Source organism: Ailuropoda melanoleuca, chromosome 14, assembly GCF_002007445.2.
Source record: "Ailuropoda melanoleuca isolate Jingjing chromosome 14, ASM200744v2, whole genome shotgun sequence".
Lineage (NCBI taxonomy): Eukaryota > Metazoa > Chordata > Mammalia > Carnivora > Ursidae > Ailuropoda > Ailuropoda melanoleuca.
This window is the reverse complement of record NC_048231.1, coordinates 40,892,567-40,963,460: the sequence shown is the minus strand read 5'-3', so window position 1 is coordinate 40,963,460 and position 70,894 is coordinate 40,892,567. Positions and strand designations below refer to the sequence as shown.

The 70,894-nt window shown below is 52.7% G+C and overlaps 1 long non-coding RNA gene across 1 annotated transcript; it reads left to right on the top strand.

The window, feature by feature from the left end:
* The first annotated feature begins 30,541 nt into the window (after window positions 1–30,541).
* Window positions 30,542–40,312, top strand: LOC117795914. Its single transcript, XR_004620092.1, has 4 exons — window positions 30,542–31,341; window positions 31,553–31,734; window positions 39,592–39,753; window positions 40,154–40,312. It is a non-coding gene; the product is annotated as an uncharacterized LOC117795914 (long non-coding RNA).
* Window positions 40,313–70,894: the final 30,582 nt, after the last annotated feature.

The following is a 70,894-nucleotide window of genomic DNA, read 5'->3' as shown; positions in this document are numbered from 1 at the left end:
AGCCAGCCTCGGAAGCAGACTGTCCCCTCCAGGGACCTTAGGAAACAGAGCATTGCCCAAGTTAGAAGTGACTTTGCTTATTTAAATGGAAGTGTATGTTAAGTGCAAATACCAGCCTCAGGACCAGGGATAAATGCGGGCGTCCTGTAAGGGCCCTAGTTGACATGCATATGTTCTTACATGCATATTTGCATAAAAATGCCTGGAGAGATCGGAAGGTGTTCACCAACCCCAAGCAGGGATTCCTCTGGGGAGGGCACAGGGCTGGGAGATTCTCCCACTGAAATAGTGAGCCTGCTTACTGTGGTGTTGGTATAATTTTAAAATAAATATTGTTAAAACAAATATTCCCTTAATTTCACAGCAGCGCCTTGAACGGTAGGAAGTCCTCAGTCGTGTTACTGTTTCCCTTTGCTCTCTGTGACTTGCACACCAGGGTGGGGTCCACGTGGGAAGAAGTCCCAGCCCAGCGACACCGTGCGCCAGGCCGGGGGGCTGTGCGGTGGGGGGTCCCGAGCACCATGCGATGGCACGCACCAGGCGGAGCGTGTTGGTGCTGAGGGATGGGGCCGTGAATGCGCAGAGCTGGAGGGGTCTGGCGGCCTCAGCGGGTGGGCACCAGAGTGCCAGCGCCTTCTCACCACGTGGCGGGATCGGCAGTACAAGCNCTTTTCTTTTCTTTTCTTTTCTTTTCTTTTCTTTTCTTTTCTTTTCTTTTCTTTTCTTTTCTTTTCTCTTTTCTCTTTTTGTTCAAAGATTTTATTTATTTATTAGAGGGAAAGAGTGAATGAGAGAGAGAGGGAGAGAGAATCCCAAGCAGACCCGCCGCTGAGTGCAGAGCCTGACATGGGCCTGGATCTCACGACCCTGAGGTCAGGCCTGAGCCGAAATCGAGAGGCAGTCGCTTCACCGACTGGGCCGCCCAGGTTGGGTTTGGCCTGTTCTGAAGCTTCCGGTAGATGGACTCACACCGCTGGCACCTGCCTGTCTCTGGCTCTTTCACTCAGTGTGAGGTTTGAGTTCGACTCCCGGAGTTCATTCACTTTCATCTGCTGACTGGTGCAGAGTCAGCACCTCTCAAAGTCCGTGTTTATGTTTCTCCTGCTGATGCACATTTGGGCAGCTTCCGGGTTTGTTTTTTTAAGATTATTGATTTATTTATTTGACAGAGAGAGAGAACACAAGCAGGGGGAGCAGCACAGAGGGAGAAGCAGACCCCCCCGCCCCGAGCAGGGAGCCTGACGTGGAGCTCATTCCCAGGACCCCGGGATCATGACATGAGCCGAAGGCCGATGCGTCACCGACACAGCCCCCAGGCGCCACTCTCTCCAGTTTTGACTACTATGAATGAAGCCACGGTAAGCACCCTTGTGCAAGTGTTTTGGGGGACCTATGTTTTCCTTTCTTTTGGGTAAACANAGCCGAAGGCCGATGCGTCACCGACACAGCCCCCAGGCGCCACTCTCTCCAGTTTTGACTACTATGAATGAAGCCACGGTAAGCACCCTTGTGCAAGTGTTTTGGGGGACCTATGTTTTCCTTTCTTTTGGGTAAACACCCGGGAGTCAGTGGCTGGGTCACAGGGTGGGTGTAGGGTTACGATGTAGGAAGCTGTCTCTGCGTTTCCCGGGAGCCCTCGCACCCAGCCCTCGCCAGCGTCGTGGGAGGCTTCCGCCCCCACCCCCACCCCCACCCAAGCGCTCGCTCTGTCAACCTAGCGGGCAGAAAGAAGTGCTGTCTCCTTGAGGTTTTAATTTGCATTTCCCTGGCGACTAATGATGTCGAGCATCTTTCCACACGCTTATTGGCCACTCGAATACCTTCTTTCGTGAAGCATCTGTTCAAGTCTTTTGCACCTTTAATTAGGTTATTTGTCTTTTTATTGTTGCTTCGTAAGAATTCTTTATGTATTCTGGATATAAGATGTATGTGTGTATATAGACACATATATATGGATGTATACTTTTTTCTTGCCAGTCTGTGGATTGCCCTTTTGTGCCCTTAACGATGTCTTCAAGATGTGAAATTTTACATTTTGATGAAATTCTATTTGTCTTTTTTTTCCCCTGGCCGGTCCCTTTTGTGTGCTCTCCAAGGAAAATCTGTCTGCCCCGAGGTTGCAAAGGTTTGCTCCCATGTGTCCTTCTGGGTGTTCCCTAGTCTGTCTTCATATTTAAAATCTATGATCCATCTTGAACTAATTTTTGTATACGGTGTGAGGAAGGGGTTGGTGTTTATTTTTTCACACATTTATCCGGAAGAAATGCTCCTTTCCTTATGGTTTTGCCTTGGAGCCTTTGTCAAAAATCCATGGGCCTCGTATTTGTGGGTCTTGCCGTGGAGTCTCTCCTGTTCACGATCCTGGTCCATCCCTCTGACATGGCTCACGGCCCCGGCGTCCGTGGCTTTGCAGGATGTCCTCTGTCCAGGGGGGTGGGTGTGAGTCCTATTCTGCCCATCTTTTCCAAGATGGCTTTTCCTTTTCCAGGGCCTTGGCACTTCCAGGTGGATCTAAAACCACCAGCAGGTTCCACAAAGAGGCCTGCTGGGGTTCCGATGGGACTGTGCTGAGGGGTCTGTGGATCCCTTTGAGATGACCAGTGTCTTAGCCCTCCACCCACAGCTGCCCACCCCTCCACGCATGTCCTCTTCCTCTCTTTCTCTCCAAAGCGTGTCTGGGATGGAGCTGGACCTGGTCTCTGCTTTTGCTCTCAGGGTTGGCTCCATGTTGACAAAGACCCTCACTCGGCAAGTTGAGCCAGACCAGTGCTCATCTGTTGCTATGGTTACGAGGAGGGAAATAATTTCCTGTGAGGTATCTTCTGATCGCTTCTGTCGGATGCAGGAGGAGATTAGGAGACCGTGGTGATGCTCCACGCATCTGCCAGGGACAGTGTGGCTCTCGTTTTGACCTCTTGTGTGGGGTTACAGTCTGCCTGCTCAGCTGGGTAGACAGAAGGGAGCTCATTAACAACCACCAGAGGGTCACTTTGCTGTTTTTATTGCAGTCGTAAAATTGCCTTTACCCTATTCTCTCCGAAATGCTGGATTACATTGCAAGAGATTGGGAAGCCCGGGGATGCCGAGTGTGGGGAGTGAAGCCATCACCAAACCCAATGGCTTCCTGCAAGGAGCCTGCCCACGTGCAGCTGGGAGCCTGCCACCTGGGGACACGCTCTCTGGGGCAACTCCCACCTGCCCGCGGACCTGGCCAGAGCTAAAGGGAGAAGGGGTGGAGAAGGAAGGGTGAGGTCAGTGTAACATCCAGGGCTTCTGATCTGGGAGCCAGGTGGCAGACCGATTTCCTCAGCTGTTGGGGTTCACCAGTCACAGAGTCATTTTGGTCCCAGCCCCTAACACCCCTGGGGCCCTGGAGAGAAGAATGTCTTGCCTTGTTCTCAGGTGGTTACAGAGCCACGAGCAGACACAGCCTGGGCAGTGCCCGCAGAGCTGAGGTCAGCTGGAGGAGCCCACTGGCCACCAACCTGGTGGGCCTCTGCACCTTCCTCTTCTTGACCCAAGAACCCAAGGGGACTCTAGCCCCTGCCGTCCCTGTATCCTTCCAGCATGAGCAAGGCCTCCTTCTTCCTGGGGGGCTGGGGCACAAGACAGAGGCTTGGGCTCTAAGCACTGGAGAGGACGGTGCCCTCATGAGAAGGGACGTGGTATCGTGGGGCGGCAGAGTCTGCCTTGGATGTGTGGACTGACGGGCCCTTAGCCATGTGGGCAGACATCAAGCAGGCAGCTGGGAGTCCTTCTCCTGCTTTTGGATGAGGTGTCAGGGTCCCACCATTGGCAACAATGGCCTAACACAGCCAAGGTGACCTTGACCAGCTGACCGTGGTGGCACCATGTTTGAGGGGGCGGCCCTGAACCTGGGCTGGAGAAATGGGCAGGAGGAAATGGGTCTGGATTTGGGATGGCTGCCCCACTGGGAGCTTCTGGGAGGAGACACCCCCAAGAGCAAAGAGAGACTCCAGACTGTGGGAGGGGGAGGGTCGGGGCTGAGATAAGAATTTGTTGGGGGGTCAGCATCCAGATGGCATGTAGCACCACGAGACTGTGCTCGGTCACCGGGACGGGAGAGCAGGGGGGAGAAGGTAGAAGGCCAGCCCTGGGGTGGGACAGACAGCAGGACAGTGAGGAGGCCGAGACCAGGGGGCCAAGGAGAGGGTGCAGGAGGGGGACCCAGGCCCCACCAAACCCTGCAGCTGGGTCGAGGGATGAGAAAAGAGAACTGACCACAGGCCGAGTGCCTTTGGCAGGAGACGCTGTCCAGGGGAGCAGGCGGAGGGGAGGCCAGGGGATGGACTGGGGCTGCAGCGGCGGCCAGCCTGGCGGGTTTCTGTTGAGAAACTCATGTCCTGTGTCCTTGTGTCCTTGTGTCCTTGGGTTTTAGATCGTCCCCCATGGAGGCCTGATTCTGAAGGGGAACTGAAGGTGGGCAGGCTGCAGCCCTCAGGCCCCCACCGTCAGGCAGGGCTCGCCTGCCCTGTGTTAGGTCGGAGTGGGCTCTGAAGCCTCCCCTGACAGCAAGAGGGGCCCAGCCTCAGAGCACCCACGGCCCTCCCTGGCTGCCTGGCCAATGTGCTGAGTGGCTGGGGCCGCGGTGCGGGGGTCCTGGCCGCTCGGCAGTGCGCCTCCTTCCTTTGTCAGCGGCCGAGGGGGTCCCACGCGTCTGGGCCCGTTATTGCATTTTGATAAAGGCATTGTCTGGAGAAATTACAGCAAACATGGCTCATTCTCCACACAGAAATGCTTCCTTTTCTCTCTCTTGTTTTCATCGGTGAGTAGGTAGTGAGCACTGCCTGCGTTCGTGCCGCCCGGCTCTGGGGGTTCTGAGGTGGGTTTGCCGTATCGAGGAGGGGCACGTGGCCCGGGGACAGTAGACAGGCTCCGTGGAGCTCCCGAGCTGGGCAGCTGCCCGCCCACCCGCTCACCCTCCCTGGCAGAGCTGCAGGGAAGGAAGCCCCGTGGGGGCCCGGGGATGCAGGCCTGGTGGGTTGGTGACCTGCTACGCCACCTGCACCCCGGGCTTGCCAGGTCTCAGGGTGCCTCCCTACCTGTCTGTATAGAACCTTCACAGGAGCCCTGGGCTCTGGCATGAATATTGTTTCTGCCCCATTTTCTCGGGGAGGAAACAGACTCTGAGTGGCCTCCCCGAGCACGGCTGTGGTGGTGCCTGTCTCTGGTGCGACCCCCATGTGTCTACCTGCCTCTTTTACAAGGACCCCTGTGATGGCTTTGAGGGCCTACCCGACAACCATCTCAAGACCCTCAACTTCATCACACCTCACAATTCCCTTTGTCATGTAAGGTCCTGTTTTCACAGACTCCAGGGACCAGGACGGGGATGCCTTTGACCTAGCCACACTGGGGGAAGGGGACAACCATGTCCGTGTTTGCTTGGGACTTTATTGTTTTGGCAAAGTCTCATGTCCCAGGAAGCCCCTCAGTGCCTGGACACCCCTCCTGGGGTGGGGATGGGCATCCTACCCCAGGGGCTCTTGTAATGAGGGCATTGCTTCTCCCGGGACCAAGCCTGGCTCTGGGCCGATGGGCAGTCAAGAAGTCTTGGAGCAGTGAATGAGTGAGAGAGCAAGTGAGTGAATGCTTCACCAGCCATCAGCCGGGCACCTGATGACCTTCTTGGCCCATTTTATGGGTTCTCCTGCCTCCTGGATGTGTCTCGTGTTGTGTGTGGGGCTCTGGCTGGCTGATGGCAGCTGTTGTGAGGCAGAGCCCGGGCTGGCTTGATGACAAGAGGTCATTCCTCTGTGTAGCCCTGCCTTGGTCCTCCAGGATGGAGGAAGGAAGGCGGGCTGCATCCCATGCTGAGCCAAGGGGTGGTTTCTCAGGAGCCTCATTTTGGGGGGGGGGTCAGCATTTTTGACCCCCTCTGGCAGCTCCGAGGAGGGACAAGGCTGCACTGGGGTCTGGGTCCAGCACCATGTGTTTTCAGGAGCGTGGCAGTGGATAGCACTTCTCTGGATGCAGTCACCTGGCTTATAGACATGCTGGGTGGGGAGTTGCTGTCTGTGTACGAGTGTGTGTGTCCAGGCTTGGGAGGCGGGTGGGTGGGCTGTACGGAGAGTGGTTCCAGGGAGGACAGGGCCTGCATTGGTCCCGTTTGGCCATGAGCTGCTGAGTGCCTTGCCCTACCACTCTCTGGATCCCCCTCTTTCCTGCTGAAAAGCAGAGGATGTGAGCCAGAGGTTTGTAAGCTGGTCCAACCTAAACTCTGCGATGCTGCCAAACTCAGCAGCATTCTGTAAAAGTAACAAAGCAGCCTGGTAGAAATGCGCACTTCCCAAGTGTTAGAAATTAGTGGGTGACCCCTTCCCAGTATGTACCCCAAAGAACTGAGAGCAGGATCTCAAAGGGAGGTTTGTACACCCACGTTCATAGCAGCAGTATTCACAATAGCCAACCCACGGGAGCCATGCACGTGTCCTTCAGGGGATGAATGGAGAAACAAAGGTGGTGGATCCATACCATGGAGTATATTTAGCCTCCAAAAGGAAGGAGATTTTGCAATATGCTACAACATGAATGAACCTTGAGAACATATGCTGAGTGGAATAAGCTAAAAAACTGGACAAATACTTCATGATTCCGCTTACGTGAAATCTCATTTCCATGAAAGGAGTAAAACCCAGAGTCAGAAAGTGGAATGGGAGGCACCAGGGGCTTGGGGAGGGGGATGGGGGTGAGTGTCCAATGGGGCAGAGTTTTCATTTGGGGAGATGAAAACGGTTCAGGAAAAGGGTGGTGGTGATTGTAGCACAATGATGTGAATGTACTTAATGCCCTTGAGCTGTACCCTTAAACATGGTTAAGGTGGTGGGTTTTATGTTATATATATTTTCTCACAATAAAAAATGTGAAGAGATTGTTTCTATCCTGTAGCATCTTGACTTATGCTCCTGTTTTGAACACCTAGAAAATTGGACAGAAAACATGAAACACTGTTTTGCAGACATCAGAGAGTGGGCAGTATGGAGCTGAGATCCCTAATGAAGGAAGTGAGTCCTCCAATGCTCTGGATTTCTGCCTGAAGATAACTTCCAGTTGCAAGGCAGGGAGGAGGGACTGGCAAGGTGTGTGCTCACCAAGTCAGAGACCTGGGAAGCTGAGATGTGTAGAGTATGCAGAGTGGAAAACCAGAGAAGAGGGAGGTAGGCAGAGAAAGAGCTCCAGAATTCTGCATAGGGGCTCCCATGGGTCTTTGCCTGAGTGTCAGTTGTCCCATGCATGGGGTGTAAACTCCAAGAACAATTTTGCAGAAGTAACAATCATCAGACTGCTGCAACGTGAATGATTTCCAGAGCTCACACAGGCCTGGACCGTTTATGTTTCCACCAGCAGGCGTGGAAAGAAATCATTCAGGAGGGACTCCACAAGAGTCTCGCCTTGGTAGTGAGCTGAACAAATCCTAGGGAAAGTGCTAGACCCTAGACCTGTCTCCGAAGCATCAAAACAAGCCTCCACGGGACCCAGCTTGTCTAAGGTGACCTCACTGTCTGCCAGAACAAAGCTGATGCTCTTAAAGGAAGGGAGTAGAACCCAGCTCTCAACAATGTGCAACATTCGAGGTGATGTCCAGCATCTGATCAAAAAATCACTAGACAAGCAAAGGCATTGGGTGATGTGACCCATAAACAGGAGAAAAATCAGTTCGCAGAGTCGGACCCAGAAATGACAGAGAGGGTGGAAAAGGATGTTACCATACCAGGTATAGACGTGTTCCGTATGCAAAAGGATTTCAAGAAAAACATGAACAGAGTGAGGAAAGAATGAAGACACAAACATCCCAAATGTAAATTACAATAGAGATAGAAAATGCAGTATCTGGAGTGAGCACTGGATGGGATTGGACACTGCAGAGAAACCAGTGGGTTCACACTGTAGCCTGCTGGCCTGCTTTTGTGAATCAGCTGTGACCGGTCAGCACCCACCCCCGTTTGCCACGTGCTGTCTATGACTGCTTTCACACCACATCGGAGCTGAGTGGTTGCAACCGGAATGGCATGGCCCTCAAAGGCTAACTGTCTGGCCCTTTACAGGAAATGCTTACTGACTTTCAAATATTTGTGGTTTCAAGTATTTGTCTTGGGATCTCTTCACATTATAAATTGTAGAGCAAACCCTGTTTCTCAAAGATAGCGCCCATATTGATTTTAAGCCACTTGGGTCAGAACGATTCAGAGTCAGCAGAACGCAAGTTCCCAGCGACGGGAACTGTAACCTCGGGGTGCTCTTTGGGGGCGGTGGAAGGGACGTCGGCAGGAGCAGGTGGCTGGCACCCCGTGCTGCCCTGAGCACCGGGGTTTTGTCCTGCTGGCTCCTAGGGGCTCTCTTTCTCCCCCCAGAATGTGAGCCCCACTGCAGGGGGACGTCTGCCTCGTTCTGCACCCCACGGCCGCACGAGGCCCTTGAGGGGACGCAGGAGCGGGGCCGAAGACGCAGGGATCCTCTGTGAATTGAGTCAAACTCAGCCTCACTTCTCGACAGCAGCAAGTTCCCTCCTCCTCCTCCTCGTACCTCTCTTTTTCAGTTTTTAGCTGACATCTATAATTTGGAAAGCCATAAAAATGAATACAGATGAAATATTAGAGGACGGCAGTATGAGAAAAGCGTGAACAAAGAGGCTCTCACCGCTTCAAATAGGTCTTAAAACTGCTTTCATCCGCACGCTCGCCTCAGCCCAGTGAAATTGATTCATTGACCAAATTGGCCATTTAAAATGCAAAAGCCTGTGTTCTCTGAGCGCAGCTCCCTCCTCTCCAGATTTATGGGGCCGCAGGGAAGCACCCGGGGTGTCTCTGGTTTCTTTTTTAAGGATGATCTACGGTGAGGCAACAGGCCCCCTCTTCCTGGAGAGCCCGTGCTCGCCTACCGGGCCTGAAGCGGCAGGTGCCACCACTGGCTCTCGGGGTGCTGAGGGCACCTTGGCGGGTGCTGGCCTGGGGCCCTGTCTGCAGGGCTGGCCTGGCCCCGACACTCCCACCCTGGGCTGAGGCTCCCGCCCCCTGCCTGAGGAGGTGTGCACAGGACAGTTTTCTCAGTGTGAAGTGAGCTGGCCGTTATTCAGTTCGAGACTCCACGGCTCTGCCTTGTGGAATGACTCGTAGCTCCTTGAACTTGCTCCCCTGAGCCCTTACACATGTCCATCTGCTGGCCTTCTTCCTCCACTCCTCTCCCAACCCCAGGCTGAGTAGGGCATCTGTCGGTTGTCACATACTTGACACAGCACATCCTGCCTGTGGTTTGCCTGAACCCGGACCAGATCTGGTCACCTGTGGGCCCCGTGTCCAGCATGGCCTGGCACACAGCAGATTTGGGGAACTGAGTTCCATCCTCACTGTCCACTGAGCACTCCTGGGTCCCCAGGAACCTTGGGTCAGGTGAGGGGTTTACTTGGGGTGGGCAGGAAGCAAGACAAGGCAGGCAGCCTATAAAGGGCTTGTAGCAAGCCTGTGGGAAGGGAGTGGAAACCCCCAGCGTCATCTGGGAGCCTCAGAGTCACCACCCAAGGGGCCGGGGAGCTGGGATAGTCACCCGCTGATCCAGGAGTCCCTGGTTGAGGTCAGCTGCTGCCAGGATTAGCTCCCATGCAGGGACAGCAGAAGGTTCTGTGGTATTTGACAAAGGAATGTGGGTGCCGGCAGTGAAAAGCATAGGAGTGCACTGCGGGGATGAAGGCAGGCCTGCAAGCCCCAAGCCCTCGGCCTCTGGAGCCCACACTCCCCATGCAGCAGGTCAGCCCAGACCTAGGCAGACCCTTGGCCGAGGCCACAGCCCCTGGGAGGCTGGACTGCGTCTCCCCACCCCCACTGAGGGTAGGTTGGGACCCCCTGCAAAGCCTCAAGTCTCTATTTTAATTACTCTATCCTATTTTGTAACTTTAATTATATAATAAGTGGCACACTAAAAAACCATCGTTAAATTTTAAGCCTTTGTAATAACACCATTTTATTACATTTTGATGACTTTATAACTATGATACTTTATTATTCGTTCCGTGTTATTTTATGATGGCACAGTGAGATTTTTAATCTCTAATTACAGTACCGGGTGATCATTAAACAAGCCTAATACATAAGCGTGTGGCATCCTGGGTCCCCGGGAGCGCCCGCATTCAAAGAGGTAGGAGACCTGCCTCATCCGTGGGTCATGCCGGCCCGTGGGGAGGTGGCTTGGCTGTGCGATCCTACAGGAACACATGAGGGGGTGGGGCGTCATTACTCAGCCACACAGATTACATCTGGAAGGTCATGGCAAACTGAATGAGCACAGGTCCTGGGGCTCCCAGGTCCTTCCTCGCCGGACCCTCCTTATAGTGTTGACAGTCCTGTAGGCCTCCCCCAGAAAGACCTCCTGTCCCTGCCAGAAGGCTTCTCTGGGCCTCACGTCTATGCCCCAGGACGTCCCATGAAGTGCCAAGGAGGGTCTCTCCTCCTGGACTGGAGAACACCTGCAGGACCCCGGGGATGTCTGGTCTACCTGCCTCCTTTTACGGAAGCAGAAACTCACACTGGGGAGCAGGGGAATGTGTCAAGGTCGCCTAAGTCTTCAGTGGAAGCCCCGGAAGGAGGACCCAGGCCTCTGCTTGCGGCCCCAAAGGACTGAGCACCTGCAGGATTTCCCTGGAGATGACACGGGGCAGGGCAGGGAGACTTGGAGAGGCCAATGCCGGGCAGGAGAGAAGGAAGAAGGGGCAGTCGGGTGGTCCTCACTAGCTCGGAGCCTCTCCTGGCTCCCCCTTCACCAGACAGAGGTTCCTGTGGTGGTGGTGCGGAACCTGGGGGGACTCCTTGAATGGGAGCCGCCCACCCTGGTCGGCGTGGCCCTCTCCATCTGAGAGCTCCTTGGAGGCTGAGGGAAGGCCCCGGACCCTGCCGAGAAGGAATTCTAAATACAGGCCAGGGGCTGCTCTGACCACAGCCGCCTCCACCACCTGCCCCACCTCATGCCCTGGTCCCTCTCCTCCTACAATTGTGTCCAGTCCCTAGGGTCCTCCCTGCTCCAGCCCACCCCCTGGGGGCAGTCTCTTAGATGCCCATGTGGGGGTGAGCACAGGCTTGAGAGCGCCCTGGTCCCCTTCCAATCCGAAGACTTCCATCTGGTAAATGGGGTTGATTCCTTGATTCCTCTTCTTTGGCCTGTTAGTGTACAGAAATGCAGCCGACTTCTGTGCATCGTCCTGCCACATTGCTGAGCTCCTGGGTGAGTTCTAGAGATTTTTAAGTGGTCTCTTTTGAGTTTTCTACATAGAATATTATGTCGTCTGAGACGAGTGAAAGTTCAACTTCTTTGCCAGTTTGGATTGCTTTTATTTCTTTTTGTTGTCTGATGCTAGGCTAGGACTTCCAGTACTATGTTGAGTAACAGTGTTGACAGTGGGCACACCTGTCATGTTCCTGACTTTAGGGGAAAAGCTCTCCCATTGAGGGTGATGTTTGTTGTGGGGTTTTGTACGTGGCTTTACTGACATTGAGGTATGCTCCTTATGTTCCACTGCAGAGAGTTTTTACCAAGAAAGAATGTTGTATTTTGTCAAGTGCTTTTTCTGGATCTATTGAGAGGATCATATGGTTCTTGTTCTTTCTTTTTTTTTTAATGTGATGTATCACATTGATTGATTTGTGGGTGTTGAGCCACCCTGACAGCCAGGAATACATCCCACTTGGTCGTGGTGAGTAATCCTTTCAATGTCCTGTTGGATCCTATTAGCTGGTATCTTGGTGAGAATTTTTGTATCCATATTCATCAGGCATATTGGCCTCTAATTATCCTTTTTGGTGGGGTCTTTGTCTGGTTTTGGGATCAAAGTAACGCTGGCCTCATAGAACGAGTTTGGACGTTTTCCTTCCATGTCTATTTTTTAAATCAGCTTCACAATAATAGGTATTAATTCTTCTTTAAGTGTTTGGTAGAATTTCACTGGGAGGCCTGTTCCACTGATTCTCAGGTGTCTCTCCCCAGGTGGAACGGCACCCCCTTGCCAGGCTTAGCAAAAGCACTCCAGATTGCTCTCTGTGGCTGTTTAGCTGCCTGAAGGCTTTGAGCCCTGATTTGGAGGATGAAAGTTGCTATGCGTGATCTCTAGCCCTGGAGCTGAGAGTTCATGCCCCCCCACTCTACAGTGCACCCCCAGAGAAGAGCAGTCAGTTACTCCTGTCTCCCTGGTCTCCATCCATACTCTGTGCTCACCACTCAGTCTGTGCCCGAGCGTTTTATCTCAGGCACGTGACCCCCTGTTTGGAGTCTCCAAACTTCATGGACTCCTGCAGCTCACACCTGCTCCTCCCAGGGGAGGTTGGGGAGTCTCACCACGGTTTGGCCTCATGCTGGGCTCCTGCTCCGAGAACGGTCACCCCGCTGTGCTGACGTTGGCAGTTTATGGCAACGTTGAGCAGAAACCGGCACCTGGGCTCTCTCTTTGCAACCGGCTTCCCCATTCCGATGCCTGGGAACTCTGCTGCTCTCAGGCCCCCCTGTTCTTCTTGTGATCCTGGGGATCCTGAGGCCACGCTGTCCCACCCTGGGATTCCGTCCCACTTCACCACCTGAGCAGTGGGGACGTCCTCCACTGTAGCAGACCTTTACAAGTTCCGATTTTGTGCTCTGCTGCTTGTAATACTTTGCAGGAGCGTCCTCACGCAAGCTCCTGCCCCTCTGTCCTATCTTCAGCTGTATCGCCACTGATTCACATCTCCACGCCTCCTACCTTCCAAAAGTGGTCATTTTTCCATCTGTAGAATTGCAGCAATTCTTTTCTCAGATCTCTGGTTTATTTCGCAGTGTACAGAATGATTTGATAACTATCTAGCTGAATTCCAGGGACCAGATGAAATTAGGGCCCCCTACTCCTCCCCTATCTTAACTCCTCCCCCTGATATACATTTATTTTATTTTTATTTTTTTTAAAGATTTTATTTATTTATTTGACAGAGAGAGAGAGACAGCCAGCGAGAGAGGGAGCACAGGCAGGGGGAGTGGGAGAGGAAGAAGCAGGGAACCAGCAGAGCAGGGAGTCTGATCTGGAGCTCCATCCCAGGACACTGGGATCATGCCCTGAACTGAAGGCTGACGCTTAATGACTGAGCCACCTGGGCGTCCCCCCCCCCCCAAATATACGTTTGAAAAGAAACACGCTTGCTTATAGCTCTCTGATGAACTGGCCCTTTTATTGCTGTGAAATGGCCTTCTTTATGTGTAGTAACTTGTTTTGTGGTTTTTTTTTTTTAAAGATTTTATTTATTTATTTATTCGACAGAGACAGAGACAGCCAGCGAGAGAGGGAACACAAGCAGGGGGAGTGGGAGAGGAAGAAGCAGGCTCATAGCAGAAGCCTGATGTGGGGCTCGATCCCATAACGCCAGGATCACGCCCTGAGCCGAAGGCAGACGCTTTACCGCTGTGCCACCCAGGCGCCCCTGTTTTGTGTTTTTAAGTTGATTTTGTCTGATCACAGTGCAGTCTCTCTGGCACTTTTATCCATGTTCATCCTTTCTTTCCAACTATTTGCATTTTTGAGTCTAAAATATGTCTGTTGTAGACAACACATATTTGGATTTTGGTTTATTTTTCAGACAATCGTCAATCTCTGCCTTTGATTGGGTTGTTTGATCCATTCACATTTAGAGTTATTGTTGATGTAATTAGATTCACGTCTGCCATTTTGCTTGTTGTTTTCTATGCCTCATGTCATTCTCATTCTCCTGTTCTTCTGTTACTGCCTTACTTTGTTTAAAGTAAATGTTTTTTAGTGCAACATGAAGAATCATGAGTTTCTTTAACAATTTATGTAACAATAAAATCACATATTTAGGTTATTTTTAGCGTTTTCCTAGGACTTACAGTATGTATCTCTTTAATTATCAGACTCTAGCTCAGATTTACATTGACTTAGTTCCAACAAAATACAGAAACTTTGCTCTTAGACTGCTCCATTCACTCCCTCTTTTTATTCCATCATTGTACATCTTGCATCGACATATGTTGCAAACAGTACATTGTTAAATCACTTCATATACTCATGTCTTTCAGAGAAGCGGAGGGAAGAGCGGAAGGCCGGTGTACGTTTGTGGAGCTTGGTGTTTTAGCCTTCTTTACCCCTTTTTATCATCACCATTTCTTCCCATCGACTTGAATTCATATCTCATGTCATTCTCTTCCCTCCAATACAGCTTTTCCCCAGCACTTTTGTGCTGTTATTATCAAACATATTACATGTGTATGATATAGGCCCTCCAATACACCATATTGTTTTATGAAATTGCTTTTTAGGTAAGTCAAGAGAAGGAAGAAGAAATATGCAATTATAGTCTTTAGTAATTACCCACATAATTCCTTCTCCTGACACTTTTGTTTGTTTGTGTGGATCTGAGTTACCATCTTGTGCTACTTTCTTTCAGTCTGAGGAACTTCTGTTAGTACCTCTTGTAAGGCCGGTTTGCTAGCAACTAACCGTGTTTTGTTTAGGAATACTTGTATTTCACTCTCATAGTTTGAAGATACTGTTGCTGGATACGAGACTTTCAGTTGGCAGATTTTTCCTTTCAACACTGAATACTTCAGCTCTTTGCCATCTGGTCTTCAGTGTTTCTAAGTCAGCTGTTAAGTTTATTGGGGTTCTTTTGTTTCTGATGAGTTGTTTTTCTCCTGCTGTTTTCAAGAGTTTGTCTTTGTCTTTGATATTTCAATTAGCATGTGTTTTGGTGCGTGTCTTTGTGTTTATCCTACTTGGAATATTGAGTTTCTTGGATATGAAGTTAATCTTTTTCATCAGATTTGGGAAATTTCCAGCCATTATTTTTTCAAGTATTTTTTCTATTCCCATTTTGTACTCTCGTTGCATGTATGTTGGTGAGCTTAATGGTATTCTAAATTTCATTGAGACTCTGTTCATTTCTCTTCATTTTTTCCCTGTTTATTCTTTAAATCGTGTAATCTCTATTGACCAAGCATGAAGTTTGTGGATTCCTCTGCCAGCTGAAATATACTGTTAACCCCCTCTAGTGAATTTTTCATTTTACTTAATGTACTTTTCGACTCCAGAATTTCCAGTGATGTCCCAGTCACCGTAAGTACACCTAATACCTAGATCTTGGTTTCTAATACTATTCTCCAGTAAAAGGAACCAGAGATCTTGGAGGAACAGTTGATTCCAGAGCTGTGTCAGTGATTATGCAAGAGGTCCCTGGGACATGTTGTAGTGCAGAAAGTAAAGTAGTGAAAACTCCACAGTGATGGAATTTTGCCTAAGGGAGGCAGGAGCCAAGCTTAAAGAGGTTCCGATGGCCAAAGCCAGAATAATTTGAGCATTAAAATAAAGCAGTACAAGATCATAGCCCAAAGCATAAAATAAGTACCTGAGTCCATACTGCTCTAAGTAAGTGACTGAGTAAACGGCAGAGAAGAACCAAATGTCCCATGGAGAATTCCAAGTGATTATGTAAATACTCCCTCCTCCCTTCCTCTTGAGTGTGGGCTGCTCATGGTGGCTTCCCTCCAAGGAGTAAAGTATGAAAAATGGGAAGAAAAGTAAAGGTTAGGGTGGAGCAGTGGAGAGGCCCGACGAGCGCGGCCTCAGCCAGGTCACCATGGTCAACGTAAGAGTGATCAGTCATGATGACCGCCTGTGCCCTTCTTGTAACGTAATGAAAGTGCCTCTTTACCCAGAACCCAGAGTCAATCATTAGAAAAACATCAGGCAAATTTTAGTCGAGAATTGTTCTACAAAATCTCTTTAATGTTTGAGCTCTTAAATTTACCTTCCAAGCCCTTTATCTGTTTTGTCATGATTTCCACCTCATATTTTTGCTCTTTGCTCATATTTTTTATACTTCATCTTCCAGGCCATTGACTTGGGTCTAACCAGTGATCATAATGTCCTTCAGTCTATCTGCTGAAATTATTCTTTTTAACTCCAGTAACAAATCGACAGGCATCGGGCTTCTCGAGGGTCTCCTAAATTGTTGTTTGGTCTCTTCCTGTTGCCCCAGGGGCACCTGGAGCCAGCATCCACTTCAGGGGAGGCGGGTAGACAGAGTGGAGGGGACAACGCCATGCTTCCAGAGCCCCCTGCCCACCATCTAACCTGGGAAGTCACATCACACCTCTCTCAGACGCTCAAAGTCTGTGCCCTTGAGTTGAGATCAAAAGACGAGGTTGCTACCACAGGGGCTGAGGCCAAAGCCACCTGTTTCAGACTTTGCGAAGGAGGGTGCATCTCCGATTCCACCAAGGACGACTTGTTCTGAACATCAGTCAGTTACTATTTTGTGAGTCACAAATTCTGCAACAAAGTGCCACAGAGGGATAGCTTTACTGTCCCCACAGTAGTGACCTGTCAGGGACCATTGGAGCAGAATAATGAGAAATCCAGGCACGCTTGGAGCCACCTCCTGGGACACGGTCCGAACACCCTCATAGAAGGTCCTCAGTGTCAAGGAGAGACGGGCAGAGGCTCAAGGAATAACCATTAATCACAATACTGTAGGATTTTTTGAAATAACTGATTCATTTACTGTCTCCTTCTTTTCTTCCTTTATCAACTCACCCTTAGCCAGTGATCAGTATGTGGGTCAGACGTCCTTCTGTGCCCTCTGCTGCCATCCTCCTGTTGATGACCCCTGAATGCATCTGACCACCTCTCCACTTGCACACCTGGCACCCCAAAGTAACGTGTGAATTCAATGCACATCCTCGACCGTGGACTGCACCTCTTCCTTTGGGTGACATTGAGCAGAGATAAAAGAATGTGGGGTCTCCAGAAGCCTGGTCACAGCCCCACACCATTTCTCTGTTCTGCTCATTGTGGACTGTTGTCTGGGAAACCTGAGCCCTTTTAGGGGCAGCCAGGGAGGGGGGCACAGTGTGCTGGACGCATCACCCTGGAGAGAGCCGTGACAGCAGCTCAGAGGAGGTGAGCCCTGAGGCGCCGGGGCTGCGGGTAGGGGTGCAGCTGAGGACCCAGAAGGACCCTGGGATCCCTGGACTCTGAGCCCATCAGTAACAGGCTGCTTACGTGGGAGAACAGACGAATCTCCACCAACCTTTGGCTCTGAACAGAAATAAGCCCACCCCCTCCCTGGATCAGTTACTAGTCTGATCTCGACATAGGACCGTCTTTGGCAATAAATGCTTGGGTACGGGTCCACCCTCCTCCTAGAGTTTGTCTGGCGAGCCGTCTGGGCAGAGGGCAAGGCAACCAGAGCCGCGGGGGTTTGGGGGGCGCCGGCCAGTGGGCAGCAGGGGGTGGGTGCCACGCTGACTGGTCACACAGCACAGTGAGGAACGAGGGAAGCACCATGCCCACATATGTTTGTTCCAGGAACGTACGCGTGTAAAACACTGCTGGGAAAGCCCCTCACGTAGTTCACCTCGTCGGCAAATCTCAGGGAGGAGCTGATGGTCATCTCAGAGGGTGTCGACTGAATTGGACTCCACCCCCTCCACGGTGGGAGCTCAGAGATACAAGGGCTATCTTAATTTTCAGAGGGCAACTACTGCAAGCTACCGCAGACCCCTGGCTTCCCACTGACGTCAGGGACTGGGGGTGAAACTGTCCTCACGTCCTCACTGTCTGGCCAATGTCACAAGACAAGGAGGAAAGAGACGGGTAAGAGCTGGAGAGAGACACGGACTCATTTGTGGAGACCACGCAACTCTCTCCATAGACATATTTCCCAAGAAACTTAACAATTAGAACTAATAAGGTTTGATATAAGGGGATATAAAAACCCACAGTACCGCTGCCCGATCGCCAACACTAATTGGAAAATGCAATAGAAAAGAAACACATCGCTCACAATAGCAATAGAGCTCTACTTAGCATTAAATAAAGATGCATAGCATCCTGAATGATTAAATATTAAAATTTTATTGGGGAATATAGATGAAAGTTTAACTATTGGGGAGATAGACCATGAATAGGAAGACTCAATTTTAAATGATCATTTTTCCTGTAAAAACCCTACAAGCTAAACACAGTTTCGTTTACAATGCTAACAGTGTCCCTTGGGGCCCCTGATCAGGTACATTCCGGCTTCCCGCGGATACTGAGGGACTAGGAATAGTCAGCGTGAAGGCGGAGCAGGAAGCAGGGAACTCGTTGCCCCAAATGTCAAGACTCCGTCTAGAGCCACAATGGATGAGGAAGTCCTCCTCGTGAAACGCAGAACTCAGAAGCATTTAGAAGAAATGGCTTTGGGGGCGCCTGGGTGGCTCAGTCGTTAAANCCACAATGGATGAGGAAGTCCTCCTCGTGAAACGCAGAACTCAGAAGCATTTAGAAGAAATGGCTTTGGGGGTGCCTGGGTGGCTCAGTCGTTAAACATCTGCCTTCGGCTCAGGGCGTGATCCTGGTGTTCTGGGATCGAGCCCCACATCAGGCTCCTCTGCTATGAGCCTGCTTCTTCCTCTCCCACTCCCCCTGCTTGTGTCCCTTCTCTCGCTGGCTGTCTTTCTCTCTGTCAAATAAATAAATAAAATCTTTTAAAAAAATAGAAGAAATGGCTTTATGGCTTTAAGAAAAAATTCTTAAGCCAGACACGCCCTCATAATTGAAGTTGGATGCACTTGGCTATGTCTGTTGTACATGCAGCCCCACGTACCACAGAAGACTCCACAAACAACGTTGAAAGTTAAACAACGAGCCACAGATCAAGAGGAAACATTTTCCATACACATCACAGGCCAGTGGTCCTTATGCAGCATATATAAAGAGCTCACCCTAATCACCAAGACAGTACAAAAGAGGGACCAAGAGCAAGTAAGCCAAGGCTGGGGCGTGCGGTCAGCAGAAGCGGACACCGGGTATCCCATACCCACGAAAAGGCCCCCTCTCCCTAGTAATCAGGGGCATGCAAATGCAAGCAAGGAGTTAAGGTCCTCACGCTAACAGAGGTTAAGGACCTAACAGCAGCAATGTGGGAACGGACAGGTAAGCTCTCAGGCCACCTGGGGGAGGTCAGCTGGCTCCGCCCTTCGAAAAGCAATTTGTCTGCCAGTGAAGCCAGAGGCCAGCAGGTCCCTCCACCCTGCAACCCCATCTCTCCCAGACCCTGGAGACGCTGCTGCATTTTGCACAAGAAACGGGAGCAGTGGCCGGTCCCAGGTGGGACAGACAGAGGTTAAAACAGCCCCCAGCCACTGCGCAGGGACCTGGGCCAGCAGGGGGTGGCAGCACGGGGCTACAGAGCGTGATGCCGTTTCTGTGAAGTCGTGAAGAATGAATCTTTGCTAAAACACTTGGGAGGAGAGAGGCAAGGGGAATGTGGCAGCATGCTAACACTGGCTGAGCCCGGGGGTGGGCACGCATCGTCCCGTGTCTCTTGTTCTGAATGTCCAGCCGCCGCATCAAGAGCATGCAGGGGACAAAGAATGTGGATCCTGAAGGGAAAAAAAAGCTACGGAGAAACAGGAGACAACAAAAGGCCCTGAGAGAGCAGAACCAGTAGGGAGGACAGTGAGCCACGTGCTGGGGGCAGATGAAAGAGAAAGAAGCCGTCAGAGATGCAAGGCCCGGACGCTGAATACAGCCTCAAGGACACTGATTCAGTCAACAAATAATAATTGAACACCTGCGAGAGCTGGCCCCGGGACTCAGGGAGGCCCCCCCTCTGGACCGCGGGGCCAGCCCACACTCAGAGTCAGGACAAGACACTTGGGAGGGTGTGCTGTGGGCTGTGGAGGAGCCGTGGTGGGGTGGTTGGCGAGGCGTCCCCGGGGACCAGCACAGCCCGCGTTCAAGGGGCACGAACATGATGGCCCATGCAGGAGCGAGAGGTGTGTGGGGGAGAGGGGGGACTGGGGTCCGGGGACAGTGTGGCAGCCAGGGTGTGGGTCGGGAGGCTGTGTCCTCCCAGCCAGGATTCAGACCAGAGATCCCGGTTCCCGCGGACAGTCGGTCTCTGCTGCGTTGGGTTGGACAGGGTGACAGCGTGGGGCGTGCAGGCAGGAGGGCGGGGTGGAGGGGCGCGGGAGGGAGGAGGCTGCAAGGCAGCTGGAGGGGGCCTGGGGCCCCAGTGGCCTCCCTGCCAGGATGAAACGAGTGAGGGAGGGGAGGGGAAGGACAATGAACAAGCAGAGGGATATCCCAGCGGGCTGTGACCCAGCGAGTGTCAGGAAGGCAGAGGTACCCCAGGCTCGCGGCGTGCAGACTGGGAGTCAGACCTGTGTCGCCCTGGGGGCAGGAGGTGTTGGCCCACTGTGGTCCTTTCTGTAAGGTCTGGGAGACAGTCCTCCCCTCCAAGCTTGTGCAGGTGTTGGCAGAATTCAATCCCAGGTGTTTCTGGACAGATGCCCCCATGTCCCAGCTGGCAGCCAGGTGAGATGGCTCTCAGCTTCTAGAAGCTTCCCACAGCCCTCAGCCCACAGCGGCCTTGCTCCACCCTCAAAGCCAGCAAAGGGGGTCGAGTCCTCACACTCAGGGTGTCCTGCCTCTTTCTCTGCCGAATCTGAGGTCAGCCGTCCACACTAAGGGCTCATGTGCTCCATTGTGCCGACCAGACAGGGCCTGACAATTTCTGTCCCCAGAGGCCCAGCTCTGTCCCACCTCCAAGTCCCCGTCACCATGTGCCGTGGTCTCGGCGCACGTTCCAGGGACATGGCAGGGCACCCTTCTCTGGCCACAGGTAGAAGGAGGAGTACAGGAAATGTGGCAGGATAGTGACAGCAGGCGAATCTGCAGAGACACCGTGGGGCATTCACTGCGCTCGTCTGCACGTCCCGTGGGTGTGGACGCTTATCACAACAGAGAGGTAAGGTGGTATCCAGCACCCCGGGTCAGAGCACGGCCAGGCCAGCGTCCCCTCGTGGGTGCTGGGTGGGTGTTCACCCAGACACAGCGACGTTCTTGGGTCCTCAAATGCCTGTCTGAGAAGATGGGCTTCCTGGAGAAGCCCCGTGAGGAGACGTTCCCGAATCCAGGGAGGGGGTGGGGAGGGCCATCCTGCACCAGTGACGCTATTTCCACGCAGGGAGGGTCCTGGGCCAGCCCGTGGGGGTGAAATGGTTGCAGCATAACCCTGTGACCCAGAGCCGAGGGACGACTGGGCGGGACGGGAAGGCAGCAAGGCCTCGCTGTACAAAAGTGCGGTGTCCCCACGGCCCCCCGAGGAGTGAGAGGTGCAGCCCAACATCACCACCCAAGACAGGGAGGCCACACCACTGGTGAGTGGGGGTTACCGGCTGGTGTTGGCTCTCTGCGCACCCTCGCCTGCCCATGTCGTCGGCTGGCTGCCCGTGGATCCCAGTGGTTTGAGTTCAGGGCTGTGCCCCAAGGTCCCCATGGCCCGTCACAGCGCTGCGCCTAGAGCCCTGGGATCCGGCTGCGGATGCCTGCCATGCGCGGGCCTGGCTATGCCGTGTTCCCCTCCTGCCTGCGGTGCCTTTCTTCCCTCAGCTCGCGGCAGGTGGCTTCAGGCCCCACAGAGCCCACGGTGCTGTTGGCAGTCTGGGGACAGGTGTGACCCTGTCTCAGGACGCTGGTGTCCCTCCACACTGAGTGCGTGCTGCCCAACGGTCAGCTCCTCTCGGGCTGGCATCCCGTCCCTGCGTGCTGGAGGAATGATGCCGGCGGCAGGAGGGATGGCGGGACGGGACCGCAGGACACCCAGGCGTGAGGGAACTTGCTCACGGCGGACGGCTCTTACAATGCAAGGGTGCACCCCCCTCAATCCCACAGGGCTGAGTACACGGCATCCCAGGGGCTTGGAACGTGTGCGGTGTGGCCTCCAAGGTCCAGGCCGCTGCTTCTCCAGAAACACCCTCGTGCTGCATCAGTGCTTGTGAAAGACGAGCCACCAGCACGCGTCTGCTCAGCTCCTACTTACAGCGGTGACCCCAGCACTCCCGAGGGCAAGGGGCGGAGGGCCTGTGTCTCCTCTGCCCTCCTCGCCTGTCCCCACTACTCACCCCACTCCCCCACCCCGCGTCTAGATTATAGTTCAGTCCAATTTCAGTTCACTTCCAACTTGATTTAATTCAGTTCAGTTTGGGTGCGACTTCCGTCCCTTTCCCATTCATTGTCAGCTCAGTCAGCTCAGTTTCTGTTTAATCCAGTTCCAGCGCTCAGGTGCCCGGCCGGGAGCAGGGGCGGCGGCATTGGGAAGGTCCCACCTGGAGGGTGGCCGGGGAGCGGCAGGGAGAGGGGAGGCTGCGTGGGCCTGTGTGCACCCGTGGGGCAGCGACTGAGCATGGCACATGGTCCCCGCAGTGCAGCTCAGACACGACAAGTGGACAGGTGCCTGTGGGTAAAGCGTGTCTGGGCCGATGGCGACAGGACTGGACACAGGAAGGCGTGTCCTTCACCGCTACCCTTCGTGGAGACTCCTGTATGCTTCTGTGCATTGCAAGCTCCTAGGCAGGGGCGGATGTAGGACAGGTTTCTAGAGATGTTCACCAGCTCCAGGCAAACGCAGCTGAGGGCGGCTCCCAGGTGGGGGCGAGGACCGCGGGTTCTGATCCCACGCTGGCCGCTGGTGGAGGCGGAGGTGGGAGGAGGGCGCAGCTGGATGGACCAGCTTCCGGGCCCTTGCTGAGCTGGATCCCATGTGAGCGCCTTGCCTCAAGGCCCATCCGCTGCAGCTCTCAGGACAGACCAAGACAGAACGGAGTCTTGCCTGCCTGAGGGTGTGCGAGGACACAGTGCGAGACTGACGGAGATCCGTCTCTGGGCTGTGACCACCCTCGGAGCTGAGCATCCCACCACACTGCAGTGGCGGCCAGTCCCTCCTGGGACACAGGGCAAGCGAGACACGAATTCTCACCTTTCCTCGCCTTACAGGTGACTGATTTCCATGCGGCTCCGCGAAGCAACCCCAAAGTTGAACCACAGACTCTTGGAGCAGGGGCCACTTGCTGGCGATGCGAGGACGCAAATTCAATTCGTCATTATTTATGAAGCGACACGGAGAAGTTTATTACTCTGATTACTCACTAATCATTCCCCATAAATGCAGGAACCGACCAAATCCCACAGAATCAATAAAGTGGTAAGTTCCCCGTCTAAATCACAGCACCTAGTATTCTTGAGTAAACCTTTCGGTAATTTACAAAGGCTGTTGAATTTTATAGTAAGTGTTTTTCAAACCAAGCTGGATTCTAAACAATAATGACTTTTTAATGTGGCTCTGTGATTACATTGTCATAGTGACATACGGGGGTCTTTGACTGCATCCGAAATGAGCCTGGTGTGAATTACTCTCAGGCACAGACCAGCGCGGCCCCAGGTAAAGCAATCTTCATAAATTACCCTCCAATCCGGGTGGCCTGGCAGGCGAGGCCTGATGCCAATGTTGGCAACTTAAATTTCAACAGACAATTTGTAAACACGTTCCTCCCTTTGTTCTGGAGAGGTGGCCGCGGTCTGGTGACTCTGGGTGCCGGTGGCCCCTCCCGGGTCAGCCCGCCAGGCCCGGCTGTGACCTTGTGTTCAGTGTGCCGGGGCCTCGCGACGCACGTGGCTGCTTGCGTGCAAGAGCAGGAACGGCAGCTAACGCGCATCGAGCCACGCTGCATCGTGTGCCTGGTGGCCCATGGGGCTAGCGGCCGCGGTATGGGGCAGTGTGGGCCAACACCCCCACTCTGGCGGAGCACCCCTCCCCCCCAGACAGAGCGCTCTGCTGGTCCACGCTGCTGGACGGCATGGAGGGAGGCTCATTCTCGGGCTCTGTGGTTCAGTGACTCCGTCCCTGCTGGGAAGGGCTCAGAGGGCCCACTGCCCCCCGCTGGAGGCCTGCCCACCCTGTTTCTGAACCGCCGAGGGACCCATTTCAGGGCCTCAGTGGCCCAGGGCCTGTGCTTGACACGTGGCAGGACACAGAGATNGCTCATTCTCGGGCTCTGTGGTTCAGTGACTCCGTCCCTGCTGGGAAGGGCTCAGAGGGCCCACTGCCCCCCCGCTGGAGGCCTGCCCACCCTGTTTCTGAACCGCCGAGGGACCCATTTCGGGGCCTCAGTGGCCCAGGGCCTGTGCTTGACACGTGGCAGGACACAGAGATGGACGAGGCACAGTGAGGACAGGCTTCTCTCCAAAACCATCAGGTCATCATCACAAGCGTGGGAGCTGAGCTGGGCCCAAGGTGCACCATGCGGCGGCCAGACCTGGGGACGCAAACAGGCCTGAATCCAAAGCCCCGGGCGGGCAGAGGTCCAGAGAGACCAGGGGGAAGGCCGGGGGCTGCGGAGGCCTACGGAGGCTGGGGCTGGAGAGGAGCCACTCCTGCTGGCCTTCCCTGCTGCCCCAGCCCGGGGGCTCATCCTTCTCTGTCTTCCCGGACCTTCCTCCAGGACAGGCCTCTGGCCCGTCCATGTGCCCAGAGCCAGGCCCAGTTGCGTCAGGGAGGCCTGGGTTTCACGGGACTTTGCCAAAGTCATGCCCGCCTGGGCTTCTAGAGCCATCGGAGGTGACTATTCTGGAAGCTTCTGCAGCACCAGGTTCTTCGGGAGACTGGAAGGACACCCCCCCCACAAGTTCTACCTCCTTAAGGACAGGGTGCACCCCCACCCCCGCCCCGTCACCTGTGTCCAGGGCCTCGGGCTTTTCGCTCGGTCCCTCGGTGCTGCACCGGATCAGAGAGGAGAGGGGGTGGGAGAGGGCTCTGTGAGCAATAAGATATTTGCGTTTTAACAGGCCCAGGTTTTAAAAAATCAATTGTACCCATTATCTTCATAATTTTATGTAAAGCATGTGTTTCACAGCTAAAGGTATTGATTCTGATATTGTACTGGGCAGAACGTCCCTGGGACTCCGTGACTCACAGCTCCCATGGTTCCTGAGGAGGCCCTGCTCCTTCCGGGGCTCCGGGGCTCCGTGGGGTCATCTGTCTCCCAGAGTGGAGGCCCACACCCCAAATCCGTGACTCCTCCCTGCTAGAGGCTGTTTCCAAGGGAAGCGGGATGTGGCTGCTGCAGCTCCCGGCTGTGGACGGGCGCCCTATGGGGACACGGAGGCTTGAGCTGGAGGGGCTCTTCTGGGGGCCCCGGGGGGACCCAAGGTATAGACCATGGGCACCTGGGCCTCCTGCCTTTGAGGCCGTCAAAGGAACTAGGAGGAGACAGGGACTGGCCCAGATGCCCAGGAAGAGAGCTGGTTTTAGCTGTGATCCCACTGGCTGGCGACCTGACCTCCCAGGCCAGCTGCCCTTCAGTGAGCCCAGGAAAGCCCTGGACTCCTGGCGTTGGCTCCCCCAGCCCGTCAGCAAGACTTGAAGTGATGACGAGGGCTGCCAAGAGCAGACAGAGCCTCGAGGAAGGCATTCGTATCACCCCTGCTTCACAGACCCGACGTGGGCCGAACGAGGAAGGGCCCCCCTCCCAGCCCAGCCCTGCAAGGGTCCACTGCTCTCTGTCCTTGCACACAGCTGGGGGGCCGGAAGCTTGTTCACGGAGGGAACAGTTGTGATGCTTGCTCTAATGGGCTCTGCTCCCGCCCAGGGCAGCCTCGCCTCCTCCGTCCCCACAGCCCCTCAGGCTCTTCTCCGTCTCATAGCGGAGGCCCCACATCCGGGGTGTCACCCGGTGTCCCCTGCAGCCGCCCGGCTCCTGAGGCCGCGGGGTGAGTGAGGCCCTCGGCTTTGCTGACGAGGCTCAGATGGCCAGACCCTGGGAAGCTCCTCGTCGGTATTTAGCAGAACATTTGTCTGCGGCCACAGACCACGTGCAAGGGGAAAAAGGCCCTTCAGAGCCCCGTTAACGCCTCTGCGTTAGGAGAAAATAAGGGAGAAGTCAGGAGCCAAATCGCCTTCCACCAAGATGCCTGCAGGACCGATTCAGTTTCCGTCGTCATGGACAGCAGAGCCGGGGTCTCGCGGGAGGCTAAAGCCGCCACTTTCAAAAGAGGCCTCGGCGCGAAGTGTATCATGTCAAAAATTAACGCATGAACTTCCAATCTACGCACCAATTCAAAATCTGATTTAACAAACTGCTCGTATTAAAGTCAATTGGCGAGCATTCCATTATAACAACAAATGAAATCCTCCCCATCTACCAGATAAATAATTTTCTCCCCACACCTAAGCGGGAGGCACTAACGTAACGGGTAATGATCTAAATTATGTATTAAACTCAATTACTTTTTATTACTGCTTTCCAATTAGGGCGCCCTGATTGACTCGCCTGCACGGTGCCTTCTCGCGGGCTCTACCTGGTCTCCGGGCCCCGTTCTGGCCGGGCAGCCGCCGCTCACCCCAGCTAATGGACCGTGTCTGCCCCTCGCTCCAGCCAGCGAGCGAGGGGCAGCTCCTGATGATGAATTAGCCACGTGCTGGAGTCCCTCCCGGCAAACGCGTCTCACACGGAAATCCCTCCCTGCCTCCCAGCACAGAGCCCCCCAGTCCAGATGCAGCCCCAGGGCAGGCTCTGGGGCAACGGGGGCCCGGCCACAGCTGAGGCAGCAAGCCGCTGCTGTGACCAGCGTGCGGACTTCTCAAGTTCACTGACCCCCGTGCCCACCGCGGGCTGGCCTCCTGCATCACGGTCTCCCCTAGTTAGCTAAGCTAATGTCCCTTTGAAGAACCCAAATTCCTCTGAGAAGGTCGTGTGTTCTTACCTCCGAGTGCTGGGGCTACAGGGTGGCTGGGAGCCCGAGACCAGGCGCTGGCGGGATTAGGTGCCGGAGGCGAGGGCCTGCTTCAGAGCACCCCGCCCTTCACCTGCCCCCCCACCACCAAGGGCAAAGTGAGAGGCTGGAGGGGGAGTGCCCAGAGCTCCCAGGCAGGAGAGGAAGGCCAAGGTCGGGGCACTGGGAACCCCAGCACTGCTGGTGGTTTTGCTCTACTGGCTTGCTTGTCCCCCTCCTCTGAGCAGCCATGAGGGGGCCTATGCGGCTGCAAGGGGAGACACCCACGTGGGGGGGTCGCATGGGGGTGGAGCTGGGTGGACCTTATGAGTCAGGGAGCCAAGAAGAGCCTCCATGCAGGCCCCCTCCCAGAGAATGCTCTGGAAAGCCAGTGGCCAAGTGGGTATCTGGGCACCATCCGTCCCACCACCGCAGAGGGAGCCCCTGCCGGCCCACTCCCGACAGAACGGGGATGAGTGACATGCAGCGGAAGGAGAGCCCAGGCCGATGCCAGGTCTGACCCTAAATCCTGCAGGGACACCGTGCCCACATCCCAAGTGGCTGAATGTCACAGCCCCCAGGGGACGATGGCTTTCAGAGAGTACGGGCTGGCGGGCAGCTCTGCGGTCACTTGGGAAGCTCCAGAAGGAGCCCCTCCTGCCTGTGCTCACAGCCAAGCAGCAGCCTGGAGCCGGCAGTGAGCAGGAGGACAGCATTGGCTACGGCTGGCTGCGGCTGGCCTGCACCTAAGACCTCCCATAAGGCCCAGAGTCCAAGGACCCCCTCACCTTCCAGGGAAGATGCAGTGAGGCCCAGAAACAAAGTGCCCTCTTGTACAGGACAGACTCCCACGCGCCCACCCCTCAGGCTCTGCAGCCGCTTTCAGGGGCTCCACGGAGGGAGAAACCAGTGCAATGGTCCTAGGTGGGTCACGCGGGACCAGAGAGCCATCCAGGGGGACGATGTGTGGCTGGGCTCTGGAGGACCGTGGAATCCACAGCAGGCAGAGACGGGAGGCTGTGTTAGTGAGCACATGCATGCATGTGGCGTGTGTGCGTGTGCCTGTGTGTATGTGTGAGTGTGTGTGGTGGGGGTCTCACCAACAAGGTTCTTGGGCTCACCCTAAGACCCCTGGTGCCCAGGCCTCCAGTTTGACACCTGCCATACTTGGCCCAGGGAGGAGGGAAGGATCAGGGCTTTTAGCACCAGCTGGATGCCCTCTGGGTCTGGTCTCCCACTTTGCCCCTGCGTGGCCTCAGTCAGGTGATGTAACCTCTCCTAGCCTGGCCAGCTTTTCTTCTCCACCACCTGCACTAGCCTTGCGAGGCCCACCGTCCCACCCCCGCGCTCCCCTGGCAGCCCTTGTGGCCACGACTCCTGCCTGTAGACCACACACGCTCCGTGCTGGGGCAGACAGTGGCCATGAGACCCAAGATGGCTCAGGACCCCAGTTTCTAGCCCCTGTGCCCTCCTGAGTGCCTGTCCCTGCGCTCGATCCCTCGGGGACACAGACAAGAAGGAGGCCTGGCTTTAGCCCCTGGAGACCAAGGAGCTGGGACCCTGGAGCACAGGCCAGGCTGGAGGGCGCCTTGGTTGGACAGTCAAGGAGTGCTCCCTGGAGGAGGAGCCTTCCTGCCACAGCCTCCGCCCTGGCCTCATCCCTTTCTGATGGCGCATCTCCGGGGCAGGCTCAGCGGGTGACAGGAAAGCGCAGTCCCCGTGGCTGTCCCCACAAGCCCACTGCCCCCGCCCTGCCTCACCCTGCCCTGGAGTTCGCTTTTTGTTTGTTTGATGAATTCTTCTGATGTTCAAGAAAGAAATTAATTTTACTTATTCCTCCAAGCGGTCATTAGAAAAGCTTTTAATGAACACAGTAAAACCCAACTAATTATCACAATGGCATTTTACTCTAAATAAAATTGACAGGAACCACGAATATGATGCATTTAATTCTCCTCAGTTTATTAAAACCCATTTATCACATTTTATCCTAGAGGAAACTGATCATACTAGTCTGTGATAATTTAACTAATATTTCCTCACTGCATCTAATATTTAAGGGGAGTTTACTGATATTAAAGTCATAATGCATTATATGGAGATGACCTTGCATTCTAATTACTGTTCTTGGTGAGGAATGGGGAGCAGAGAGACTGTCTGCCTGCTAGACGGGAGCCAGCGGAGCGATGCTGGGCCTCTAATTACAGAAGATCCGTTCCCGGTTTCCGTGGAGTCAGTCTGCCTGTGAAGCGTGAACTTGGTGGGCGGTCTGGGGAGGAGACCCCCTGAGGGCGACCCCGTGCCTCAGAAACCCCCCATTTCCATCTGCTCCTGAGTGACCACGCTGAGCCCACGTTCGCATCTCCGGTGTCCCCACAAAACCGCGGCAGACACACCTGAGTGTGGGAAACAGGGTTTCTTTCTGGTAACTTTTGGCCCCGAAGCCACATTCTTTCTAAAACCAGCCTTGAGGGGCGCCTGGGTGGCGCAGTTGTTAAGCATCTGCCTTCGGCTCAGGGCGTGATCCCGGCGTTCTGGGATCGAGCCCCACGTCAGGATCCTCCACTGGGAGCCTGCTTCTTCCTCTCCCACTCCCCCTGCTTGTGTTCCCTCTCTCGCTGGCTGTCTCTCTGTCAAATAAACAAAATTAAAAAAAATAAAAATAAATAAAACCAGCCTTGAAATGTCAGCTTTGGGGTGCGCTTCTGGCTCTGAGATTATACTTCCGGACCCAGCCTCGGGCGGCCGGCTGGATCTCTGCCTCACTTCCCCGGTCCTCAGGCTGAGGTCCGGCACGGCCGCTGCCCTGCACCCACACCTGCATGCACAGGGAGACCGCCAAGCCCCCTCATTGGCCACGCCATGCCCTGCTCGCCCTCCCGTGTGGCCTGGACCCACACACGTTGGTCAGGATGGGGTGGCCTGAGCTGCTGGGGAAGACAGTTCCCAATCCCACTGGCGGAAGACGACGGCAAGTTGGTGAATCCCACACGTGTGTGTGGGATCGGGGATGGGGTGCTCGTTGAGGCTGTGGGCATGGGAGCTGATGTGTCCCCCCATCCTGTGGTACTGACCCCTCAGCACGGGGGTACTGGGATCCCACCTGCGCGGTGTGCTTCAAAGCCTCCCTGCTGGAGGGACCTGCATTTCTCCGGTGGGATCGAGTGGCACGGGCACACCTGATTTCAGTGGCAACCCTTCCCGCGAGCCGGCGAGGGCGCCCGGGGGACACCACTCAGCAGCCCCCAATGAGGGATCCACCATCTCTCCGTGGGGATGACCTCTGTGAGTCCAGCTCTGGCCGAGCGGCCTGAGCCCTGCCTTTGGACCCCATCAAGACCCCCAGCCACTGACCCCCATGCTTCTCCTCCCCCCCGGTCCCTGGGGGCTCTCCTTGCTATGTAGCCCACCGTCTGCGGGCCCTCGATCACGGCCTTGGAAATACCCTTACTTCCTGCGGCCCACCCTCCCTCACAGCTGCCCAGATGAGCCCGTCCCTCTGCCCAGCACCAGGGAGAGCATGCCCTGCCAGGCCGGCCCGCATCTCTAAGTTCACACTTGCCTGACCCGCAGCCTGCTCGGCAATCCCACCCCATTTAAGGGCGACAAGCCCACTGCCTGTGGACTGACGTGACACCTGCGCCGCTCTCGTCCTCAGCTGCCCTCCACCTCCCTTCTTGATGGAGGGGCTCTCATCACCCCACGGAGCCCCAAGTCCTGGAGGAAAGGGGAACGTGCCCTCCTTGTCCCCCATGTCCCCCACCTCCACCCTCCTCTGCCCCAGGGCTCCTGCGTGCACGCCCTAGCGGTGCTCGGCTTTACCAAGGCAAAGGGAGGTACAGGACCTGACCCTCCCTGCCACGCCCCTTCCCTTCCGTCCCAAATGTGATGTTACCCCTGCCACCTCCCCTCCGGCCCCATCCCCCCACCTCCATCTGCTGTTTCTCCAGGGCCAGGGTTGAACTTGAACTTGAACCCCCCTGCTGAGTCTCAGGGACTCCTGCCCCTCTCACTTGTTCCCAGCCCTTCAGCGAAGCCCTGGCGGCCCCTCAGTTTCTCCACCCACCTGGACGTCCACCTGCCTGTCTGTCCCCCGCTGCTCCCTGGTTCACCTGGCAGGTCCTCCCCCCACTCAAGCCCAGCAGCCCTCCTGCAGCGGCGTCACCTCTTCCTCTTTTCTGGGACTCGTCCCCACCTGCTGCTGCGACAGCCTTTCTCCAGAGCCCCAGACCCGCAGACCCAGCTGCCTCTTCCAATTTCTTCCTCTTGCCACAGCCGTTTCTGTAAATCATCTGAGTCACACGTCGTGCCTGCCTGGGGAGCAGAGCGCCACGCGGGGCTCCCTTCCCCGTGGGGCAGCGTGGCTGCGGGAGGCTGGCTCCCGGACGCCGACGCGCACACGTGTGTACATACAAACGACAACGTACAGTTGTCTGGTGGTTTCGCTGTGGCACAAATGGAATCATGCATATTTCATGGGCTGTCTGCAACCCGCTTCTCACATGGAGCGCCGTGTCTCGGGGAGCTGGCGCTGGCACGCGCAGCCGGCCTTCTGTTCGGATGGCGGCGGAGTTCTCCGTCCTGGGGCTGACGCTCCCGGGTCATAAGCTCTTCTCTGCTGGTGAAGAATAACTACTTCTGTTTGCTTGCCTTTTCAGTTCTTTGTTCCTATTCCCAAGCAGCTGCAATTCTTCTGGATTCTTCCGTGCGCGTGGCATTCGTCCAGGGAGCTGACCTGGGGGGCAGGGCTCAAGGTGGGGACCCAGGTATGTTTTTCATGGGTGTTCCCCAGTCGAGATGCCCGGTGTCCTCCACCTTCGTCAGCGCTGGAAAGTATCACCCCTGACCTTCCTTTCCGGTCCGTGGGGGAATCCAGCATCACTGGTTGCTGTCGGTGGCAACCCCCACCATTACCGGTGCAGTTAACCATTGTTTATCTTTGTGTCTGTGTCTTTCATCCGTGTCTTCGACCCACAGAGTTTATCTGCTTACGACTTAGAAATCCACGTGCAATTTGTCCCCCGGGCAGCCTGCTCCAGACGCTGGCAGTAGCCCCCCGCGTCCTCCCTGCTTGCAGATGCACAGCCACGCTCCTCGACCAGTCTCCGCTGCTCCTTCTCGTGGGTGGGCTGGCTCTGCTCCGGCGCGTTGTCCTCCAGGTGAGTGCAGGTTGCGGTTGGACTGGGCGACCGCTGCACGCAGGGGCTGCTGTGGGGCACACAGCAGTGATGTTTCCCAGGCTCACTTTCCTCATCGAAGGAGAGGGTGTCTCTCCACTTACTCAGATTTTCTTTTGCATCTGCCAATAGAGTTACAGTTCTCCACACAAGCTTTGTATGCGTTTCTGCTGGGTTTTCCCCCAAGGTGTTTTGCAGGTTTTCATGTATTGTATGTGGGGCAGCTCCTTCTTGATGGTGGTTCCCAGTGGGCATCCGAAAGAAAGCTACGGGTTTTACATGTTGACCTTGTCTCTGACTACCGTACGAAGCCCTCTTACTGGTTTGTTACTGGTTTTCCCCCCGGATTTGCTCTACTTGATTATATTGTTAGCCAATCACCATTCTGCCTCTTCCTATCTTGTCCTCGGAGCTCTTAACCCGCGGTGCATTGACGTGGGGCTGCAGGGCACCTGAAATGTAAGCACTGACGTCTTCATCTTGCTGCAGACTTTAGCGGGAGGAGCCCTCGATGCTCTGCCAAGCCCGAGATTCCCTATTTTACCTGAGTGGAGGTGGGGTCTGCTAGGATGCTGCTTTGGTGTGCATCGCGTCCAGCTCATGTTCATTCTGCTTTCATGAGTTATAACGAATTATGTTGGTGGATTTCAAACGTGGAATGTCCCGGACCTCGTGGAGGAGACATCCCCCGGGCTCCCACGTTCCCTTCCTGGAGCAGCCGGGCTCCTGCAGACACAGGGAGAGCTCCCCAGAGGCCTGATGCAGGGACGGTGTGTATCAGTCCCACATACATATGCATACGTTCATCTCACGTGCACACATCCGCAAACAATAGTTGATGTGTTTTAAAGTTTGCATCGATGGTGAAATAGTTTGGAAATACTTGCAACTTGATTCTTCTTATTCCACATCAAGCTTTTGAAATTGAATCTGTGTCCATGGATGCAAACTCCACGTGCTCCTTTTAACTGTAGTCATGTATTTGGTAGTGTGAAGAAGGCATGGTGGACTGACCCCTCCCCACTAAAGAAATTCCACAGCATTTCCACATTTCCACACTGCGATCTCACCAGCGGCCTCGGCTGTGTCTGCAGGGGCTGGTGTGTGAGGCCCCCCCACTGCAGTGAGGATTGCTGGCTCATGGGGCCAGTGTCTCCAGCCTTCTGCGAATTTATCTGAGCAGAGAGATCCTGACAGCGCCTGGCACGTCGTAAGTGCTAAGCGAGTATTAACCACTATCATTATCATTACCATTAAGTATTGACAAATGGCTGTCCGAAGTGTCTATGCCAATTTACACGCCTGCCAGCCATGGACGGAGCTCCCATTTCCACAAATTCATGGCAACACTCCGTGGTATCAGCCTTATTAATTTTTTACACTCTAATGGGTGAAAGACGGCGTCTCGTTGTTTTAATTTGTGTTTCCTGGTTTCGGCTGTGAAGCTGAGCTGCCTTTTGCACGTATTTATTGCTCATTGTTTTCTCCTTGTATTTATGGTTTCCTATCATTTGCTCATTTTTTCTATGGGGTTGCTTGCCTTTTTCTTATTGATTTTCAGGAATTATTTATGTATCTGGGTGGTGATACTTTATTGGTTGTATGGGTTGCAAATATATCCTCCCAGACTGACGCTTGTATTTCTTGCTTTATTGATGGTGTCTTTTGCTGAACAGAATTTTAAATTTTAATGTGTCCGAGACACCAAACTTCCCTTATGTTTTGTGCTTTTGTTGTAAAAACTTGTGTTGTCTTTGGCAGTTTGGCATTTTCACATGCAAGTTTTCATCCAGCTGTACTTTATTTTTTCTTCACGACGCGAGGCATCTGTTCTCCGCGTCACCCGCAGACGGGGCCGGCTCGCCCTACCTGCCGCCTAGACTACATTCCAGGGGTACATATGTAATGGGTGTGGCTCTCCCTCCTGCTTGAGTTTAATTATTTTATGCATCCATCCCTGCCCGAACCACATCATACTCGTAAGAATGGTAGCTTTATGAAACAGGTCTTGTTACCTGTCGGGTAATTCTCCCTCCCCTTCATCCACAGATATGTCTTGGCTATTTTTGGCCCGTGGCTCGTGTAAATCAGCTTGAAAAGCCTATTTTGGATTCAGATTGGAAACACATTTGATCTTTGGAACAATTTAAAGAGAATGTTTGTTGTTATTGAATCTTCCCATTCATGAATATGGTATATCTCTCCATTTATTCCAATCTTCTTTCATGCCAACCCACCAAGCTTAACCAACAAAATTCCTGTTAGAAAGGTCTTGCACATTATTTATGACACATAACCCTAGAAACTGTACTCTCTAAAAACTATTAATGGTATCTTGTTATATTACTTTCTCTAATTTTTGCCAGTAATTTTTTATGCTGAATTTCTATTCTACAACTCATTGAACTGTCTCATTTTAATAGCTGTCTGTAGATTACCCTGAATGTTCTCTTTGAAAATGGTCTGCACAGAGTGATAGCTTAGTTTTTCCCTATCTAGACTCTAAAATACACTTCTTTCTCTTGCCACATGTGCTTCCTGCTAGTAAATGAGGTGTAAAGATGAACTGGTCTAAAGGGTGGTGCTGAATTTTCTCATCACAGATTCTGTTTTCCATGGGGTTTGATCATCCTTATCAGGGTAAAGAGAGCCTCTTATGGGACGCCTGGGTGGCTCAGCCGGTTAAGCATCTGCCTTAGGCTCGGGTCATGATCTCAGGGTCCTGGGATCGAGCCCCATGTCAGGCTCCTTGCTAGGCGGGGAGTCTGCTTCTCCCTCTGCCCCCTCACTCATGCTCTGTCTCTGTCTCTCTCAAATAAGTAAATAAAATCTTTCTTAAAAGAAGAGAGATCCTCTTGTATTCTTAGGTTGCTGAGGGGTCTTGTCACCCTCAGATCTTGAATAAGTGTTTGTCTTCTCGAATATTTTGGTTCGTAGTATTTTTTACACCTTTGCTATTAGCTGTCAGTGATGCTGTTACTTCATAGAGTCGGTGCCCCTTTGGATTTCTCTACATTGCCCCCCACCCTGCGTCATATATCTCATCCCATCTTCCTGGGTTGGTTTCTTTGAGCCAAAGTCTACCCCTTATAGGTGCATTCTGTGAAGGTTCTCAGTGGGACAGCCTCTCAGGGGTTTCTAGTTCTGGAAGTCCTCATTTCATACCAGCTCTGGAATGCTGTTCATCTGGGTATGGACTTCTCAGTTGACAGTGCAATACCATACAGTGTATTTTTAGTGGAAGGTACTGTTCCACCGTGTGTGGTCTTGATTGTTGCAATTGTGAAGTTGGAGAGGGAGAGAGAGAGAGAATCTCCAGCAGACTCCCCACTGAGTGTGGATGCTAAACCGACTGAGCATCCCCAATGGTAGTTTCTTTATCAGGAACCTGTCCTTTCTTTCAAATTGCTCTTCACATTTATTTCTTCATTTGATATTTTACAATTTATTTACAATATTTCTTTTTAAAACAGAGTTATTGAGGGGTAATGGACTTGCAATAAAACTACTCATTAAAAGTGTTAAAGCTGAGGGGCGCCTGGGTGGCTCAGTTGATTAAGCGTCTGACTCTTGATTTCGGCTCAGCTCATGGTCTCAGGACGGTGAGATTGAGCCCTGTGTCCAGGCTCTGTGCTCATCGTGGAGTCTGCTTGAGATTCTTTCTCTCCACCCCTTCCTCTACTCTCTCTCTCTAAAAACAAATTTTTTAAAAAAGAAAGTGTAAAATTTGATACATTTGACACTTGTGTCAAACAGCTGTTCTCAGTCTTAGGAAGATGTAGTTTTTCATAGATGGCTTTATCAGGTATGGAAAATTAGTTTTATTTCTAGTTTTCTGAGATTTTTTAAAATCATGAATCAATTTTGGATGTTGTTAAGGGCTTCTATTGAGATGATCATATGTTTTTCCCTTTTAGTACATTAATATTATGAAAGTCATTGATTTTCAAAGTTAAATCAACTTTTTCTTCCTGAAATAAACCTCACTTCGTCATAATATCCTATTTGATAGATAGGTAGATAGATAGATAGATAGATAGATAGATAGATAGATAGATTTGATTCATTAAACTTTTGGTAAGAAATTTTGCATCTTTGTTAGAGATATTGTTTACTGCTATCATTTCTTGTAATGTCTTTGATTAAAATTCAGAATAAGACCGACTTCATCAAATGATAACAGAAACGTCCCCTCATCTTTTATTGTCTGGAAGAGTTTGTGTAGAATTGGTATTATTTCTTCCTTAAATACTAGTAGACCTCACCATCAAAAACATTTGGACATTTAGTTTTCCTTGTTGTGAGGGTTTTAATCACAAATTTAGATTCTGTAACACATATAAGACTATTTAGACTATCTGTTTTTTCTTAAGCGAACTTTGGTAATTTATATCTTTGAAGGAATTTTTCAGTTCCTTTATGTTGTCAAATTTATTGTCAAGAAGTTGTTCAAAATATTACATTTTTCCTTATAATATCTGTAGAATAATAGGTGACGGCCTTTCTCTCATTCCTGATATTTTTCTTGATCACTTTGATCACACAAAAAAGTGTATTGTTTTTATTCATCTTCTTTTAAGAATCAGCTTTTACTTTCATTGGTTTTTCTTTATAGTTTTCCTCTTTTTCTTTCATTGATTTATTCTCTTTATTATATTCTTTCTTATGCTTACTGCAGGATTTTCTTTGCTCTTCTTTTTCCAATTTTTTAACTTGGGGATTTTGATCATGGATTTAAAACCTTTATTTTCTGTTATAATGTCGGTTCTCAGTACTAAATTTTCCTCTAAGCCCCACATCAGCTTCACACCCTTCCAATTTTTATGTGTTGTGTTTTCATTTTCATTCAGTTCAAAAAACATTCAAATTTCCAGTTTTGTTTCTTGGTTATTTAGATGTGTGTGCTATTCAGTTTCCAAACATTGGGGATTTTCCAGATATCTTTCAATTGTTGATTTCTAATTTACATCTGTTTTTGGCTGAGAAAGTGCTTTGTATAATTCAGATCCCTTTACATTTATTGAGACTTATTTTATGGCCCAGAATAAGGTCAATTTTGGTAAATGAAAAGGTTGGATCTTCTGCTGTTGTTGTGTGGAGTGATTTATAAATATCCATTAGGTCAAGGTAGTTGGTAGTGTTGTTCCAAGTCTTCTGTGTCTTTGCTGATTTTCTCTCTACTTTTTCATACGTGTGCACTGATCAGTGCCTAGCGGAAGCCCCTAGGGGAGGTCTGTGCACAATCTGGAGCCCTCTGTGTGCAGCTCCCTCCTTTCAGTGCAATTCTCTGCACTCAGATTTTCTGCTCTGCAAACTCTAGACACTGCCTTCTCTGAGTTCTCAATTCTGTGTCTTCAACTCAGGAGGCCACTGGGCTCTATGTCTCCAGGTAGCAAGCAGTGGCACTGTAGCAGTCACGTAATTTGTTTCCTTTCCCTTAGAAATCACTCTCCTGCACTGCCTGGTTTTCAATCTCAAAATGACTGCTTCACATATTTTACCTCATTTTTTAGTTCCTTCAAATGGGAGAGGACATCCAGTCCCTGCTACTCTATTGTACTGCACTGTTCAATATTTACACTGCATTGAAATGCTTTGGGAACCAGTCTGGCATTAGAGTGGGCATCAGAGGGGTCAGAGGGGCAGAAGGTTCCGGAAGACCCAGGGTGGGGGAAGGGGCCCCAAAAAGGCAGGGCATGGAGTGGCATGCAGACCTGTGAGAGAGGGCTAAGCAATTTGAGGTCAGTATGGAAGCTCAGGTCTGGAGAGGGGGCTGCACCTGCATAGGACCCTGAGAGCCAGAGCCTCTGGTGGGTACAGGCTTCTGGGAGGTCCAGGCCCTTCAGGGAATGATGTCAGACCCTGTAGGAAAGCTGAGTATCTGTAGGACCATTATCCATTCATCTGTTCACCAACCCACTCACTCGTTCACTCATTCATTCACTCACTCATTCACTCATTATCCCTCCTGCCATCCATGCTCAATAAAGAAAGATGCTGTGTTTTGGCCAGTTGTGGCTGGGCACTGTGCTAACCATACATGGCCCCATTGCATCCTGACCACAATTTTAAGGGGCAGGTACAGTGACCTCACCATTTTACAAGTGTGCAAGTTGAGGCCAGCTGGTGCCTGCTCCACTCTGTCCCCTTCTCCAGGCTCAGAGCCCTGGGTGCTGGAACCAGATCTGAAGATGCCTCTTTTGATACCAGCATGATTCGCAAGATAGCATTATGACATTTAAAAGTCAAGACGGAAGCTCCTTTCCAGATGATGTGGTGCCAAGGCCTGGCTGGGAGCCGCCGCGGAGCAGCATTGCCTGGCCCAGACGCGGGTGGGGGAGCTGACTCCGCGGGGTCTCTGGATCTAACAGAGGAGCAGCCAGCTGGCCTGCTGAGGCAGAAGCAAGGCACCTTCGTGGCCGTGCCTGGATCCCGTGTGCCCTGGGTCTGCACCGCGCCCGCCTGTGCGTGGCCCACTTCCTGGGGAACTGAGGAGGTGTCCCAGCTGCCTGGGCAGGAAAGGGTTAAGGAAGTACCGAACACATCTCATTTACATGCAAAAGTCTCCCTGTCCTTTCCTCCCACAACCCAAGGCTTGTGTGAGCTGATCAATATTTCATGAAGACATTTCCTGTGACACGGGGGGAGGCCGGTGTGCGTAGCGGGCTCTGCGCAAAGGGAAGAGGAGGAAACTGGGATCTGGGTGGCCCTGGGGCCCGAGTGCTGCTCGTGGGGGGACCAGCCTGGCTCCTGTCCTGCCCCCCTCATGCTGGGGTCAGACTAGAAGCACACAACGCAGCCATGCACCCCGTGGGGACGCAGCTGCAGAGGGAAACGGGCTGGGGAGCTGAAAGGGGGCCTCTCCGTGGAGATGCATTTCAGTTGGGACTTGAATAGTGGGTCAGGGTCTTGGAGGGGGAAGGACAGCTTCTGGAGAGACCCAGAGAGCTGGGAACATGGAGGGTCCTGGGCAAATCAGGAAGGGACAGAGAACAGAGAGTAGAGGGGTAGAGGGAGGCCAGGAGCAGGGACGGGTGGGGGGCTGAGGAGCCCGTGAGTTAGGGAGTGAGTTACCTTGCCGCAGGTGAGTTCCGGAGTCTCTCAGCCTGAGCCCAAGCCCCGGGTCTGCTACTAGGTCCAGGCCCCTGGGGAGAGTGGTCCAGGCCTGCCTTGGGGGAGCCCACTTGCAGGAGAGAAGCCAGGGGGTGATTCTTAGGGTCCAGTGGAGGGGAGGTCTCAAGTGGTGGCTGGGCCTGAGCTTTGACCCCTGAAGACTCTTGGGGGGACAGTGAAGTCGGGGGTCTGTCCCGGAATTGAGGTAAGAATATCTGTGCTGTTGGGGGGGGGGCAAGCTGGGCCTCAGTTTCCCCAGCTGTAGTGCAGAGTCCCAGCAGGCATCTCACAGACTCTCCTGAGCCAGCTGCAACTCCGGGGTAGGCAGGTTGACCCTGAGGGGCACCACACCCTCCCTGCTGGGAGGACGCTGAAAGTGAGAGCCAGGCATGGGGGCGTCCCCTGGGGGCGCAGAAGTAAGTAATTGCGTTAGGCCATCGACTGGTCTCAATCTGCAGACCTCAGTGGAAGGGGCTCCCCCGGGGCCTGCCTTGTGACCCCTCACCCTGCACACTGTGTAATTCCTGAATAACAACGACCCAAATTCACTTACCCATGCAAATGGCCCCACAGGCCCTGGCCATTGGGACCCTCCACCCGTTTCTTTCCCTGACCCACCTCCACCATCCTGTCCTCGCTGAGGGCCAGGAGGAAGCTGGTCCTCACCCCACCCCGCAGTTCATTCACTCATTCATTTACTTGTGCGTTCGTGAATTTGTTCCTTAGCCCGTCCCCGAAGATGCTGCCAGGCTGCGGAGCTGACCACGCGGGGCTCTGCCCATGGGTCTCTGGGGGCCCAACAGGAGAGGCTCACGCGCCCCGTGCCCATTTTACAGAGGAGGAAACAGGTTCCAAGAGGGCGTTGGCTGAAAACCACACGGCTGGGAGGTCAGTGTTCACCTCCGTTCCCAGGACAGGCTGACCCCAGAACGTTCCACAGTCCTGCCTGATCTTCTCGTCACAGGTGCCCTGTGTACTTGGGTGATGGCGCCCAGGCGTGCGGGCAGCACTCAGGGCCCCGGGGCACCCCGGTGGATGCCAGGGTTGCCAGAGAAGTGGGCACAGGCTGGGGAGGGAGGTGTCAGCCCTGAGCCTGCCCGAGCCCAGAGTGGGGCCTGGCCACCTCCCAGCCTGGGGGAGACTGTGTGGGGGGCACCCGCCACCTCAGACGGGTGTGGGGGAGCTCCAGGGGGTGGAGGAGGGCTGCAGGGAGCTGGGGGCCAACCCCTGAGGGCGAGCACCCACAGCGTCCACTTTGCATTTTATAAATTGGCACTTCTCACGGAAGGAGCTGTCGCTGCTGAAAGACGCAGGAATGAAACGATGCACCTCGAGAACGTTGTTCTTTGTCAAGAGCAGAAAGGACCCACTGGCCTGGCCTGGACCTGGCTGGGCCCCGCCGCTTCGGCAAATGGCTTCGTGTTTTCATGTGAAACAGGTTGTTGATAATGCGCTCTGTACTCAGTAATTAAAAACATGAATTAACGGCCTGGGGCATTCATCGCGGCGTGGAGCCTGAGTGGGAGCCTGCGTGCCAGCCTCGCGCCGGCAGATGGGGCCGCGGGCAAGTGTCTCGCTGCCGTCCTGCTGTCCGTCATCGCCCGCAGAGGCATCCTGCTGCCCACATCTCTGCCAGCCCGCCCTTGCTCCCTGCTCACCGCCATCTCTGCCCCAGAAATGCAGCCCATCCCTGCCCGTCCTCCAGCCCAGTGGGAACACCCTCCTCCAGGAAGCCTTCCTGACAGCTCTGTCCACTGGGCTCCGTCCCGCACTGCCTTGCGGCAGAGCCTCAGCTGAGCCCATGGCCAGGCCCGGCTGTCCCTCCCTCTGTGTCATTCCCCAGGTGACTCTGGGGCTCAGTCCTTCCATCTGTAAGGTGGGAGAGGCCCTCACAATGGAGCCGGAAGGAAGGAAGGACAGGGCAATGGGTGGGGCATCGGGGGGCTGGGATTCAGGTCCACCTCCACCACGGGCCTGTGGGTATTGTGGGCAAATCCCTTCCCATCTCAAAGCCTCATATTCCCCAACGGTCACTGGAAACTTGTGTGTTCAGAAAGGGGTGGCTGATGGCACACATCCCGGAAGGTGCTGCTCGAAACGCCACGCCTGTGTCCCCAGTCTGGAGTGTTCGCTTGCTTGGGCTGCCCAGCAGAGTGCCCCCGACTGGGGTCTTGAACCACAGAAGCAGATCGGCCATGGTCCTGGAGGCCAGAAGGTCAAGGTCAGGGTGCCCCGGGGCTAGCTCCTTTTGAGGCTGTGAGGGTGTCCTTCCTAGGCCTCTCCCTGGCTTGGAGTCCTTGGTGCCCCCTCTCCGCCTCTGTCACTGTGTGCCCGTGGCCCTCTCCCCCTTTATAAGGACACACCTTCCCCCATAAGCCCTCATCCTCACTTAACTGGTTGTATCTGCAACAAACCTACTTCCAAATAAGGTCACATTCTGAGGTACTGGGTGTTAGGGTCCGAACATTTGGATTTGGGGGAGCACACGACCCAGCCCGTAACATCTGGAGACATTGCCTTGGGCCACTGGGCCCCCCAGCTAGCTCTGTCCACCGCACCCTGGCCACAGGCCTTTGACCCCTCCCATGGGTTGGGCAGAGACCCAGCCCCCCGGGGCGGGTGGGGGAAGGACTGTGTCTTGGGACTTGGGAGGAGACGGGCAGAGCTGTCTCAGCTCACCTGGAGAACCAGGTCAAGGCAGGCGACCCAGGCTGGGAGACCGAGGAGTGTTGGGGTTTTGCAGACAACGAAGAGCGTCTGTGTGTGGGGAAGAGAGGAGCTCTTCCTGCAGAGGTTGACGGGCTTCCTTGGCACAGGTGGACCTGGCGAGACCCCCACTCAGGGAGTCTCCGTCTCCACCGTCATGGGGCCCAGAGCAGTAGGGGCTGTCTCCAGTTAGCTTGGGGCCAGTGAGAATCCCCAGAGACCCTCAGGGACCCCAGAGACCCTCAGGGACCACAGCGGCACTTTGGTGGCCCTCCTGGCCTGATCTCAGGGACTTGGCTGAGGTCTTCGTCCCCCCCCCTGTGGGGGCATCCGACCGCCTGGCGTTCTCCTGACTCCACTCCCGCCTCTGCACTCGGGTGACCTTGGGCATGCAGGGAACAGGCGGGCAGGCCCCATCTCTGGGCGGGCGGAGCGTGGATCCCTCGGGCTGGTGCCAGGGGCCCAGGGCCTGGCCCGGGGGTAGCCGCTGCCGCTTCCCTCCTCCCCCCTCCTCCGTGGGCTTCCTTCCTCAGAGCTTTACCGGGCAGCCTGGGCTCCCCTCCCCCACTCCAGGGGGTCACTGCTCTCCCTCCACAGCTAACTCAGGGCTGCCAGGGGTTCATAGCCTCCCCCCGTGTCCCCAGTCTGGCTTTATGCTGGGCCCTAGCTCAGAGTGGGGGCGGGGCGTTTAGGGCAAGCACTTGGCCTCCTGGAGTCAACACTGAATAATTAAGAGCCTCATAATGAAAGGCTCATTCGGTATTGATTGTATCCTGGGGCTGGCATGCAGGGAGCACTCACTTTGTCCCAGCCAAGTGTTACCCAAAGGCAGAAAGGCCTGGAGCGGCCAGGGGCGCCCACAGGAGCACAGCAAGCAGCTGGGTGGTGTCTGCGGTGTCTGCCCCCAGGAGTGCCCAACCTGGTAGGGAAGGCCCAGGTGTGAGGGTGGTTACGTGGTGGGGCTATAAAGGCTATGATGACGGGGAGCCCAGGGGCCCCTCTGCCTGGCAATCCTGGGAGACTTCCAGGGGAATGTGTGGCTGGGCCTCCGGCAGAATGGAGGGGTGAGGGAGGCAGGCCCCGGTCAGTTGGGGCCAGGACGCTTGGCACAGGGCCTGGCACCCTCCTTCATCCCGGTCCCCTGTCTAGATGGCCTCCTTCCTCCCTTCCTTCCTGAGCAGACCTGGGTGGAAGCTCCATGGGTGAGACAGAGGCCGGTGAGCAAGGGCTCCCTGGAAGGGTGGCAGGGAATGCGCACTGTCTGCACGCTGTCGCCACCCCCAGAGGCCCACTGCCTCGTCCCCACCGGCCTGCTCGGGGCGGCCCTGGCACCACTGCCGTCATCGGTTCGTGGTGCCCTTTGCTCACCCTGCCTGCCACGGGCTGCATCTTCATTAGGGACGAGAGACAGGTGCCCCATCTGTCCATCGCTCTTCGAGAGGAGCTCCCGTTGGGCTGCAGCTGGGAGCCCGGAGGCCCCCGCCGCCCCCACCGGAGCACCACTGGTGCTGGGCTGGGCCTGGGGGGCCTCACCCACCCGCCTGCCCACCCACCTGCTTCTCCAGGGGCTGGAATCTGCCCACAGGACGGGAGTTCCCAGACCAGCCTGGGTCAGTCTGACTGTCCCACAGACCCCATGCTCTGACCCTGGCCCTGGCACAGACTTCTGGAATCAACCCTCCCAGCCCCAGCATCCCCAGCGGAATAATGCCAGGGCCGGCAGGAGAAGAACTGAATGGGGGGGGGGGCCAGGGAGCCTGGGGCTGAACCACAGGAGAGGGAGGCACCGAAGTTGGGAGTCAGGGACGGAGCGGACAGCTCTGGTCAGCAGGAAGGTCCTCCAGAGGGCACAGGGCTCTGCTTCTGTGGAGACGGAAAGAGCTGACCACACCCCCTCCTTGCTGGTGGCCAGGCAGGCCTGGGGCGGGGGACGTGCTGTGTGGTCCCTGATGTCTGTCACTCACCTTTGGGCCTCCTTGCCCAATCTGGGGGTGCCAATGGCTCCCTGAGTACATGCCCGAGGAATTCTCCCCTCCCCGGGATGGGAGGGGCCTCTTCCCCAGGGTCTGTCCTCAGGGTCTCCAAGCTGCCTTGTGACCATCTGCACTGACCCCTGGGCACTGGCAGCCCTGCACCCGACTGCCCAGGCTGGTGTCCCCCAGGGTCCCCGGCTCCTGGGTGCCCTGCCTTCCTGGTGTGTGGTGGGGGGCTGGGCTGACCCCTGGTGGCCACTTGGGGCGTGGGAACAGGAGAAGGCAGTGCACACAGCTGGGCAGCCCCCCAGGAGGCCGGCGGCACCACTAATAAGGTTGATATTTTAAAATATCGCTCGCAGGCTTGCTTCCCTTCCTGTGGCCTCATTACCCACCGGCTGCCTTCCCGCTCAGCGCCCGTCATGAGTCATGAATATTCTTTCAGCCCCATGCCACCTCAGCACTTTGGCGGGCCTTCCCAGGGGCACTTGTCCAAAGGGCTGGGTCTGCGAGGGGGGCTCAGGCCTGGAAGCCCCCCACCCAGTGCTTCCCGCCTGGGAAGCTTCCCTCTGTTCCTTCCCCTTTCCGGGTCATTCACAGACCTACGAGTGCTGTGGCAGAGACCACTGCCACTGCCTGGGCATCACCCCCTCCCCATCCCAACCCACCCACCATTGAAATGGTGAGTTCTCAGCCCTGACACAGTGCAGAGCCCTGAAAGCAGAGTCGCAGGGAGCCAGCACCATCACACTCACGCTACTGCGAAGGAGCAGGGCACAGAGAGGGTAAGCAGCTCACCCAGGCCACACAGCTGAGCAGTGCGGCCTGGATGAGTCGCCTGCGGGTCTGCCTGGGGGATGGGGGCCTGCCCCACACAGAAGCCTATTTGAGACAGAGGGGCAAGTGCACGTCAGCCCCCTTCTCCAGGTACGGCCCAAGGCTCAGCCAAGTTAAGCCGGCACCCCAGACCTCCAGACCCTCTGATGAGCCACGTGTGCATGAAGGGAGAGGTGTGTTCTCCGAGCCAGGCCCCGCTCAGCGCACATCTGCGGCCGCGGGGATCCACTCTGCAGCCCCCCTCTGTGGCTGAGCATGGCTTTTCCAGTGGGAAGGCCTGGGAGCTTGTCTAAGGTGGCCCTTGGGTGCAGAGCAGGGGCTGGCCCACAGTGTCCAGCAGGCAAGGGGCAGTCAGGATCCCGGCCACCAGCCTGACGGCCCCTTCCGTTGAGCATCCAAGGGGAGAAGCAAGATGGTCAGATCCACTGGGCTCAAACCCAGCCTTTGCCACTTGCCAGTGGCCCCTCCAAAGCCGGGAGACCCAACGCCCATCCAGAGGGGCCCGGACCTGTCCTCACGTGCAGGTGTGGGGGCCACGGGGGTTGGCAGGTGCACAGGATGAGGGGGAGTGCAAGTGTGGGAGGGGGCAGCCTCCCATCCTTTGGCCTATCAACCTGCCAGGCCCACGGACAGTCAGCCCCCGGGCCTCAGTTTCCCCCTTGCACAGAGATGAGGGGCACGGTGCATTTCTCAAAGCCTCCCATCCCTCCTGTGGCCGGCCACCCCCTCAGGCCCAGGAGACGCAAGGGAGGACGATGTGCTCAGATGGTCTCCTGGTAACCCCAAACCCACTCCCCCGGGCCCTGAAATTTCATTTTGGAAAGCACATTGGGGGACAAGCAGGAACTCTGATTGGGAGTGAGACGTGAACTCTGGCCACCCTGTGCCCCCACCCACCCTCCACGTCCTGGGGTCACGGAACCCGGCACTCTCTGCAGAGGGGGTCACTCATCATGGCCGGCCCTGGCCGCTGAGACACCCTGGCTCCCAAGGAGTTTGCTTCAGCAGAGCCAGGACCCACAGAGGCCACTGGGCCCCAGGCACCCTGTGGCTGAGCCCCGCAGCCCCTGTTACGGCCCACATCCCATTAGTGCTTACGGGTAAGATGCCAGTTACTGAAGAAAACACAGGCCTTGGATGGAGTGAGCTGTCCTGCAGGTGGCTGTGGTCCGCCCCCAGTGCTGTACATACTGCCGTGCTCACGCATGAGCCTGCACGCTCACACTCCCATGCACGGGCGCGCACACGCTCACAAGAACACGGGAGCTCTCACGCCCACACACACACACACATACACACAGAAGTTCTCACTCTCACACACACACACACGGGAGCTCTCATGCTCACACACACACATGCACACACACACTCACACAGGAGCTCTCACGCTCACACACACACATGCACACACACACTCACACAGGAGCTCTCACGCTCACACGGACATGGGAGCTCTCACGCCCACACACACACGCACACACACACACGGGAGATCTCATGCTCACACACACGCATGCACACACACACTCACACTCACACAGGAGCTCTCACGCTCACACGGACATGGGAGCTCTCACACCCACACACACACACATACACACGGGAGCTGTCATGCTCACACACTCACCCTCCCCAGCTCAGGACCAGGGACTCCAGTTCTCTGACATCTCTGCTCCTGTGTGGCACAGGGTCCCCCAAAACGGCGATCCAAACCGGCCTACACACCCCCAGTCAGCCCATTGTCCTGGGTCTATGCCCCAGCCCCTGCCTCTGACCCTGCCCGCCGCCTTCTGGAGGAGAGGAAGGCTGCAGACCCCACAGACGGCATCGGGGCCCTCACACCGCTGAGCTCTCTATGGAGTGTCCTGGGTCTCTTGAGGTGTGTGTGGGGAAGTGACCCTCCACCAGGTCCTGTCCGTCATGCTCCAGAGGCCCCGGGAGGTATGCCGTCCCCCCCGAGATCCCCGACTCCCCGGCCCCAGGGCCTGCTGTGTGTGCATGTATGCCGCCCACCGCCTCCCTGTGCACCTGCCTTGGGCTGCAGGACTGAGGCCCTGCCTCTGGGAGCCCGGGCATGGCACCGAGTGCATAGTAGGAACTCAGGAAATGCTGGTGGCGTCGTGCCGCTGATGCTCGGCCAGATCTCTCCCCCTGACCCGAAGCCCAGGCCCTCCGCTGGGGGTCCCGGTGTGGGGGTGACAGTGCTTGGTCACACGGATTGTCCAGGAAGCCTCGCCACTCAATCAGCAACGCTTTGCCAGGGTCGGGGTGGCTGCCAGCTCTCGAGGGAGGGCACGGTCACAGAGGTGGACCCGCAGTGCTCACATCCTTTGGGGCCCATGGGCCATGGGGAGGAGAACACAGAACCCTCCATCACTGCTGGCGGAGACCGGGGCTCTCAGAGAATGGGCGTTTAGGGGAGGGGCTGGACTGTGCAGACGAGGGGGCTGCCTACCCCACGGGGCAGCCAGGGCTGGGGCACCTCACAGCAAGAGCCGATTCATTTCTCTGGACTGCGAGCTTTCTCTGGGCTGCTGATGTGGGTGGTCAGGGCAGGACTTTGCTAGAAAGCAGAGGCCGAGTTCTGCTTTCCTGGAAGCCGGGGGCCTTGTGGGCAGGTGGCTGGGGCTGGCCCTGCAACAAGGGGCAGGTGGGACCGCAGCAAGCCGAGTATCAGCCCCCCTGCGCCGGGCCGGGCCTGCCCTGCCCTCCGGTGGGAGCCGCCGGCCCGCCCGTCTGGGGCCTGCCCGTGCAGTCCCAGGCTGCAGACGAGGCTGCTGTAAACAGGACCGGGAGAGCCCCCCAGAGCTGCCTGGGGACCAAGGTGTGTCCGTCCAGGGCTGCAGCCTGCGGGTCGGAGGGAGTGAGCATGACTTTGGCAGAGAGACAGACAGCAAGGGGGGGGACACTAGGCTTAGAGAGACCCCCCAGCAGTCCCCGCCATCAGCGACGAGAGGGGCAGAGGGCAGGACTGTCTGCATAGCGATCTCCGTCTCTGTGTTCTCGGCTCCCCCTGTCCAGCTCGGCCTGGCCTCCGCACTGTTGGGTAAGGGGCTCACTGGAACACCTCTGGGGACATGTGCAGGGCTGACCCCCTGTGACTCAGAGGTTCTGTCCCGTTTCTGGGTCTTTCTGGGCTCCTGGCCACTGCGTGGCCCACGCGGCCCTGGTCCCCTCCCCAGTGTCCACACAGAGCACGGGCCAGCATCTTACCGGGGCTGGGACAGTCTAGCCAGAAGCAGAGAGGCTGGCCAGACATTTGTTCTCAGCAGGACAGGGACTCGTTTTTCTCGGCTTTATCCCGGCACAGTGCAGCCCAGACTCTCCCTCAGCTCCTGTCCAGCTGTGCCCCTCAGGCTGCCCCAGGGACTGCGCTCCGTGCTGCCTGGGTGTAGACGCACCGTGCCCAGGTGCAGCCCCTCCCCCAGGATGGGTACACGTGGGTCTCTGGTGACGCTGGGGGTGGCTGCGGCTGAGCTCAGGTTGAGGCGGTCCTGGCTGAGGCCAGCTCTGCAGCCGAGCCAGCTGGCCAGCAGCTAGTCCAGTCTGCCCCCGGCCCAGACGCTGGCCTGAGCCCCCACCTGGAGGGAAAAGCACCTCCCTGGGGCTGCCAGCGTTTGAGGCTGGCCTGGTAGAGCCAGCGCCCACTCGGATCCAGCAACGAGCCCCTTGGGAAGGGCAGCACAGCCCGGCCGGGCGGAAGGGCGGATGCTGCCGGCTGTGGGGCGGGCAGGTGCAGGCAGCACCTTCATCCACGTGTCCTGGGTCCCTTGCAGAGGACTTTGGGGGAGCTCAGCTATCTCTTTAGAATTGTCCCCAGGGACGCTTGTAAAAGGCCCTTCTGCTCTGGTGCCCTCACATAGCCGAGGATCTTCAGTGCCCCAGGCAGCACAGCCCCCACCCAGGCCCTCCTCGCCAGGCAGGGAGCGCAAGTACCCGAGGGCAGCAGAAAGAGACTGCTCGCTCCCCAGCAGGCAGGCCGGGGCAGGCCGGGCGCTCTGTTCCCCTCCCCTGGCTCAGGCAGAGGCTGGCAACACGGCATCCCGCCTCTCTCCTCCATCCTGTTGTGCTCCTTGGCTCCTCTCAGTCTTGCGCATGGCCACGAAGTAGGTACAGTGTACAAGTGCCCTGCTTGACGGAGGAGGCTGGGGCCCAGCAGCACCACACGGCGGGAGAATGTCAGAGCTAGGGTCCTCCCACGGTTGTCCGAGACCTCCCCTGCTTGGCTCCAGACCTGGGAAGAACTGGAAGCCTGCCTGGCGGAGGAGAGGGTTGGGCTGGGGCGACGGAGGGTGAGGAAGGGGTCCTGCGTGCGCTGTCCCTTGTGGCCCAGGCCCAGGGGAGACGCCGTGCTAGGGGGTTATGTGGGGCTGGCTGCGCCGAGCTGCTGGAGAGACGGGCACTCAGCAAAGTGCTACCCAGGCTGTTGGGTTTGAAGCGTGCTGCTGACCTGTGTCCAGGACAGAGAGGGTGGCTCGGGGCGCCTTTCTGCTGCTTCCCTGGGCCAGGCCCTCTGCTCACAGGCACGCCTACACCCGCACTCCACATCCTCCAGCTGGCCACTACATTCCCCGCTCTGTAGCAGGGGAAACTAAGGCACAGGAGGGGAGTCGGTATACGATTGGAGCCAGGGGATGCCTCCTGCCCAGACACATCTCGAGTGGGCCTCACAGTGACCTCAAGGTGGGGTTCACTTCCCATTTCAGAGCTGGGATCTGAGATGCTGAGGGGCCAGCCAAGGGGTGTGGAGCCTGTCCCCAGCCAGGGTGTCTGCCTCCAGTCTTGGGCTCCTCGTCCCCTTTCCACACCCCCAGGAGCTGGGGCTGTGTCCAGGGCTGCTCCCCAACACGAGGAAGGGCTGAGCAGTAAACCTGTCTTGGACCTACCCCAGGGATGAAAGGATTCTCACTGTCTGCATGGGGAGGGATGGGGGGGATGGAGGGTCTAGGGTGGCTTTATGTCCCATCATCCCTGCAGGTAGTGATCACCCACTTGACCACTGCAGGACCAGCTCCTGACCACACTGCTTGGGCACAGAAGGGGGCGTTGGCCCCACACATGCATGTGGGGCTGCCCACTGCCCCACCAGGCCACAGAAGCCCCCTGCACTGTCCCCAAAGACAGGGGCCTAGAGCCCCATGTCAGGGCTGCAGGGGTTCTATCCTGGGTGGGTGGGTGGGGGTCTGGTCTGCACCCAGGAACACTGGTCTGAGCCCCTTATCAGGTTGGGCTGAGGGGCCGGCAGGGTGGGCCCTGGGGAGGCTAAGGAAGGATACCAGAGCTCGGAGGGAGCGCTCCAGCAAGGAGGTCAGGGAACCGGTGGGGACGGGCCGGCCAGGGCTGAGCTGAGGTCCACCTGGACCCGAGCAGAGCTGCCCCAGACCTGCCCCAGAGCAGGCCAGGTGCAGCTCCCGCCGCGTGGAGTGACCCCCTCAACCTGCCCCCAGGGCCGCAATCCCGTGAGGAGAGAAAGGAGAGCTGGGCTTCTCATGAGTGAGAGCCAGCACCTCGGCTGTGGGTGCCCCCAAGCTCCTCCTCCCACCACCACTCGTGGAGACACCCAGCCCACCCCCAGACCCACAGGCTCTTTTCCCCCCATCTTCCCTCTTAAATCGCAAACAGCTTTTTCTGGCAGCCGTTCCTGAGCTGAGCTCTTCCTGCAAAGGCTCTGGGAGGGAAGGAGGCAGTGGCATGCGTGAGCCAAGTGGGACCATCGGCCAGCTGCCTGCCCCCCACTTGTGGGCCCAGCCTCATCGGGCCTGGCTGCAACTCCCGGCTCAGCTGGGGGACCTGGACTCCAGCTGCCGGTCTACTCTGCCCCTGCCCTGCTGCCCGTGGCCTCAGATGCCCTCAGCTCCCCCTCAGCTCCCAGATGTACTGGATCCTCACAGATAGATTCTCTACCCACCCGCCGACTCCTTGCCCGTGCCACCAGTGCCCTTCCCAGCCCTCCTCCTTCAGCTGCCCCCAGCCCCCCAAGTGTCTTCCCCGAACCCCCAGACTCCTGCTCTGATCCCTGGCAACCAGGGCTGTTGGTCAGGGAACAGGATCCAGGCTGTGCACCCCTGCCCTATGTGGAGCGTGAGGGAGGAAGTCAGAGCCTGTCCTTGGGCGTCAGGGTGATGGAACCAGCAGTGCTCAGGGAGAGGGGGTGATTGGCCAACAGGGTAGGGGTGACTTGGGTGGTGGCACTGTTGGACTGCAGCTAGAGCGTGCCTGGGGCTGGGGTTCAGGAACACTGGGAGGGTGAGGAGGGGCGGGGGGGAGGAGGGTAGGAGAGGGAGGATGAGGGGAGGAGGGGGGGGAAGGATGAGGGGAGAGGGGGAAGAATGAGGGCAGGAGGGGGGAGGAGGGGGAGGATGGAGGGAGGAAGGGGAAGGGGAGGAGGAGAGGAGGGGGGAGGACGAAGACGGGAACAGGGAGGAGAAGGAGGCTTTGGTGTCTTTGCCCCCATCTGGATTGCCTGTGGAATGCCCAGGCCCTGCCCTCCATGGAGAGCTGCCTTCCCTTTAGCAGTTCATAGATGCATCCGGTTACCATCATTTCAAAGGATATTAAAGTCTGGACCAGCCGGCCAGTGCGGGAGGCCACGGCAGAAGACGGTCGCTTCCCAGGGCAGGAAGCGAGGCGGCTTGTTTCATCACCGGCCAGTGGTACCCACAGCATCACGAGGGGTGGCAGCCCCCTGCCAACTCCCGGGCTGAGGCCCAGGGTCCCGGTGCAGGGTCTCCTCAGGGGACTGGAGGGGGGGACAGCCAGCAGGGAAGGGTGTCTGCACCCGTGCTGGGAGGGGCAGGACCCCCGGGGCCAGTGGACTTAGCCCATTCAGAGCCGTTCCCTCCTGCCTCCTAACCGAGGGGCGGGGCCAGAGCAGGACGGTGACAAGTGCTTGAGCGCCCTGTCCCCTGGGCAACGGCACAGGCGCTGGGCTTGGGTCCTCAGGTTGCTTTCCGAGGGGGGCGGGCGCTGGGTCAGAGCGGGGCCCGTTTATGTCTGGGGGGACGCAAGTCAGGACAGCGGTGCTGCGGGCGGAGCTTGCTGGCCGTCAGGGGCGCCGTGCGTGCGGCTCTCCCAGTGAGGTGGGCACCCCTGTCAAAGAGAAGGGGTGCTGAGCCCGCGGCCAGCTCAGCCCCCGCCCCCCGGGGCCCTGCACTGCCCAAGCCGCCGAGCTGCTTTCTCACACAAGAGCCCATCTGCTCGCGCGCCGCTCAGCAGAACTGCGAGCTAGGAAGACGGCCGTGGCGTCCCCCAGGCTGCTGCTTGCTCCGGCCCAACTCCGCCAGCTCGTTCACTCAATAAAATTTTATGGAGTCCCTGGCATGGTCCTTGAGCAGGGTCTCGGAGGACCAGGCTTCCGGGCCCTCCTGGAAAGGCCTCGGCGGCGCCGCCGGCATCACACAGGGCGGCCGGCCGATGCGCCTTCTGCTTGTCAATCACACGCTTGCGTCCCGCCCTCGCCAGCTATTAGCAATTAAGTGATCACATTGGGTTCTGACGAGCGTCTTGACAGCACTATCATGTTATTGCCCAAAAGAGCTAGAGATCTCTCGACTCTTTCCTGAGTATAATTTCCTCCTGGAGAATTGTTCCACTTCAAAGGGCCCCACAAAATGGCAATTAAACGGTTTCCCTCGCTGTGCCAGAGCAGAGCGCCCCTGGCAGTCGCGTTCGGGGCTCCCTGTGCTAATCAATCTTTTCATTTGGGGGCCACGGGGCCCGGAGACACGGCGGCCCCTCGGAAACCAGAGGCTCTTGCTGCCCCGATGTGGGCAGGACCGGCTCCCGGAGGCATGGAAGGCCGCAGGGAAGGGAGGGTTGGGGAGCTGACCGTGCGCTGGGACCCACTCACGCACACTGGGACCCACTCACGCACACTTCAAACAAATGAGTTTTCTTGAGTGGAGTTAAGTGTCTCAAAGTCAGGGCAGCGGCCAGAGGTCTGAGCTATGTGGCTCCCCCAGATGGCCGGGTCTGGCGGGAGCGTGGGGAGGGAGATGGTGGCTTTCCCCGGGCAGGGATTGTGCCCAGGAGCCACAGGCTGGGGGAGAGGCAGGGAGGGAGCTGGAGCTGGCATGGCCCGGTGGCTGGGTGGCTCCTGGGACGCTCAGCCTAGCTGACTGGACGGGGTCAGTCGGTGTGAGCTTCACGCAGAGAGTAGGGAGGGTGGCCAAGCGGCCTCCACGTGAGCGGGAGCTGCTGTGCTTCGGAGGGGGCCCAGCTGGAAGCAGGTGGGCTCTGGGACCGGGTTGCATCTCGAGCCGTGGTGGCAGAGGCCTGCAGGCCTCCTGGGCATCTCTGGGCATTTAACAGATGGGGACACAGAGTCATGGGGGAGGGGCGCTCAGACACACCGGAGCTCCCCTGCGGGAGACCCTGGGACTCCTCTTCTGACAGATGCATGGCCAGCCCCCCTTTCCAACCTGGGGACCCTGGCGATGCTTGCGGATGCCCCGGATGCGTGGGGCAGCCCTGCCTGTAAACGGCTTGCTGCTGCTGTGCGCCCCGCACTCCCGGGGCCCCAGGGCTGTCTCAGGGGCCTGCCGCTGCTGTGGACTGGCAGGCGGGTGCTGGAATGCACGGTGCCCATGAGCCCAGGGGCACAAACAGGGGCCTGGGGACACGGAGGGTGGCAGGGCTGGCCAAAGTCCAAGCCTTCCCCCACCACCCTGACTCCGCCCGGCTGTGTTTTGGTTCTGGGGGCCTCCTCCCCCCAGGTCTCCGATCCCGTGGGCGCTACACATGGTGTCCCAGCTAATCACAGCTAGCTGCCACCCTGTCACCGAGCTCACTCCCGGGAAAGCAGTTTCTCCACGTAGTGCATCCAGATGCCTGCCAGGAGCTCTAGGGCCGGGGTGTGTCTGAGCTTTCAGGGGACTCTCCACCCCAGACCCCGCCCCCGCCGCTGCTGCCTGACCACTTCCAGCCAGGTGGAGCCCGGGCCAGCAGGGTCCAGCGTGAGAGTCTCTGGTTCTCCCCCAGGGGCCTTACCAGGTTTAGCCAAGGGCCAGGGGCGTGAGGGAGCAGACCCTCTAGGTACTGCCCACGTCCTCACTGTGCCGTGCAAGAACTTCCACACCCTTGTTCTGGCACACACCTTCCTGACGTCGGGCTGTAGTGCTCACCGCTGGCCTCCTGCTGCTGTGGCTCAGGACCCGGTGCCAAGACCAGGCATCATGAACCGCAGAAGCTCCAGGCAGAGTCCCCCAGAGTTGCACAGTGCACGACCCACACACCATACCCAGTACTTCGGCCTGTGATCTGAGGCCCCCAGCCTGGGTGTGGAGAGGTACAGCCTGGCTGTCATGACCCGTGTCTCTCCATAACTCAGAAATCTCTTTGGGAAGTTAGAAATAGAGTCTCGGCTGGCTCCCTGCGCCTGAGGGGCTGCTGGTGCCCACCCGCCCCTCCCCTTGCTCGGGATGCAGATCCCCAAGTCCCTAGTTCAGGGATGCGGAGTCCCAATTCTGAGCTCTACAGCCAAGGCCAGCGGAAGGAGGAGGGAAAGCCCCGCCCAGGGAAGGAAGTGAGCAGCTCGGACCTGCGGTCCTGGAGGGGCAGGCGGCAGGCCAGGAGCCGAGGTGGGGGCAGGATGCGTGGGCAGCGGAACCCCTTTCAGTGTCTGGGAGGCTGCTGGGCTCTTGGTCAGGGTGCACTGAGCTCTGGCCTTTCTGGGGGAGGTCAGAAGTGCTGGCTTCAAGCTTCCCCTCCCGGGACCCTCCCCAGCCTCCTGAGTGATCGTGTCTGAGCATGGCCTGGGAATCGGTGTTTTAAGGCCCGGGGGCTCCGTTGCCCTGAGAGATGCGGGAGCCCCTGGGGTCCATGACGGAGGGGCGTTCACCATCTCATCTCGTCTCCATGGAAATCCAGGAAGTAGGTGGGAAGCTCATCTCTGTTTCACGGAAGATGGGTCTGCGGGTCAGGGAGGTGACAGGCTGACTGGTGAGCAGGAGTGAGATGTGGGCCTGGGTCTTCCCAGACCTGGCCTGGGAGCCTTTCTCTTCAGCCGTTCTCTTGCAGACAGTACTGGGCCGCGAGGTGCCCTCCCCTCAGACCACACGGGGCCCACAGGCTGGCGGCTGAGCCCATGTCATGGGAGGCAAGGCACCGGGATGATTTCTCCTTCTGACATGATTGATTCGTATTTGCTTTTTTTTTTTTAGATTTTTTTTTTAAAGATTTTATTTATTTATTTGACAGAGATAGAGACAGCCAGCGAGAGAGGGAACACAAGCAGGGGGAGTGGGAGAGGAAGAAGCAGGCTNCAGCAGAAGAGCCCGATGTGGGGCTCGATCCCATAACGCCGGGATCATGCCCTGAGCTGAAGGCAGACGCTTAACCGCTGTGCCACCCAGGCGCCCCCGTATTTGCTTTTTATTTTCATTTTGCTAACATTCGTTTCGTCTGAGTAGATTACATGTTATTGAAGAAAATTTGGGAATTCTGAATGGGACTCAAGGAGAACATTTAGATCTCTTATAACCCATCCCTCAGACCAAATTTGTGGCCTTGCCTTCTGCTGGCTGGTTTATACGACATTCTACTTCTGTAGTCCCTCCTGCACCCACTAGCTGGCTTCCTAGTGTAAGGGACCGTCTCTTACTTTTTGTTTAGGTTTGTGTGGACCCACACATTCTTGGTTTGTGCACTTGCTACCTGTTTGCTACCATCCTGATTTGGGTGCTCGCGTTGTCCCCGATTTGGGCTGTAGGAGCCCCAGGAAGCTACCACCAGGGTCCTTGGTGACACGTCCCTCATTCCGCCTTCTGGCACCGAAGGTGTTTCAGGCTAATTTTCGTGTTCCCTGGAGATAGCCATATAAGAAGCCCCAGTTTCTTTAGTGGGGAAGGGTGTTTAGAAGCCAAGATCTGGACCCTATGTGTGCTCAGCGCACTGGGGAGTCCGTGCTCCTGGGCGCTGTCTGCCGGCAGGACTGGTCAACGAGCTGACCCACACGCTGTGTGTAGAATCTTAGTGGAGGCTGTGGGTGATAACTGTGTCCCAGTGCAAGCCTCGGGGGGTGGCTTCAGAGCGGCGGCTCGCGCTCCAGGGGGAGAAACTAGGCTCACGTGATCCCCGGGACATGCATCCTTTCTCTTGAGCCTGGTATACAGAAAATCATTTCAGAAGTGAAATGAGGGGGGAACCCTAGCGACGGGAGTTCAATATTTGGTTTCAGGCTGTATGAGAGAGAGAGATGGAAGGAGAAGGAAGAGGAGAGAGGAGGAGGAAGGAAAGGAAGAAAAGGAAGAAGAAGGGGAAATGAATCAGGAGAGGAAAGGGGAGGATTTACACTCAGTGCAACGCATAGATTTTAAAGACAAAATTTAATGAGTTTTGTCGAGCATACTACCCATGTAGTCATCACCCGAATTAAGACATTAAACACTTCCATCACCCCAACACATTCTCTCATGTCCCCTCCAGTAAGCCCCCAACCCTTAGACGACCACCATTCTGGAATTCCCTGTCACCACGGGTCAGTTCTGTCTGTCCCTGACCTCGATTTGAGTGGAGGGATACGGCATGCACTTCTGTTTCGGGCTGCTCTGGGCCAGCGTGATGATTACGATAGCTGACTCACTTCTGTTGGGGGCTGCAGTTCCACTGGGAGCACAGATCACCTCTTGTTTATCTGTCCTCCTGGTGGTGGACACCTGGGCCGTTTCCGGGATTCGGATGTTCTGAATAAGGCTGCTGTCAGCATCCTTACACAGTCTTTTTGGGGACATGTGTTTTCATTTTTCTTGGCTATGGGGACATAGCAGGGAGTGGCCTAGCTGAGTCAGAGGATAGGTCCATGCTTCACTTTATAAGAGACCGCCACGCTGTTCTCCAGAACGCTTTCCCTTTCCCCTGCCAGGGGTGCAGAGAGTTCTGGTTGCGCTATCCTCAGCAACACTTGGTCTTTTCACGGTTAGTGAGCCTGGGGCCTGTGAGCGGATCTCGCGCCATCGTGGCCCCACTCGAACCTCCTCAAACGGGTGGTGGTGAGCACCTTTCCTTCCTGGCCCTTTGGACTTTGTGTTTGCCGAAGCGTTTGTTCAAGTATTTTGCCTATCGTATTATTCTTTGTCATTTTATTAGTGATTTGCAGGATTTTCTTATGTGTTCTGGATACAAGCCCTTTGGCTGATTCATGAACGGCAAGTATTTTCCCCAAGCACGACCCCTTGTCTTTTTTAATTCCTTAATTATGTCTTTTGATGACCAGAAGTTTTTGTTTTTGCTGAAGTCAAATTTAACTATTTTTTTTTCTTTTAGGGTTGATTTTTGTTGTTGTTGTTGTTGTTGTTTTCCTTTTGAGAAAGCTTTGCCTCTCCAAGGTCATGAAATCGTTCTCATGTGTGGTTTTTGTTTTTGTTTGTTTTTTTCCCCTAGACACTCTACACCCTCAGCTCTCAGGGTTACGTACATAACCCATCCCGAAACCACCTCTGTGTGGGGCACGACCTAGTGAGGGAGGCTCCTTCTTCCCATATATCCATCCACTTGGTGCGACGTTATTTGTTGACAATACTTCCCTTTCCACATTGAATTGCTGGGATATGCTATTCAAAAGTCAACTGATCACGCGGTCCTGGGTCTATTTCTGGACGCCGTCTCTCATTCCTCTGAACGATTCGCCTGCACTTACATCACCGTCTCCGCTCCTGCGGCTGTACTGCGAGGCTGGAACCTCACGCTTTGACTCCTGCCGCTTCCTTCTTCTCTGTCAGACTTGCTCTCCTCCTCTCGGTCCTTCGTGCTTCCACATAAATTTTAAGATTAACTTGACAGTTTCCACAAAATGCTTCTGGGATATGGACTGGGATGGCACTAAATCTGTGGTCCAATTTGGGGAGAATTAACCTCTTCGTGATACTAAACCTCCAATCTGTGGTCATGTTCCATCTTCCTGTTTATTCAGGTTTTCTTGACATTCTCTTAAGATTTTTTTAAAAATAAAAAAGAAGTATTACATTTCAGTGTACAGTAGAGAGGTCTTGTTTAACTTTCAGTAAACTCCTAACCTCTTGATTTTAAATTTAAACCCCGTTATAAATGGAACTGTTATTCTAATGTCATTGTCCTATTATTATAAGTTGAAAATCTACAGTCATAAACTAATTTTGGTAACTTGATATTGAATTCTGCATCTTACAAAATTCACCTATTAGTCCTAGTTATTGTTCTCAGATTCTTTACAATTTTCTACATAAAAAATTATCTGTGATTAAGTAACTTGTACTTATATCTTTCCAAACTGTATGCCTTTTATTTCTTTTCCTGGTTTTACTGCCCTGCTAGGACCTCTCGTACAATAATGAATAATGGTGTTTCCAGCTTCGGGGGGAAGTGTCCAATATTTCACTATTAAGAATGACATTTGTTATCTCTAGGTTTTTAGTAAGTGTCCTTTATCAGCCTCAAGAAATGTTTCCTATTTGCAGTCTGTCCAGAGTTTTTCATTTTATCCTGAATAGGTGTTGAATTTTGTCAAATGCTTTATCCATTCTTATTGAGATGATCATAGCGTTGTTCCTTCCTTGGAGTGAGCAAAGTGAATTATATTGGATGGGCTTTTAAATACAAACCAACCTTTCATCCCTGAAATAAATCCCACATGATCACAATGTAATCTCTTTTTTATATTTTACTATTCGTTTGCTATTATATAATTAATATAATTTGCTGATATATAATTGCTTATATTCATTTTGCTATTATATAATTAAAGACATGCATCTATGTTCATAAAGAATATTGGTCTTTTTATTTTTTGGTAATGCCTTTGTCAGATTTTGGTATCAGGATAATGTTGGCCTCATTAAATGAAATTGGAAGTGTTCCTTCTTCTTCTAATTTCTGAAAGAGCTTATGCAAAATGGGGTGTTAATTTTTAAAAAATGTTTCATAGAATTTATCTGAGAAAACATACGAGCCCGGAGTTTTCTTTGTGGGAAGATTTTTGGTGATGAATTCAAGAATTAAAATACATATAGAGCTATTCAGATTTTATCTCATGTCAGTTTTGATACATTTTCCAAAAAATATGTCTGTTTCGCTACATTATTGCATTAAGTCGTTCGTGACATCTCGTTATCTGCTGCATCCTTGTTCCCTTCTTAATTCCTGATCTTAGTCATTTGCTTTTCTCTTTTTTTCTTTGATTACTGGAGTAGGGAGGAGTTTATCTATTTTATTAACTTTTTCAAAGAACCAATTTTTGGCTCTGTTTATCATCTCTATTTTTTTAAAAATTTCATTTACTTATGCTTGTATCTTTATTATTTTTTTCCTTCTCTGGGCTTAAGGTGCTCTGATTTTGCCAGCTTTTGAAGGTGGGAATTTACTGGCATTTTTTTTCTGCGAAGGAGGAGGGCTTTTTCCCCCTAACACGGAATACACAGTGTCCCACAGTTCAGTTCAGTTCTGACACTGTCTGCCGGGGCCAGAGCCAGGTCCCACAGGTTAGGGGCTCGGTCCCACTAGACCACCCAGGCTGTCACCTGTACTTCTGACCACCGGGCTGCGAGGCAGGGGCTCCCAGGACCTCTCCCTCAGGTTCGGTATTTCACCAGAACAGCTCACAGAATTTAAGAAAGAGCTTCCTCCACACCCACCTATTCAGTATTAAAGACGTAAACGCGCGGCCGGATGAAGGGATGCCTGGGGGAGGGGCTTCTGGACCCGTGGGCTTGGGGTGTGCCAGACTCCTGGCACGGGGATGCGTTCACCAGCTCGTACGTAAGGTCTCTGACCTCCTTGTTTGGGGATTTTTTATGGAAGATCCAGTAAGTAGGCACGATTGATTAAATCATCGGCCACTGGCGGTTGAACTCAACTCCAGCCCCTCTCTCCTCCCTGCAGGCTAGGGGTGGGGTTTAAAATCCCAAACCTCTAATGGTGTTTTTCTTTCTGTCGGTGTTCCCCCCATCCTGAAGCTGCCTAGGGCCCCCAGCTTCCAGCCATCACAGTAGCACACAGAAGACACACTTATCACTCTGGAGATCACAAGGGCTTTAGGAGTTGTGGGCCAGGAACCAGGACACAGACAAAATATTTATTCCTTTTTATACCACATGGCCAAATAGTAAATATTTTAGGCTCTGTGGACCATATCGTCTGTTGCAACAGCTCAGATCTGCCTCTGTGGTGTGAAAGCAGCATGCATAATACATAAATGTATGAGCATGGCTGTGTTCCAATAAAGCTTTATTTTTAAAATGTGTGGTTGGCCCACAGGACACAGTCTGCCAACTCCTGACTGACTTTATTGACTTCAACCTCGTCCTCTTTTCTAATTTGAGAATTTAGAACTTTCAACCACCCCCTATGCATTGCTTTAGCTGGATCCCACGAAACTCAATAGTATTTTTTGTTATTATTCTGTTCAAGATACTTCCCGATTCCTCTCGTGATTTCTTTTCCACCAACGGATTACTCTTGAAGTATGTTACTCAATTTCCATGTATTTGGGGGCCTCTCTAGATGTAATAATATTATTACTTATTTCTCATTTAATTGTATTAAATTGTATCCTTACCATCAGAGACCAGATCATATGCTTGCGATCTTTTGAAAATTTGTCATTATTATACGTCCCTCCCCGTGGTTTGTCCTAAGGAACATTCTAGGTGCAGTTGAAGACAATGTGTCTTCTTGTTCAGATGGACCAAGGAGGCTGGCAACATCGTGCAGGTCCTTCACATGCTTCCTGATCTTGTCTACCCCGCCAGTTTCTTAGAAGGAAAGTTAAAACGTGTTGTGGGGTGTCCATTTCTTGCGTCAATTTGGTTGGTACTCCCCCCACGTATCTCAAAGCTCTCGCTGGGTGCACACACATTTTGGCTGTGATGTCTTCTTGATGAGCTGACCCTTTGTCATCATGAAATGTCCCTCTTTCTTCTAGGCATCTGGTCTTGAATTCTGCTCCATCCCATATTCTTAAAGGTCCCTCAACTCCCTTATGGTTATTGTTTTCATGTTCCATTGTTTTCCAATGTTTCCTTTCAATCGATATGTGTTTTGTGTCTTACACACAGCATGTAAAGGGGTTTTCATTTTATCCTGTCTGACAATCTCTGCCTTTTAGTCGGAATGTTTCATCCATTTACCCCGGATGTCATTGTTCATGTGGTTGGACTTAGTTGACCATTTTGTTCATTTTCTATTTGTCTCATTTCTTTTATGTTCTGTGTTCCTCCTTCTTTGGAGTTAATTGAATTTTCTTTTATGTCCATTTAATTTACTTCATTGTGTATGGTTTTTATTTTTGACTTTTAGCTAGACCCCTTTGTATTATATTGAATGTTTGCTCTAGGGACTTTACTATGCACCCTCAATTTGCCAGTCGACTCCGAGTTACTGAAGTACATTCGTGGCATCCCCACTCCCCTGCTATTTGTGCGATTAGGATTCTTGTCATATGCCATATATCTGCATATGTTGCTAAACTGATAGTGCAATTTTTGCTCGAAAATTTACAGAGATTGGCGGGTGCCTGGCTGGCTCAGTCAGTGGAGTGTGTGACTCTGGAACTCAGGGTTGTAAGTTCGAGCCCCCCATTGGGTGTAGAGATTATTTAAAAATAAAATCTTAAAGGAGTAAAATAAAATTTAAGGAAATTGAGAGACAGCAAGATAATATTTTGTATTTACCCATAAATTCTTCCATTTTTGTTCCTTGTAATTCCTCACTGCACACCTGAGGTCTGCTTTGGTGCTATTTCCCATCTGTCCTAAGAGTTTCCTTCAGCACTTGGTGTAGGGCAGGTCTGCTAGGGACAAATCCTCTCAGCTCCATTACCTGAAAATATCTTTTCTTTTAGTTTTGATGGATGAGTTCTCTTACAGAATCCTGGATTTTGCTCTTTTTTTTTTTTCTTTCAGCCCTTAAAGATGTTGGTCCATTGTCATCTGATCTCCAGCGTTTGGGATGAGAAGTCAGCACCATAATTAACACCACTGTTCTGTATGTCATCTGTCATTTTTCTTGGGCTGGTTTCAAGAATCACTCTTCACTTTTGGTTTTTAGTAGTTTGACTATTATTTCCCCCCATGGTGGTTTTCTTTGTATTCTTCTTGCTTGAAAGTTTCCAAGGTTTTGATTCTGTAAGTTTATATTTGTAACTGATTTGGGCAATTTTTGTCATTAATATTTTTTGCCCCATTCCCTCTTTTCTGTCCTCCTGGACTCCAATTATGCTTGTGATAGTCTGTTTTATATTGCCTCACGTGTCATTTTTAAAAAATCGCTTTCTTCTCTGTCCTTCAGATTGGATCGTTTTTACTGACTTATCTTCAAGTTCACAGTCCTCTCGTACCTTTTCCCTTCCACCGTTATGCCCTCCGGTGAATTTTTCATTTCAGCTACTGCATTTTTCAGTTTTAGAATTTTCATTTGATTCTTTTATGTATTTTCCACTTTCTTGCCGAGATTCCCTCTCTGTTTAATCATTATGTCTATATTTCCTTTTAAGTCCTTGACCATATTTACAATAGTCACTATTATAAAATTTATTTCTCCTATTTCCAACATTTGGGTTATCTTCAGGCCAATTTCTATTGACTGTGTATTCTCTTAATTTCTATTCCAGGTTGGACATTGTTTATGGTATATTGTAGAACATCTGGACCCTATTATCTTCTGAAGTACGTTGATATTAGTTCTTGGGAGCAATCTGTTTTGCTAGACAAAAACTCCAAATTCCGCCTCTCCTGCTGTGGATATCAGCTGTCATATCTGCTTGGTTATCTCAGCCTTTCAACTCCAGCTCTGTGTGGGACTTCTCGCAGTGGGGGGCTTCTCGGTGCTTCCTCTGAGCCCATTCAGTGCAGTTGTCCACCAGCATGACCATATTCATATGCACATTTGGAGGCTTTTCTCTCTGTGGCTCTCCTCTCCAGGATTCCACCTCTATTTCTTTCTTTCTTTCTTTCTTTCTTTCTTTCTTTCTTTCAAGATTTTATTTATTTATTTGACAGAGATAGAGACAGCCAGTGAGAGAGGGAACACAAGCAGGGGGAGTGGGAGAGGAAGAAGCAGGCTCATAGCGGAGGAGCCTGATGTCGGGCTCGATCCCACAACGCTGGGATTACGCCCTGAGCCGAAGGCAGACGCCCAACTGCTCTGCCACCCAGGCGCCCCTCCACCTCTATTTCTAACTTCTCTGGCACTCCCAAACTCTGTTCTCTAACACCTCAAACCAGAACACTTACAGCGTTCTGTTTCAGCTTTAGCTGCCCTGAACCATGAGGATTGGGAATTTCTCTCAAGCAAAAGGTTGTAAAAACTTGACTCTCCTCCAGTGCAGATCTCTTCTCAAAAGCCAATCCTCTGCACTTTCTGTTTGCTTTTGGCTATCGTCTGGTATCCTCAAATAATTGTTTTTTTTATACTTTGTCTAAGTTTGTATTTGTTATTTGTAAGAGGATTAGTCTGAGACAAGTTCCTTCTGGTGCTTTTCAATGCATGTGTTATTCCAACTTACAGATAAAACTGGTAATGTATTTATTTTGCATTTCTTTGATTATGGTATGGTTGGACACTTTTTAAATAATTTTTTGTCATTTGTAATCCTTCATGTATGAGTTGTCCTTTGCCAATTCTGTTTGAAATGAAAGCACCTTTGTGGAGAACTTTTTAAAAAAGATTGATTGATTGATTGATTGATTGATGAGAGGGAGTGAGAGAGAGTGGGAGAAGGGGCAGAGGGAGAGGGACAAGCAGACTCCAAGCTGAGCATGGAACGTGACACGGGGCTCCATCTCATGACCCTGAGATCATGAGCCGAAACCAAGAGTTGGACACTTAACTGAGTCACTCAGGTGTCCCTTTGGGGAGGACTTTTTAAAAATCTTTTTTTTTGTTGGTTACATTTGTTGGAAATATTTTCAAAAGTTTGATTTTTAGTCTTGTTTATTACATTTTCAATATGTAGAATTATTCAGGAGTTGCATGGGCAGTTTACGCTTTTATGCATTTAAAAGCCTTTACATTTACTGTTTTTATTAAGAATACATTTTAAATTTTCCTGCAAATATTCCAACATTTATGCAGATAATGTTTGGGGCCCTATTAATGTATTGTATATTGTTAAATATTTGTATTATATTAGTTAATTCTTCCCTTCCTGTATCAAACCGTCAGAGATTGTCGATTGAATAGACAGCTGAATTTTGTTGGTTAATAATTCATTTTTGGTTTTGCCTGAGTTTTTATATTTGGTAACAGACTTTCCTGAAGGATGTTCCCCTGAACACCACTCCCAAGAGATCCTCCAGATTGAAATGGTTCTTTGGTTGACAAATAAGATTGGGACATGCTACAGATTGTATTCCTGGCCTTCTTAAAATTTATTTTTTGCATGTTAAAGACTTTAAGCTGTTCTTCATTAAAGATTCCATTGAGTTTATTGAACCTGACCCTTTTTTTTTTTTAACCCTCATGAGATCATGGAATCTTCTTTTTTATATTATGCCTATTTAATAAAGTTTGAAGAACACATGGTGAGTTATACATATTTGTCATAATTATTTAGCAAGTTTTCCAAATCTATAAGTATCTAAAACTGAGCACATAATTTTGGAATTAATCATGCCTTAAAAGTTTACAGTATCTCCTCAATAAAAGTGCTTGAGTCTGGAGGAAATTCTTTTCTATTTTCAACCCTTTTTCTAAGGGATAGTGACTTACTGGCGTCGTTTAGCTCTTTTAGTGTCAACTGTGATCATTTATCTGTTTCGTTCAGATTTATTAGCATACAACCATGCAAGTAACTCCTTGTTAATTTTTAAAATTGTCTGCGTATTTATTTCTCATATGATTTAAAATCGTATTTAATTGATATTTCTCATCCCCCCTCCCTCCCTTTGTAATAACTAGATTAGACAGAGTTCGGTCCATTGTGTTGGATTCTTCAAAGACTTAGTTTGTTTAATTTGCTTATCTCGTAGGTCTTAATCTACTTATCAAGTCTTACTTTCCTCTTTTATAATTTAATATTTTCTGCTATTATCTCCACTATTTTAATCTTCCTTGGAATGGCTTTTAAAAAGACTCATTGACTTGAGGGGCGCCTGGGTGGCACAGTGGTTGAGCGTCTGCCTTCGGCTCAGGGCATGATCCCGGCGTTATGGGATCGAGCCCCACATCAGGCTCCTCTGCTATGAGCCTGCTTCTTCCTCTCCTACTCCCCCTGCTTGTGTTCCCTCTCTTGCTGGCTGTCTCTATCTTTGTCAAATAAATAAATAAAATCTTAAAAAAAAAAGACTCATTGACTTGAAAGTTATGATCATTTTTTTTCCTTGTTGCATAAGGAAAGCGTTTATAGATGTGACTTTATCTTTGAGAACAGCTTTGTAGAAACTCGTTAGTCATTGGCAATTTCATTAATTTTTTGATAGTCTAGAATTTAAATAATATTTCTTTTTTTCATTTTTTTCCCCTCAAATGTATATGGGGATAATTTTTAATTACCAGTTGGTAAGAATGTTTTATTTAAAACCTTGTTAATAATTTCAAATTTTCATCCTTCAACATAAACTAATGTCATTTGTATAATTTTAACTTTTTTAATATATTGAAGTTTTATTTATTTATTTGCCTAGGAAATGTGATTTTGGAAATCTTCCATTGATTACTTGAAATATCATTTTTACCTACCCAAGTAACCATGATTACATTGTCATGGTAATAAATAGCAAACATATTTGAACCTAAAACACGCTTGCCCTCCACCCCAGTTCTAGTCTCCTCCTCAGAAAAAAATCACTGTGAGTAGCTTGGTCATTTTATCTGACAGAGAAAAGCCTCCAGTTTTGTTCTTCTCCAAGATTGTTTTATCCTCACCCAATGGTGAAAAATCCCTTGGATTTTGGCATAATTTGTACAACTATTGATTATTTTGAGAATTGACACGAAAATGTCAATATTTAGTCTTCCAATCTATGAACACAGTATTATTTCCCATTCATTTAGGTCTTTGTTGATTCCTTTAAAGATAGTTTGTAATTTTCAGTGTGGAAGCCTTAAACATCTTGGGCGACAAAAGCAGCAAAGGTGTTACCTAGATGTTGGGTATTTTTAATGTTATTGTAAATAGTATGGGTTTTAAATTTTTGTTTTCCAAAATTGGGTTGCTGGTATATAAAAATATAATTGGTGATTTTGCTAAATTCCCTTCTTAATGTTAGGAGTTTACAGTTAGATCGATTTGGCTTTTCTGTGTACTAGTAGTCATGGCATCTGCAAATCATGACACTTTGATTTCTTTCTTTCCTATATTGTCATTTATTTTTCTTGCCTGAATGCGCTTCCTATAAATGACAATATCACGTTGGACAGAAATATCGACAGTGGGCGTCCATCCAGTTCCTGCTTCTGATGCCTACTCTGTGTCCAATGTGTTCTCCTTACTGGTTTAAGGAAGACCGCTCACATCTCTTTCAAATCACTGAGAGTTTTTCATCAATGTGTATCATTGGATTTTATTAAATCTTTTATTAACTGAGATGAACCGATGTCTCTTTTTCATACATTAGCTTTTGAATTATATTAACTGATTTTGCATCCCTAGAATGAACCTCACGTGGTCCCAATATATTATTATCCTTATGTATCACTGGATTCAATTTGTCAATATTTTCCCATGTTCATGAAGGAAATTGGTCTATTACTTTCCTTTCTTCTCATGTGGAGTTTCGACAGCAAGGTCATACTGGCCTCATAAAATGACTTAGGGCATGTTTTCCTTTTCTACTCTTTAGAATGATTGGTGTAAAGTCTGTGTCATTTCTCCCTTAAATGTTGCAGGAAATACACCATGTAATCATTTGAGATTTGGGTTTTCTTTTCTTTTTTTTAAGATTTTTTTAAAAATTTATTTATGTGACAGAGAGCCAGCCAGTGAGAGAGGGAACACAGGCAGGGAAGTGGGAGAGGAAGAAGCAGGCTCCCAGTGGAGGAGCCCGATGTGGGACTCGATCCCGGAACTCTGGGATCATGCCCTGAGCTGAAGGCAGACGCTTAACAACTGCGCTACCCAGGCACCCCAAGAGATTTGGGTTTTCTTGGTGAGAAACATTTTGATAATGGATACAATTTAGTTAATAAATACCAGATTATTCAGATCAAATCAAATGCCATCTGTCAATTCTGATAAATTGTGTTTTGGAGGGGAAACTATCTGTTGAATCTAAATCAGCAAATTTGCTAACAAAGTTATTCATAATATCAACTCCTAATTTTGTTAATGTCCTTTATTCCTGCTATTATTTATGTTTCCTCTCCTTCCCCCCCCTTGATCACTTTTGCTAGAGATACATCTATTTTATTCATCTTTTTAAAGAACCAAATTTGGCATGGTGAGTTTTCTCTGATGTGTGTTTTTTATTTCACGGGTTTCTCACCATGTCTTTATCATTTCATTCCTTCTGCTTAAACTGGATTGGCTTTTTTCAGTTTCTTGAGATGGAAGCTTAGGTAATTGGTTTTCAGTCCTTCTTCTTTTTAAATATACACATATTGGGCTATAAATTTCCCTCTGAACACTGCTTTAACTGAATTCTATTTTGATATGTCGTGTTTCCATTGGCAAATAGCTCATGCTGCATTTTCTTTTCCTTTGTGATTTCTTTGTGATCTCTCTGACCTATGATTTAGAGGTCTATGGCTTAATTTCCAATCAGCTGGGGATTTTACAGTTGTATTCATGTTTTATTTCCAGCTTAATTCTGCAATGGCCAGAGAACACACTCCTCAGTGATTTCCAGCTTTTGTGGTCATGTCAGCGAGCACCGTGTGCTGATGAGAAGAATGTCGTGCTGCTGCTGTCTGGGGCAGTGGTCTATACCACCTGTCAGTTAGGGAGACCCGTCAACTGTATTGTTCAGAACTTCCATATCTTTTTTGACTTTTTTTTTTCCTTTTGTCTGCTTAGTAAATCATCCATCAAGAGAGGTGGGTAAATACTCCTCTGTGAGTATTATGGATTTCTCCTTTAGTTTGGTCACTTTTTGTTTCCTACATTTTATGTGATTGATGCTTACATAGGATTGTAATATTTTCCTCAAATATTGATCTTTTCAGCAGACGTCTGTACTCGTCTCCAGCACAGCATCTTACCTTGACGCCCACTCCAATGGTGCTAGGGACCCTCTGGCTTTCTCCTGCTTACTGGCGGCACATTCTACATCTTCTCTCTCTTTTTTTTCTTTCAACTGTTTTATGCTCTTAGATTCAAGGAGTGTCTTTTTTTTTTAAGTGGCTTATAATTGGGTTTAATTGTTTGGTAACTGGTCTGACACTGTTGGTCTTTCACTTGAGGTATTTCGCCCATGCTGTGGAAAGGAATTTCTAGATTGTTGGCTTGTTGTCTGTCATCTGGTTTTCTAGATGCCCACTTGGTTTAAGGCCCATTTCCCTCTTATTTCTTGCTCTCTCTCAAACTCATGACACCTTTGTATTGTCCCATTTTGCTTCTCTTACCCTGCTAGTCATGCATTCTTTTACTATTTTGGGCCGGTAATCTGAGAGATTGCACATCATTCTTGACTAACACGTAACAGTTCCGGATGAACGGGAACGGTGCGGATTTCTTCTCTGCCAGGGGGCGGGCACTCTTCTTTCCCACTTACGTCTGCAGATTTTCGCTTCATTGTTTCTTTGCATTTAAATATAACATGTATTTTACGTGCCAGAATCCACAACTGTTGTTGCTACACACCACAGATGCCTATTTATATTTACCCAAGTACTTACCTTTTCCACCCACAGCTTTCCTTCCGTCTGACATTTCCATGTTTCTGCTGAGATTATTTTCTCCCCATCTGAAGAGCTCATTTTAGAATTTCTTTAGCTCAAGCCTGGTGATGATGTATTCTCTCAGTATTTCCCTGCCTGAGACGTCTTCATTTGTGAAGTGTCTTTTTACTGATTGTAGAATTCTAGACTGGCACTTCTCTTTTTGTTTCAGTGCTGTAAAACTGCCATTCCACCACCTTCCGGCTTCCTTCATTCTGGCAGGAACTCAGCTCTCAATCTCATTTGTGCCTCTCTCTCTCTCTCTCTCTCTCTCTCTCTCTCTCTTTCTTTCTTTCTTTCTTTCTTTCTTTCTTGTTTCTTTCAAAAATAACACATTATTTTCCTCCTGGTCACCTTTAAAGTTTGCCTTTTTCCTCTTGTTTTCCAGGGCTTCTCCATGATGTGTCCAGGTGTGGCTTCCTTTGCATTTAACCTGTTCGGGGCTTGCAGGGTTTCCGACATCTGCAGGTGGATGCCTGCCTTCAGTTTCAGAAAGTTCTCCATCACTGTTCCTCCTTCTGGGGCCGCACCTGCACACACGACAGGTGTTTTCACCAAGTGCCCATGTCTCTCCCATTTGCTATGGCTGCTGCTTCACTTTGGGGAGCTTTAAATTCACCTTTCACTCAGTTCTTTAACCCAGAGTCCTGCTGTGTCTGAAATGCCATTAAATCCATCCACTGGCTTCTCAATTCCAGACATTTTATTTTCCAGTTTTAGATATTCTATTTCTTTGATGCAATTCTCTTTTTCCTCTGTTTTCTTGAACACATGTACCACGGGGTTTTTAAAGTCCTTATCTGCAGATTCCAATGTCCCTGCCACCTCTGTTTCTGCTCCTGTTTTCCTTCTTGGTTTTCAGTCATGTGTTCCTTGGCACGTCTGGTAGCTCTTTGGTTGGCTAGTTAGTTGATTGGCTGCTGGACATCCTGTGTAAAGGAAACCTGTAGAAGGTACACAGGGTGCCTGCCACCAGAAAATGTTCACCCTTTCTCTGCAGAGAGTGGGGACTGACCACCCAGCTCAGGGACTTGAGCAGAGTCAGGGCTGGGCTGCGGTTTTGGCCATTCGCTTGTTCGCCTGTCTCAGGAGTGCCACGCCTTCAGAAAGTTCAGATGTGGGCCTGCTGGGCTCACAGGGGCCCTGCCCAGAGGGTCCCGGTCCTTGAAGTGTAGGTAGTCTTCGGGACATTCGGCTCTGTTTCTCGGAGCTTTCAAACTCAGATTTTAGCCTTCCACACAAGACAGCTTCAGAACTCGGCAAATGTCTTGCTGGCTGCGTGTTGAGGCTCAGTGTCTGAAACTGGCTGATCCCCGTCCCCGTGCTGCTGCTCTGCCCGGACTGAGCCTCTACCCCCAGCGTCTAACCAAGGCAGGGCAGCAAAGGCCCAGGCAAAACACGCTCAGACCCTCATCTCACCCCTTGGCCGTGACCCCCTCTCTGGGACTCCAGCCCCTCTCGTCCTTGTTGCTTCCATAGTGCCCTGAAACCTTTAAACAGGTTGCTTTTGTGTTCCATCCAGCTTTTCCATTTGCTCCCAGCCTGAAATGTTAGCCGATGGCTCAGAAAGAGAATTGCTCTGGGTATTTTTTAAGGTAATTGCTAAGAAGTGGATTTGCTGAGCCATACTTCATGAGCATTTAACACTTTAGTAAGAATTATTACCAAATTGTCCCCTCGATCAGTCACGAAGGGCTGGGCTATGCCATGGTAGCAAATGGCCCCCCAATCTCAGTGGTTGTGGCAGTGAAAGCTCATTTCTCAGTGTTCTTCATATCCACTATGCCTGGCTCATTCCTGCTTCACGCTCCTCTCACTGTGGGAGCCAGGAGGGTGCAGCGGCCTCTCCCGGGGTCACCGTTGGTCATGGCGGCAGAAGAGAATCCAGCACTGAGGACAGCGTCACGTGCACAGTGTCACATGGCCACACGGGGAAGCCAATGTCTGTGATCAGTATCATGGCCTATGCCGCCCTCCAGAGATGGGGCTATTTTTCTTCCTTTTCTCACCACAATCGTTATTTAAAATACTTTTAATCTCGCTAATCTGGCAGTTGAACAATATCTCATTTCTTCAAAATTTGTATTTCCCTAGTTCATGGGATGCAGTGATTATTCATGTGTCTGTGGTGTTCCACGGACTTATGGACAAGTAAGCTGTGTTCTATGACACGGGTAAACAGAACATAGGGAATACATGCACATTCTTCTATGCGAACTACATGATGCTTAGCCTCCATATTCTTACTGATCTGGGGGCTTGACCGGGCGCACACCAAGGCCGCTATGCTGAAGGTTCCAGCACAACTCAGTCTCGTCCCTTTCCTTTTACATATCTTGATGTTAGATGTTGTTGCTCTCATCAACGCTCAAGCTCGTTACGGCTTCTCGGGTCTAATATCCTTATTAACACACATTGGTCTTTGTTTCCTTAAGTGGTGCTCTCAAGTATTCTTGATGTCGCTAGCATGACTCCTGTGTTGTTTCGGTGGCATCCGCCCGTGTAGACGCCTGCACGGCTGCATTCGTGGTAAAGCACGAACCGGGGCATGCGCAGGGGCCCCGCGCATAACCTGTGACGGGACTCGATTTTTAAATGTGGCTCAAGTCCTTGCCCTGTTGTGGTCGGGCGGGTATCCTGGGTCCCTACCCACCCCGTGCCGAGTCCCCCCATCACCCCCCACCTCGCTGGCTGCTTTTGATTTCTTTTCTCTGCTTTTTACCCATGAT